At 35.1% G+C, this 72,089-nt stretch overlaps 2 protein-coding genes across 6 annotated transcripts in view; one reads left to right on the top strand and one right to left on the bottom strand.

The window, feature by feature from the left end:
- The first annotated feature begins 13,056 nt into the window (after positions 1–13,056).
- On the top strand, positions 13,057–50,648 carry LOC138310926 (uncharacterized). 5 transcript variants are annotated; one of them, XM_069252251.1, is made up of 3 exons: positions 13,057–13,225; positions 40,775–40,826; positions 45,677–50,648. In XM_069252251.1, exon 3 carries the CDS (start codon positions 45,722–45,724, stop codon positions 48,542–48,544), a length of 2,823 nt encoding a protein of 940 aa, XP_069108352.1. In that variant the 5' UTR covers positions 13,057–13,225; positions 40,775–40,826; positions 45,677–45,721; the 3' UTR covers positions 48,545–50,648. The 5 variants fall into 5 exon arrangements, with proteins under 5 accessions (XP_069108352.1, XP_069108356.1, XP_069108353.1 ...); XM_069252252.1 differs by lacking the exon at positions 13,057–13,225 and adding an exon at positions 36,013–36,111; XM_069252253.1 differs by lacking the exon at positions 13,057–13,225 and adding an exon at positions 36,138–36,499.
- Positions 50,649–64,588: 13,940 nt separating this feature from the next.
- LOC138310616 (uncharacterized) overlaps positions 64,589–72,089 on the bottom strand; it is an 8,909-nt gene continuing 1,408 nt past the window's right edge. The window contains exon 2 of the mRNA XM_069251896.1: positions 64,589–65,761. Within this exon, the coding sequence (XP_069107997.1) occupies positions 65,310–65,761 (452 nt within the window). The 3' untranslated portion in view covers positions 64,589–65,309. The remainder of the gene's footprint in view (positions 65,762–72,089) is intronic.

Here is a 72,089-nt window from a genome sequence, read left to right as displayed (position 1 = left end):
AGGGTTTACCTATAAGGAAACGAGGCGGAGGCTTTATATATATAGATTTAACTTTCTATATTAAGGATTATGATGTATGGATCTGTTAAGTTATAGAGGCTCTCGTCTAAAACTGGATTATACAAAGTTAAAAAAAGAAAACAATCATATTCATCTCAGCGTTTCGTATATATGGAAACATATCAGATGTTGAAATCACGGATTGACTATGTGCTTTGGAACATTGAAACAGGAAACTATGGAATGTAAAACTTTACCTTTATCATTTCTTTATATATATAGAAACAAATAAAATGTTTTTGGATGTTGTACATATATAGAAACAAATAAAATGTTTTTGTATGTTGAATGTAGCTGTTGTAAGTCAGAAGGGACAAAGATATTAGACTTTGAGGGGATGACTGTCTGAGAGTGTTTATTTAGATAAAGTATTAGATTTCAAGGACTATTGAGTTTGTGATCATGAATTATTGTTGTTTAATATCACGTAAGTAAAACCATGTATACAAAGATAGAGAAAGGAAAATTTCCCAATATTCTAGTACTAAATCAGTCTATATATTCTAGTTGTACTGATAGTCATTTTAGGCACCAAGATGATTTGGGTAAGGGTATCAACTCTAAATCACAACCTATAGGGCCTATATGCTCTAGTAATACTGATATCAAAAGTATTCTGTCTTTGCATATATTACAGAGTTAGCTCCCTTGCATGTAGGTATCTATTGTTAGGTAATTATTTTGTGAGTGTAATTCATATCGTTTTCTCAGAAAAGTATGATGTATTATGCTCACAAACAGTCATGACATCGCTATTAATACTTACCACAAGGGCAGATAACTCTGTAAAATGAAGAGACTGTATCGTCTAGATCCATGTAAGATATATAGTGTTACGGGTCTCCTTGTAAACCTAACTTTAAATCACAGTCTTAACTCATGATCAGTACTCCAATACTACAATCAAACTTGTCTATATATAATGACCACTGAAGGGGAGACAGAAAAACTATAGACAAGTTGTCCCTTTATAGATAGGTTGCCTTTATAGATAGGTTGCCTTTATAGATAGGTTGCCTTTATATATAGGTTGCCTTTATAGAAAGGTTGTGCCTTTATAGAAAGTTGAGCCTTTATAGAAAGTTGAGCCTTTATAGATAGGTTGCCTTTATAAAAAGTTGAGCCTTTATAGACAGGTTGCCTTTATAGATGTAGGTTGCCTTTATAGATAGGTTGGTTGAGCCTTTATAGATAGGTTGAACCTTTATAGAAAGGTTGAGCCTTTATAGACAGGTTGCCTTTATAGATAGGTTGCCTTTATAGATAGGTTGTCCTTATAGATATTTGGAGCCCTTATAGACAGATTGCCTTTATAGATATAGGTTGCCTTTATAGATAGGTTGAGCCTTTATTGACAGGTTGCCTTTATAGGTAGGTTGAGCCTTTATAGATCTATAGGTTAAGCCTATAGAGATAGGTTGAACCATTATAGATAAATAGGTTGCCTTTATAGATAGGTCGAGCCTTAATGCCAGCAATATTTCCTACCATCATGCAGGTATATGTAGAAGTTTTATTGCTTTCGTGTAGAGACCCATCATATCTATCATACTGATGTGGTGTTGTAGCTGATGATGATCGTGAAAAAAAATTAAAAGTAATCAAAAAAGAGATCAAAACCAATAATTGATAAGGATTTTGAGAAAGCTATACTAAATCGGAAATGTCAGAAATATTCATCGAAGCTATACTAAATCGGAAATGTCAGAAATATTCATCGAATGATATCTGCTTTGCATCATGCCCTTTCCTATTTCGTAATTCAATTGAAGACAGTTCAAGAGTTGGTTGGTATTTTATCTTTCTAACTTATCATTTGATAAGTTACATGTTATTTTAGATGTTTCAATTTATTTAGTTTTGATTGTAGTAAAAAAAAAAAGTACAGAACTATGGCGCCTTGTAAGAAACAACACAAACACAAAATGGCAAACCTCATGTCAAATAGCAGCAACTATATGTACTTGAGATGCATACTTATTTCTCATTAAAGGATATTTAATTGCAAAATTTGAAAAACAATTATAATCAACAGGTTTTAGCATATTCCTGTTATCAATTTTGAAATTGAAACCATGCAATTCCGATACTAATGTGGTAAAACACCTTATGGGTTAGGAGTAATCTCCCTTGTTTGTGTTACATTGGTGGGCGTTTGGAGTTATCTCCCTCGTTTGATGTGACATTGGTGCACCTTGAGGTCACCTTATTGACCTGAAGCTGAGGTCATTATAACCCTATAATGGCCGTGATACTGGTGTTCTGTGTTATCATTGCATACATAAATGCTTATTATTGACAAAATCATTATATCGTGGAGATTAACGACCTGACGCTGTCAGTTGGTATCACTACACCTTGTGTGTGAGCAGACGGCACCAGGGGTGGAAATTCTTCTTGTTTCCAGATTATTGGAGAAATTGTTTTTTGCTTGTGCCTAATCATTAGGTTTTTCCTCCTGACCTAGCTTTATATTTAGAGCTGGAAGTCAGCAGCCTGGCAGACAAAGCATTTAACGGGGCAAGCTTATAGTGAGCCGAGCTTATGGAAATTAACCTTTCCTTATATTGTTTTGATACATTCGGCTGTAAACAACAAAGCTGCAAGCTCATTTGGGTCAGTCGGATACATCGGCTTTAAAATCAATGTTCATTTAGGCCAACAGCCTAGTTGTCACAACAAACAGTAAATTGTCTGTAGAAACAAAATCTGATAGTAATGAAGGGTGAGGGGTGTGGAAAATCTCGTGGGAGGACTTTCGATGTGGCGTATTAGACAGGGTGACTTAATATACAGGGTGACGAGTAGGCACGTTTGACTGTGTTACCTGCCTCTTATAGGCCTCATAGAACTTCACAAGGATTTATTTGAAAGTTTTAGGATTTTTCGCTCATGTGAACTTGAATGAAGGTCAAGGTCGTTCAAAAAACTCTCGCAAATATTACAGGATTTTCTTGAAACTTGGTTCATTGGTTAAATATCTCAGGGCCTCAGCCAAGTGCAATCAGGATATTGTTTGTACCCTATTTGACTGAGTTATGGCCCTTTTATTAACGAAAAACACCATTTTCCTCTGTTTCCGTTCAAGAATTAAACTGGATTTTCTCAAAACTTGGGAACATAGTGTAATGTCTCAGGGCCTTGGCCAAGTTTGATTGGAACTATGATTGGACCATATTTTGCTGAGTTATGGCCCTTAGAATCACAAAAAACGTCATTTTGGCTGTTTTTGTTCTATAACTCTCACAAATATCACTGGATTTTCTCGAAAATTAGTACTATGGTCAAGTGTCTCAGGATCTTGGCCAAGTTCGATTGGGATTTTGATTGGACCCTATTTAGCTGAGTTATGGCCCTTTAACAAAAAATGCTATTTTGTCTGTTTTTGTTCAATAACTTTCGCAAATGGTACTGGATTTTCTCGAAACTTGGTAACAAGGTTAAATGTCTCTTAGGCCTTTGTCAAGCTTGATTGCCACTTTCATTGGACCCTATTTGGTGGAGTTATGGGCCTTTGATTAGCGACAGCATGGGGATATAAATTCGATGAAATTGCTTGTTGTGTTTGTTACATTAGTGGGTGGTAACCATTTCACCGTGTTTATAATTACCGTATTTATGATAGCATGTACACCTCCTCAAATCTAAGTGTCGCCTTCTTCATGAGTGTCTAGTCATCATGACACAGCTCAATTGGACTATACAGTACTGTATATATGTTACAAACATTTCCCATTTTCATTTGGATGACTTGCAATTTATTATTGAAAACAAATTAAATGTCACCCTTAAGTATGACTACTTCAGATGAGGTTCATGACTTGATAATCTGTTTTTTAGCCAAAAATAATAAAACTGAAGTGGGATCAAGTCTTTGAAAGTCATATCCGGATAATCCTAAGCTATAAATCAAATGAACATTTTTATATAATTTTATTGTATTTATGCTATATTTGGAATGCTTATGGTAGAATTTGAGGTGACATTTGACTGTTTGGAAAGGTATATTTAGATTGATTGTGGTACGTAGATGTTGACTGTGATGTTTGACTGTAAGGGAGGTAAATTTAGGATGATTACGGTAAATGTTGAGCGTGATGATTGACTGTCAGGGAGGTTTATTTAGAATAATTACGGTAAATGTTGATTGTGATGTTTGATTGTAAGGGAGGTATATTTAGGATAATTATGGTAAATGTTGACTGTGATGTTCGACTGTCAGGGAGGTAAATTTAGGGTGATTATGGTAGATGTTGACGATTACCTTTGATTGTAAGGGAGGTAATTTAGGATGATTACGGTAGATGTTGACGGTGATGTTTGATTTTAAGGGAGATCTATTTTAAGGGAGATCTATTAAGGATAATTAGGGTAAATGTTGAAGGTGATGATTGACTGTAAGAGAGGTAATTTAGGATGATTACAGTAGATGATGACGGTGATGTTTGACTGTTAGGGAGGTAATTTCGGATGATTACGGTAAATATTGACGATTATGTTTGATTGTAAAGAAGGTATATTTAGGATAATTATGGTAGATGTTGACGAATTAAGTTTGATTGTAAGGGAGATCTATTTAGGAAGTTTACGGTAGATGTTGACGGTGATGTTTGATTGTAATTGAGATCTATTTAGGACAATTAGGGTAAATGTTGACTGTAATGTTTGACTATCAGGGAGGTAAATTTGGGATAATTATGGTAAATGTTGACGGTGATGTTTGGCTGTAAGGGAGGTAATTTAGGATGTTTACGCTAGATGTTGACGATGACATTTGATTGTAAGGGAGGTATAATATATTTAGGATGTTTACAGTAGATGTTGACGGTGATGTTTGACTGTTTATCAGGGAGGTAATTTCGGATGATTACGGTAGATGTTGGCGGAGATGTTTGACTGTTAGGGAGGTATATTTAGAATATTTACAGTAGATGTTGACGGTGATGTTTGACTGTTTATCAGGGAGGTATATTTAGAATGTTTACAGTAGATGTTGGCTGTGATGTTTGACTGTTTATCAGGGAGGTAATTTCGGATGATTACGGTAGATGTTGGCTGTGATGTTTGACTGTTTATCAGGGAGGTAATTTCGGATGATTACGGTAGATGTTGGCTGTGATGTTTGACTGTTAGGGAGGTATATTTAGGATGTTTACAGTAGATGTTGACGGAGATGTTTGACTGTTTATCAGGGAGGTATATTTAGAATGTTTACAGTAGATGTTGACGGTGATGTTTGACTGTTTATCAGGGAGGTAATTTCGGATGATTACGGTAGATGTTGACGGAGATGTTTGACTCTTTATCAGGGAGGTAATTTCGGATGATTACGGTAGATGTTGGCGGTGATTTTGACTGTTTATCAGGGAGGTAATTTCGGATGATTACGGTAGATGTTGGCGGTGATGTTTGACTGTTTATCAGGGAGGTAATTTCGGATGATTACGGTAGATGTTGGCGGAGATGTTTGACTGTTAGGGAGGTAATTTCGGATGATAACGGTAGATGTTGACGGTGATGTTTGACTGTTTATCAGGGAGGTAATTTCGGATTATTACGGTAGATGTTGGCGGTGATGTTTGACTGTTTATCAGGGAGGTAATTTCGGATGATTACGGTCGATGTTGGCGGTGATGTTTGACTGTTAGGGAGGTAATTTCAGATGATTACGGTAGATGTTGGCGGTGATGTTTGACTGTTAGGGAGGTATATTTAGGATGTTTACAGTAGATGTTGGTGGTGATGTTTGACTGTTAGGGAGGTATATTTCGGATGTTTACAGTAGATGTTGGCGGTGATGTTTGACTGTTAGGGAGGTAATTTCGGATGATTACGGTAGATGTTGGCGGTGATGTTTGACTGTTAGGGAGGTATATTTAGGATGATTACGGTAGATGTTGGCGGTGATGTTTGACTGTTAGGGAGGTATATTTAGGATGATTACGGTAGATGTTGACGGTGATGTTTGACTGTTTATCAGGGAGGTGATTTCGGATGATTACGGTAGATGTTGGCGGAGATGTTTGACTGTTAGGGAGGTAATTTCGGATGATTACGGTAGATGTTGGCTGTGTCTAAGAGCTTAGTGTTAATGCCCATGATCAGTAGTGGGTGGTGCTGTATTATAAGCTCTTTATACCAGGCTGTGTCTGACGATAGTGTGATAGGCAATATTGGGGCTAACTATCAAATTATTTACAGTTACACAAGCATTATCTGAGCAAACTTTAAAATCATTTACAGTAACACTGGCTATATCAGAGCTAACTATCAAAATATATACTGTTACGATTGGACTAGGAGTATTTATAATTAGTATGACAAGTATAATTTATCTACATATTAGGTCATCATTGAAAATTGACTCTAAATGAATATCATTAAGCTTCATATTAGGTCATCAGTGAAAATCGACTCTAAATAAATATCATCAAGCTTCATATTAGGTCATCAGTGAAAATCGACTCTGAATAAGTATCATCAAGCTTCATATTAGGTCATCAGTGAAAATCAACTCGGTATATATAATTATCATCATATTAGGTCAACAGTGAAAATAAAATCAGGATAAATATCATCAAGTTCAGGGTTATTTTATCAGTGAAAATCAACATGGTATAGGTATATGTAGATTTATAACTATAAAATAAATACCTTCATATTAGGTCATTAGTGAAAATTAACTCAGCAAATACCATATAATTATCATCATATTAGGTCAGCAGTGAAAATCAATATGGTATAGGTATATGTAGATTGATAACTATAAAATAAATACCTTCATATTAGGTCATTACTGAACATATTAGATCAGCAATGAAAATCAACATGGTATAGCTATAGGTATGTGTAGTTTTCTAACTAAAAAATACCTTCATTTGAAGTCTACAATTATCATCATCATAGGTCATCAGTGAATATTAGCTTGGTGTATGTATGTGTAGATTACTAACTATATATACTGGTGTACCGTCATATTAGGTCATTATTGAAAATTAAGTCAGTATTTATATAATTATCATCATATTAGTTCAGCAGTAAAAATCAACTCGGTATAGGTATATGTAGATTACTTACTATAAGATATACCTATATACCGTCATATTAGGTCATTATTGAAAATTGAGTCAGTATTTATATAATTATCATCATATTAGTTCAGCAGTGATACTCAACTCGGTGTAGGTATGTTTTGATTACTAACTACAAAATAAATACCTTTATATTAGGTCATTAGTGAAAATCAACTCAGTATATGTAATTATCATCATATTAGGTCAGCAGTGAAAATTAAATCAGTATAGGTATGTGTAGATTAGTAACTATAAAATATATAAACCTTCATATTAGGTCAGCAGTAAAAATTACCTCGGTATAGGTATGTGTAGATTTCTAACTACAAAATATCTGCCTTCATATTAGGTCTTTAATGAAAATTAACTCAGTATATGTAATTATCATCATATTAGGTCAGCAGTAAGAATTACCTCGGTATAGGTATGTGTAGATTTCTAACTACAAAATATATACCTTCATATTAGGTCATTAGTGAAAATTAACTCAGTATAATTGTCAGCCTATTAGGTAATTAGTGAAAATCAACTCAGTATAGGTATATACATATATGTGTGTCGAATACTTTTTAAAACTATAAAATGATTATAAGCTATAGGTAGAGGTCAATATTGTTAGGGTTAACATTAGAATACTGATACTTATTGACGTTAGAAAACCAAGAGTAACCCATCCCATAGTTAATAAGTGCGTAATCGGTGAGAATTGACCGATGTAGGTGAGATTAGCCCGACATAAATGGGAACAGTTTGTATATCTCCATTGTGTTTTAATCAACATGTTAAACTACTAAGTCAGATCAATGGAAAGCTGTGTGTGCAGGCAGTGTTTGTTTTTCTATACTGAGTGGGCCGATTGAGTACATTCGTTGGTGAACCAAGCAGGTTACATGTAATCAATAGTACACTGACCTTCTTGAATATTCAGTAGGTACAACCATATATAGGTGTAATATACCTATAAGCCGACGGGATCCTGGACTGAATTAGGGTTTAGGTTGACCGTCCCGGACTAATTTAGAATGTGGTAGGTGGATAATGACCCAGATTTATCATTAAAGAGGTCGACCTGATTGATTCAGTTCAGTGGCGTGGGATGGTCAATCTGCACCTGAGCTGTATTTTATTATTAGGTCACTTTAGCTAAAAAATCTTATAGAACCATGACTACAATTAAGAATAACGAAGTTAAGTGGGGTTATAATAGAATCGGATTGTCCTTCTGTCTGTATGTCTGTCTGTAGACACAACTTTGTCCAGCAAACTCCTCCTAAACTACTTTACAGATTTTAATAAAATTTTGGTACACAGAACTCTGACATAAAGGGGAGTTGAGTAAACTATATAGGGTTCTGTAATGTCCCCTATTATTGAAGTTATTACTAGATTCAGGATAAAATATTTGACATGACTATGTCCAGGTTTACCGAAGAAAGTTTTATCAAATTGTTTATACAGAGTTGGACGGTAAAGACTGCATGGTTGCATTGGTCGGTAAAAACTAATTATGTCCACTTTTAGGTCATCGGACCGAAGGTCGATATGACCTATTGCCATATATTTTGCTGTTGTCATGCACTGTCTACCATATGTGTAAGACTAACTCATTCAAAAGGCTACTCCTCCTTACATCCAAAGCAAATCACAACCAAATTTGGTATGAATTTATCATTTGGAGAGGACAATGGTATTCTATATAAATGAGGCTGGACTGACCCCAGGGGACAGTGGAACGGAGTCCAAGAAGGTTAATTCTACTGATTTTTTGCATGGGGACAGAAGGGTGAGGTTCAAAAGGGGAATTCTACTGATAATTTGCATGGGTACGTAGAGAAGGGTGGGGTCCAAAAAGAGGATTCTACTGATTATTTGCATGGGTACAGAAGGGTGGGGTCCAAAAGGAGAATTCTTCTGATTTTTTGCTTGGAGACAGAAGGGTCGAGTTCAAAAAGGGAATTCCACAGATTTTTTGCATGGGGACAAAAGAGTGGGGTCAAAATTAAAAAAAGGGGAATTCTTCTAATTTGTTTTTTTTTGCTATAAAGTCTTGTAAGTATTCTTTTATAAAATAAAATTTGTCAGATGACTGCCAAGGCCCCTGAATCTCTTGTTATTGATAAATTCAATAGTTACTGCAGGTTATAGATCTATACTTAGAGAGTCGTAATAAACAGAGAGTTTGTGTAACAGGGAAGTTGAACATGTATAATGAGCACGGTAGTTATTGTATAGCTACCTTTGAAGTGTTATGTGTAAGGAGAGGGGTGTGTACATCTGTGGTAGGCCAGAGCTAATAAAATAGTAAATTATATACTAATTATCTGGTGCAGAACTGAGTGCAACTCAGCAAGGCTGACCTACATTGGGGATAACAGGGCGTGGTCTGGCTTATAGAATTCAGGTTTGGTCGAGGTGGATTATAATATGCAATATATAATATCGTATATTTATATGTGATAGTCAACTTCTATGTGGTGGAAGACTATTTAGTATGTGTTGTGAGAATAAACATTTAAACAGGTGGTCTATGTAGACAGGTGGTCATTTTAGACAGTGCAGGTTGAACTGTAATTAAATACACTTGACAGTCGTTATAGACAGGTGATTGTTATAGTCAGGTGGTCTTTGTAGACAGTTAGAGCAGATGGAACACCACAGTCGTAATAGACAGGCTGTCGTTATAGACAGGCTGTCGTTATAGACAAGTGACAGACGATTCTTATATTCTGATAGTCGTTGAAGAGCAGGTTGAACTGTAATTTGATACATACACCAGTTGTTATAGACAGGTGGTCTTTATAGACAGGTGGTCAGTATAGACTGGTGTTCATAATAGACAGGTGGTTTTTATAGACACATGATATTTACTGTCATTGCACACTATTATACTGGTATACAAACTTTTCTCAGTTATTTTAATCTTTTATGATATTTGCATGATCAGTCTCAGGTTTTTCTGAATTTTCCATATAAAATGGTGATTTAAAAGTTCCACTGTTTATGAAATTAGTTATCTTCCATTTGTTAACTGATCTGTCATTATTGTCACAGTGGAGGGATTGAGTCTGACTCCCTGAGGATACTGACAGGATCGGATTGGGATTAGGAGAGGTGGCTAGGTGTACACCCTGACTAAGATAGACCAGGTTTGGGACCTGTATACAGATTAGGCACACACCACTGTTTTTTGGAGTCTATAAATAGCCTGAGTTGTAGGAGTGTGTGTGGGCAGGTGTCCTGAGGTCAGCTGATAACTGTGTACTATAGCTGTGTACTGCCTACCAGGTAGTCTATTGTACAATATTTGGGGCACTAGGACAATTGCACCGAGGAGCGCACTGGAAAATATGGACTGGATTAAAAAAAAAATCAAGGTTTTCTCTATCAAAAGACAAGCACAGATGAAGTAGTATTTTTCTTCAGTAACCTTCAGTAACAAAAGTTATTTATTTTACACCATTACCAACATTAAAAAGTTTGAGCTTATTTTACTGAAAGATAAAAATATTAGAAATAATTAATTGCATCCCCAAAAAATTCTGTGGTACTATGTGCTGTATGGTATTAAGTAGTGATCGCATATGCACCAAAAGCAAAATAAATCATGTATATAATTTATTGTGTTGATAAGACATATATATATCAAAGAAACACAGTTTAACAAAGGATAACAATTTAAGGACTTGTGCCCTATCCAAGCCTCGAACTCACGATCTACAGCACCCGGCCAATCCCTTAGCCAAATATATATATATATATATATATATATATACACACACGATTAAACATCAGTTGTTTTTAAATGATGAGTATTGTTTATGCTCTGTAGGCAGTGGAGCATCTTCAAAGAATGAAGTCTGTTTTTTGTATGGAATGTGGAAGATTGTAACATAACTTATACGATATGTTGTGTTTGACAGATTTGAAGTTTATTCTATGTACCAATTACTTCAAGTAATTTGTCTGTGTGAAACTATATTTAAAAGATGTTAGTTTTTGTTGTCATGACTGTAGAAATCCATGCAGGGCAAATTGCAGGTCAATGTTTTTTCTCTGGGTACTTTGGGTTTTCCTCCACCTCCTTAACTTGACATGTCCTTGAATTATCTTAGCCGTTGTTAAACTGTTACGCCAAATAAAACAAACCACGTTTAAATGACAGCTGTCCATTGCACATTATAGCTATTACATGTAGTTATTGATCTTGTGTCATTAAAAAGAAAAAATATAAAGGAATAACTACCGCAAAAATTCAAGGTCTTTTGAATGCTCACACCTTTTAAATGTACAGATTTGAAGAAAAACCTGTAATATTTTAAGTGTTGTTCCGGTACAAAGAATATTATACTTGACAGTAAATAGCCAATGGTGGATTGCATTTCTGGTTTGAGAATCAGAAAAAAAGCCTGCTATTTTTTTAACAAAGCCTATAAAATCTGCAGTCAATTTTCTCTCATGATCAAGGAAGCTAAATACTTAGTACTTCATACAGAGGAGTGCGTACTTCATACAGAGGAGTGCGTACTTCATAGAGAGGAGTGCGTATTGGTATTTGTTGTATGACTAAACCACACACAATGGTTTACAGTCTGAACAATCCAATTATGTGGACTTTATTTGAACAATATTTCACTTTGTATATAACACATACCTATATATTGGATCACATAGTATTGTGGAGCTAATGTACATGTTGTCTGGTTCATTAAGATCTATACATGGCATGCCATATCATTTCTTTATCATTTTATTGAAATTGAATTGTTTCTATTGTAAATGATACATAAAACAAATTTGCATCATGCTAAAAATAAGAACTATAAGGATAAAATGAAATAATCAGGTATTGTTGGTATGACACTTGATTTGAACTCTTGATGTCATTTGCAGTTGTTTGACCTCAGATAACCTTGTTGACCTCTCAGATAACCTTGTTAACCTCTGATAACCTTGTTGACCCCAGATAATCTTGATTACCCTAAATAACCTTGTTGACCCCAAATAACCTTGTTGACCCCAGATAATCTTGATTACCCTAAATAACCTTGTTGACCCCAAATAACCTTGTTGACCTTAGATAATTTTGTTGACCTCTGGTAATCTTGTTGACCTCAGATGACCTTGTTGACCTCAGATAACCTTGTTGAACTCTGACAACCTTGTTAACCTCCATGATAACCTTGTTAACCTCAGATGACCTTGTTGACCTCTCTGATAACCTTGTTAACCTCTGATAACCTTGTTGACCTTTGACTCTGATATGTCATTATATTGTTGTGACCTATGATGATCCTGTTGACCTTCAATTACCTTGTCATTAGCCTTATTCTACATAATGACCTCAGATGACCCTGGAAAATGACCTTCAATGACCTTGTTGACCTCTGATGAACTGTGATTATACCCATGTTAACCTATAATCTTGTTATGGCTCAGCATTGAAGGGGAATCAGAAACAAGTAATGACCACGATCATCTGTCCATCTATCTGTCCATCCAGAGATTTCCTCAAAAATCAGTAGGCTGCTTGTATTAAAATTGTACATAGTGATATTGCTGATCATATCAAGATGTACAATAATGATAGGGTTTAAATTATTTCCAAGAAATCTAAGATGGCAACTATGACCTTCAAAAAGTGTCAAAATTGTCTGATTTCAATGAAGATTGTTATAGTCAGGTTTTTTTTTGGAAACACAGCTGGATACTATTGTCTTATTTTTATGAGACTTTGATGACAGGTCATCTTACAGTATGCACCTAAAGGGTTCAAAATTTAAAAAATAATCTGATTACAATGAAAAGTGGTATTTAGGGGTATGTGGAAATTCAAAGGGTCAACTTTTCGAGGGTAGGACCCATTCTGATGGTTGTTATTTGATAACCTATGTTGATCATTCTTGACCTCTGATTATCTTGACCTCTCATGACCTTGATTTCTGATGACTTGACCTATGGTTATTTTCTATTTCCAGACGCGAAGGATCAATGGATGCAGATTGTGATTATGTAGCTTTACCCAGATAATATGTGCCTTTTTGTCATCACATGCAATATCCTTAAATATCACCGGCTGCCTTCTCCTCATATCTGTAAGTATAGCTTCAATGATTACAGTATTTATTACATTTTTCGCAGTTGATTATAAGGTTTTATTGTGAAAAAATTTGATATTTACACTCACTTTTGACCAATAAGATTGCAGCATTAATTTACAGCGAATTAAAATATATTTTTGGTTGTTCTGTCATTAGGTTGTGTGCGAATGATTTTATGCTCACAAAAACACAACAAAAAATTCGCAAGGGCAATTAACTCTTTTAAATACAATGGCAGAATCACCTTTGGCAGAACTAGTAGTGATGGTCTTCTGTAATAAGAAAGTGAGAAAAAAATGTAATAAATAGAATATTCCTTGTTTCTTGATGCATATCAGTAATATTTAATTTTGTATTTAGTTTTGAATTTAGTTTTATATTTAGTTGGAAATTTTAATGTTTTTCATTTTTGCTTCACACTCATGAATGATCAAAGTTTCCACCTCACTCGATGTAATCTAATTGGTATTCATCAAGAAACAAGAAATATCCTCTATATATATGTGAAAGTTGCCAAAACATGTAGTATTCCTTTGAACCTTCAACTCTCTTCTTTAAATTACCAAAATTGTGATTCTGATCATTTTTTCCTAGTAATCATTTCTTATGTTGAAAACATTAAGTAACTCTCTGGTTTTTTGATGATTATTAATTGTAAAAAATGTTGGGCTGAAACCCTCTCCCCCTTTTGGTATGCTGGAGCTGGATGGCTTAAGGACGCTGTTTTTAATATACAGAGGACTCCACATAATCGAATAACGGTTATTTGAATATTTCGGTTATTTGCATAAAATTTTGCGGTCCCGATTTTTTCCTTCTTTATTTTTGTTTTTCAACTCTGTGTTTGAGAAACCATGCTTCCTTACAACAATTGCCATTCATGATTAGTCTCGGTCAACCAGAGTCTTGTTAACTACGACAGACATGTGCGTAACAAGCGTCTCGTTGAACGAGACATAAAAGCATGCAGATTAGAAAAAAAGTTCAGTTTTCAAAAGATTTCTTGCCATGTGACTTAATTGTGGTTTTTTTAAATCAAGATTTTGAATTGGTGAGAGAACAGAATTTCATAAAATTTTGTCATGCTGATTTTGCTTGTGAATATTTCATTCAGATTTGAAAATTGTTTATAACATGGGATTTCACCTGTGTAGTATTATAAACAAGTTAAATGTCATGTTAATGTCTGTGAGCATGACTTAGTGATTTCTAGATTGATATTTATAGTATGATTTGATAGACAAACTTTGATATATAACAAACGGGTGTTTATTATAAACTAAACTGAGGAATTTTTTCAAAACAACACGCTATTTGTCAGCTGATAAAGCTCATTGACATTTTAATTATCACCAAAGGATGCGGCTAGTACAGAGGATTGCCCAGCAAATTACACTAGTTACAGCTGGATTGCACCGGTATTACCGACCCATATACTGGTTAAAAAATATATATATTGATGTAGAGTTCATATGTTTCGGCGAATGTTGTAAAGTGGTTTTATTAATTTAACGTCCTATGAACAGCTAGGGTCATGTAATAATTAATACAAGAACGTGCCAGGTTTGTTTGTGGAAGAAAGCTGGAGTACCCAGAGAAAAACCACCAACCAGCAGTCTCATGGGATTCGAACTCTCGACCCAGAGGTGGAGGGCTTGTGGTAATATGTCAAGACAACTTAACCACTCGGCCACCGAGGCCCTTATGTTGTAACGCAACTGACATTGATATCCACATTAACATGGGATTTAAAGTGTTTTATTATATATTGACAATCATTTTAAGGAATTCGAGAAAAGCGAGAATTTCAAGAGCATTCCATTACAACTGACATAAATTTCTGCCTTTACATAGGATTGCATGTGTTATACCAATATTCGCCATAGTCAAATAATTTTAACAAGGGGGGCACTTATTAATGAACGAAAATGTATATCATTGACAAGAACATTCAGCCATATTATAAATTTTTTAGTACTCGTGGTACATTAATCTTTTACAGTAAACATGCATGCTTTATCCTTTGAGATGCATTATTATCATTGTATGAGATACATTGCTGATATTAGGTATCACATGTTATTAGACATCATTAGATCCATGGGATAGGGGCCTTTATACAACTTCAACTCTTTTCAAGAAAGGGGGAGGAAGCTTATAAGGAGAGGGGCGCTATAATTACAGCGATTACGGTAATTGTTATGGCTATGGGCATTATTTTAGGGGAAATGATTGGAGTCTGTAGAATGTCAGGAAGCTGAATTGACAGAAATGTACTCACATGATATTCTGTAAAGCTTTTAGGTCTTTATAAACGCTGCCAGAGTTCTCAAATAGTCCTAGCTGTTATGATACACTGCATTGGCGAGTTATTAAACATATTTAAACTATTCGAAATATTTAATTTCGGGATTCTTGACTTTAAAATAAAAGGAATCCTGATTGTATTAATGCATCATTTGTAAAAAAATGTTGTAAAGTGGTTTTATTAATTTAACGTCCTATGAGAAGCTAGGGTCATGTAATAATTGTATTCTATGAGTTTCTTGAGAAGACTATTTTTAAACAATATCCTAATAATACCCTACAGCAAAATGTTCCTGTATTTTTGATAACACTATTTAATACAGACTTTGGAGATATTGAGTAAAATACCATGCAAGAGTTATCTCCCTTTGTAATTTTAATATTACTTAATCCTGCACCTTATTTACAGGTTATCAAGATTCTTTCTATAAAATTATTCTGTATTTACACATTACAGCTATCTGTCCATGCAGGTAGGTGTTGAATGATTGTGACATCATGTTTTTACGAGTGTAACATCTATTTGAGAAAATGCCATCTACCGTATTTTCCCTATTAAGAGCGCCTCCTCTAATAAGGGCGCCCCCACGTTTTTTGCTGAAAAAAATCAGCTAATTTCATACAATTTTTGTGCCAGATTGTGACGATTTGTCTTTGCAGACGCTAATAAAATACTGTTTCACATCAATCTGATGCTTAACAGATATCCAATCAGCTATAAATGTATTGCACTGGGTAACTTAGGACATCTTTGCCAAGTGTTTACACATAGAAACAGCGAGAATTCCATGTTCAAAACAAAACGTGTCACTTGAATGCCCCACACACGTGTATGGATGAAGACTAACTGGCAACAACATTTTAGCGATGTCTATACAGGTTTTATGAATACTTACTGTATATCTATTATAAAGATTCCTAAATAACAGGCATGTTATCATTTTTAAGCATTTAATTGTGTGCTCTTGTGGGTATTTCCCATCTGCCACAAAACGAAAGTAGCGATCGAAAGCACCGTCCGCCATTTTGTGTACGCATGGTAAACAAACAGGCTAGCATAAAATGCCAAAATTCCGTGAAACATACATATTTAACCAATGTTTAATACTTCTGGTGCAAACATTTCTTCATAATTATGTAATTTCAATACTTACTTGACTTCAAAACGTAATTTGGCTATTGTAAGTTTCAGAAAAATACGAAACTAAAAGCAAGATGACTATAGTCTGTTTCAGAAAAAAACATCTAAAAATGGTCTCAAATAACGGCGCCCTCCTAGGCCATTTACCCGCGCCCGGCGCCCTCATTAGGGAAAATACGGTATATTTTGCTTTCAAATATTGATACCTATATCTAATACAGATTAAGATCAACAAATTTATAGTCTGGTCATGAAATCAAATGATGTAAGTTAAAATGATTCTTAAAGACAAGTTCATTGAAGAGTTAATTCCAGAAACTACATTGATATAAGTATCTTGTCCGTGTCATTATTTTGCTATAAAATCATTCCTTTATTTGTCTCATTATACAAATTTTAATGAAATTACTGGAAAAATGACTTGAATTATTTCAGTAGATAGGGATGTCATAGATATTTGTCTCATTATACAAATTTTAATGAAATTACTGGAAAAATGACTTGAATTATTTCAGTAGATAGGGATGTCATAGAAATATCAAAAATAGAAAAAAATTTAAAAAGTTTTTGTTTAAAAAGTTTTTGTTTATATTTCCATAAATACAAGTTATGCAATAAATAGAAACTTACATTTGTGGCTACCTAATATACCTATAGACTGGTGGCATATCAAATTATGAAACTTGATTAATGAGTTTCATATTACATAGCCACTCATAAAGATCCTCTATTGAAATGTTTTGTTGGTAGGGAACAAATCTTATAAATAATAAGCAAAAATAAGAAATACCTAGAATTACCCTGAGACACAATTTAATAGTATTGTGACGTCATTGATTTATTGTCATGACGTTGTAGATTTAGAATGTTCGATCAGTCATCCCCTTAGGGCTGAGGTTAATAGCGATATCGCCTCCTATAGCGGAGAATTTTGACCAAATGAAATATGGGATAGGAAACTGTGAAGATTGAGAGAGAATTGTGATGATAACGTTGTTTAAATGATGGGTGCTCTCTAATTAACTGACTGGCGTTAACGACTTTATGATATTCGTTAATGTTACCTTGTGGGGCGGGGAGACCTTTGTATGGACTCCTCAATAGTCAGAACATGTTTAACCACAAAGTCAAGCCTTTGATTGACACGCTGTCATAGTATTTATTGTCTATCGTAAATTTATCTTTTATGTCACTCTCTGTGAATGTATTCCGCCATCTGACGAACTATGCATATATTTAACTAATTATTTTAAGTGATTGGCCTATCCCATTGATCAAAACAGGCACTGGCTATAATTAGCTTAGACTTGTAGCATCGGAAGTCGTCTATATCGGCATTTGCCCTAAACAGATTTATGTTGGAATCTGATCATGAACACCCCAGGGATAATATTATGTAGGTGAGGTGGGGGTGGAGGGTGCCAAAGGGATTCAGACTATGCTTCATTTGGACTTTACAAGCATTTGTTTCAAGTCTACTTGAGTTATGGTGAGAAGTCTGGAGCAGTAAATTTCTTCGATCAAATTAGTCGGAGTTACTGCACAAAGTTCTATGCTAGTAAAATAATATCACATTACGACTACCAAATAGAACATCTGCATTTCTAAATGAGGCTGGGATCAAATTTTCGTTCATAAACCAAAGATATCATAAGGTATTATATTCAAAATCATTTCACTGTACTCTTTTGGTTTGATTAGTTTAACGTCCTGTTAACAGCCAGGGTCATTTAAGGATGTGCCAGGTTTGTTGGTGGAGGAAAGCCGGAGTACCCGGAGAAAAACCACCGACCAGCAGCCAGTACCTGGCAACTGCCCCACAGGGGATTTGATCTCGCAACCCCGTGGTGGAGGGCATGTGGTAATATGTCGGTATGTCTTAACCACTCGGCCACCGCGGCCCCTATTCTCCGTACTCATTCAGACTAATCTTAAGACGTTGTTAGATATGATGTCACCATTTTACCTGTATACTTTAAATCCCAAACATGATCCAGGGTTTTTGCCAGCTATTTTGGGAAATGGACCCTAAGCATAAATTGATGAAATATTACTGGCCTTTTTCAAAAATTTGGAAAATATCATCAACATCATTTTTATGAAATTTTCTTCACAATTTTGTTAAAATAATATGAAAGTGGGGAAATAATTGAAAAAAATCCGAAGAAGGCGCCAATGATATTTTAATATTCATCGGCTTCTACAAGATATTAATCTCACTGCTGTCGTTGATATAAGATATCATTTGCAGTTTAAAGTTAATTTCACAGTGATTGGGAAAATACTGACTGAATTTGGGAAAATATGGTGCTATTTTTCAATTAGGGAATGGGTCCTTCTACCAGACCCTATAAAGGCTTGGCAAAAACTTGGTGATTATGGATGGATAATTTCATTGGAAAAAATTCAGGGGGGGGGAATTTGTTCCTGAACCTCATTGAAAACCCCTGGAAATTAGCCACAGTCTTATAAATAACTGTGTTTGATGTGCGGACCGGATCAACTTGTCTAGCTGATTTCAGCAATTTTCATGTGGAACTTGGAATCTGTTCCACTTTTCATCAATTTAATTTTTTCACAATTCGACAGAATGCCACAATAGCTTGTATGGTTTTCTACGTTGTGTTCCAAATTAGTTTTATGTACAGTACTGAATTAAATGAATAACTGTAAAATGATAATTTAGTTGTAGATAAAATCGATAGATAATGAGATAACAAGTTTTTAACGATGGTTGATGAAATAACAAGTTTTTATCAAGGGTTAATTAGATAACGAGCATTTAGACAGGTGAGAGAAAGGTGTGCCCTTCTTGGTAAAAGCCGAGTGGGTGTGCTATATACCTGTGTATTCCAGGTGTAATAAAATGGTTATACACATTACTCGCATGCCTGGTCAGTCATTCAAGGGCACATCGCTTGACCTCTGGTCATCGACATCGCCTCGGGGCTATTGTTTCCTGGCCAAACAAGCTGGACAGTTGTTTCGTGAGATTGCCCGGGGCTAGCCGGGACCAACATAAGGATGCGTGTTGGTGAGTCCCGGAGAGAGGTGGCCGAGGCACAGTAGACAGGTTTATGGTCGAGGCACATGAATGACAAATCGAGCTTTCCTCGTTAAACGAGATGCTCTACCTATGGCTTGTGTCTTGGTATTACTAGCTGTTAATAAAACAAAAGTCATGTGATGATTGGAGGAGGCCAGGGTCTTTACCGTAGGTGTTAATTGTATCTAAATAGCTTCACATAGGTAAAAAAACCTGAGATTGGGATTTAATAGGCAGGTAATGTAAGGGATGACCGGACGTCTGTCATCACAGGTAAATGTTTAATGGAAACTCAGGAATCTTGGGACAAAGGCAGGTTTGGGAATTATCAAATATTGTTTATCAATGTGTGAAATATTGGCAGCTGGAATGTTAAAAAATTGTTTTGATTACAGCTGGCTTGTAAGTGGAGACAACGTGGATTTTAAGTATTCAGAGAATAGACGTGAATGATAAAAGGGATATTTACTTAGTTTGATGAATGTTAATTTCTACCAATCTTAATTAGATAAGAGAAATGATGTGAAAAATGGAGGAAAACTATATGTAACATGACTTCTTAAGGATTATAATTTGTAATATTCTTGAAATGAGTGTAGTATTGAAATGACATGTTAGATTCTAATTAGTCTTATAGCATACTATTATGTGCTTTGACTGGCATTACTAGTGACTGACTGTTTCTATGAGGTAAGCATAATTAGCTAGCATAAGATCATGAATAACTAAATATCCCGACAACAAAGTTAGGGGAGGGGTATACTAGATTCAGTTGTCTGTAGACGTAATGACCGACCGACTACTCCTCCTAAACTACTGAAGGAATTTTAATGAAATTTGGTAGAAATAGTCTTTATACCATGTAAATATGCGTAATCTTTATCGGACAAAAATACCTCCACCTGTTTTTACGCTTAAGGCTATATAGCCTTACAGCGTATTGAGTTTACCTTCCGAACCGGAAATGCGCTTTCGACTACGACACCACCTAGCGTGAAATAGTACTATACTTCCTGTCTAAATATTTATTCCAAATTGTACAATATAAGCTAAACCTAGTTTACATAAATTTTTGTAGCATTTAAAATTACATAGCGAAACTTTGGTACTATTTATATTTAGAGTTATGCCCCTTTTTTACAAAACAATTAAATGGCTACTCCTAAATTGAAATGGAGGGATTTCAATGAAAATTGATTGCGATAATACTTTTACAGTACATAAAGATGTGTGTAATTTGTGTGTTTTATGAGAGTTACCACCCCTTTTAGAGTTATGTCCCTTTGTTTCAAAATGCTTGTTGTGGTGGGGAAGGATATATATAAGTTGACTTCCTGGATGCTGGATCTAGTTACATCAGTCTTCCCTACTGGAACTTCATGTAAATCAGTATATTGGTGAAATTTATGCAAATATATATTAATTACAATAATTTTATTTGAGACATAAGAATTGTAATTAATTATCTGACCTTTGTCCTGTGTCAATAGTCCTACGGTATGATATAGTTATTATTATAATGTAACGTCAGTAAAAGTGATGGGATCGTGACCCTGCGACCACAAGGTCAACCCAACAAACAAAGCGTGCGATAATCTTAACACTAATTTGATTGACGTTGACATGGAATGTTTTGATGGTCGGCATTTTAAAAAGTGCGGAACATCAGCTAGCCAAAAGTAATAATAATGGTCGTGGAGTTCAGTCTTAATGATTGAGACGATAATCACATGTCTTAATTAAAAGGTAAATCCGAAGCGGCACCATAAGGGGCAACACTCAATCACGTCTTGATTATGACAAAACTTCAGTTTAAAATGGCTTGTTGCTATATATTGTATATGACACAGTGTACAGTGTGGCCTGAAGTTTCAGTGTTTATCACATTTAGGCAGTTGAGCCAGGTTCTTTTGACAAATTATATAACTGCTAAGTTCTTCAACTGTAAAGAAACATAATTGATACGAATCTGCTGTATCTCAAAGGGAAAGCAAAGAACCAGTTGAACCGAACTGGTACAAACACACACACAAGTGGTTCCTTTCCGAAAGCATTCCACTTGTGTCCATTATGACAGACCCAAAGTTTTTCATTTGTTATCAAATTGTTTGATTTGTTACAGGAGTATTTATATCGATGCATAGATTATTTATTTCAATGTATAACTATTTAGGTATTACTTTTATATGCATTTTATTGTTAACACAGAAAATACTTGGCTTCAGCAAGTTATATTCGAAGTGTATATTTTATATGGATGGTGTTATCATGGATAAATTCTAATATGTTCTATTTGGTGATGCTGTATCTAATTTGTACAACTGGTACAAATCTGCAAAAGGAAGGTATGGGGGGGTTCTCAAATGTTTTTTTGTTGGGACGGCAAAGAATTGGGTGTAAATAAAGTGTAATCCACATATTCATGTTGTGATAGATATTACTGAAATGAAAAACATTGTCTGAGACTGAACTGTAGCCTACTCAGATTTCATCATAATTTACTAATAATCGTGTGGAATGGTCCCAAAGAAAGCTTCACATTGTCAACATCGTTTGGGATATGCGGCTTGTTCTTGTGTTCCATGTGTGCTGAGATGCGTTTCAACATGCTGGCTTGATTACCCTTCAGTGCACTGGCTGCATACTTTCAGTGTTTAAAACATGCTGGCTTGATTACCCTTCAGTGTACTGGCAGCATACTTTCAGTGTATAAAACATGCTGGCTTGATTACCCTTCAGTGTACTGGCAGCATACTTTCAGTGTATAAAACATGCTGGCTTGATTACCCTTCAGTGTACTGGCAGCATACTTTCAGTGTTTAAAACATGCTGGCTTGATTACCCTTCAGTGTACTGGCAGCATACTTTCAGTGTTTAAAACATGCTGGCTTGATTACCCTTCAGTGTACTGGCAGCATACTTTCAGTGTATAAAACATGCTGCTTCCATGCTGTTTTCCAATGTGTATAGAAGCCCATATTTTTAACTTGCAGGGTTCTCGTTAAAAGAGCGTGTGTACCGGACAAAAACAGCTGATCTATGATTCTCCTGATATATACAACGAGCGCAGAATTTTTTGAGTCAGGAAATACAATATTGCTGGCCACCGAGGGTATAGAGTTTAGTGGAAAAAAACCCCAACCACCTATTAATTTATATTTCAAAAATCTATTAAAAGAAAACTTAATGAAAACCACAGTAACTACAACCAAGGCCATGTGCATTCCAGAATGCTGAGAATTTGTAAGATAAGAAAACCCCAGGTTCACATAGTTAGCAGTTTTCTTTGTAAGAAGAAGGTGGAAAAAACAATGAAAATCCAGCTAAATATGACATTCCTCATAAAAACAGTCTCCGTATTATAATAAATAGAACTGTAGTAATTGTGAAATGAGACCTGATCTAAGCTGGGTCTACAGGTGTGGCTTCACCCTCGTTATGCTCAGTGAACAGTTTATTCCTCGTTCATGGATGTGGCCTCAAAATAATACTAAAAGCACACACATATTTTTGTTTAATTACAATAACATATTATTATTTGGGATGACCTGCCGTTCATAATCTGGTAGCTGATATAGATAAATTTCATAAATTAATTTTAATTTCATATGTTACAACACCACAATTCTATTGGCTAGAACATTGTGGGGTTATTCTTTCCATTGGCAGAAAATCATTAGTAAGTCACAGATCTACAGTAAGAAACGTCATAAATAGGCGACAATGTTTCCGCCGGTGGAATTTTTAAAAGCGGTACAGTCATTGGACCACGACTCAGTTATTGGATCTACAACATAATCATTTGCCAGCCACAACTCAATTTGTTTTATTGTAAAAGTAAGTAAATTTACGGAAATTTATGCCTAATTAGTACCTGATTGAGTGATCGGAATTAAATTATAAGCATTATTCTCAATATATTTTTAGGTTATGAAGTCATAGACAAAAAACGGGCATTCTTCACTAGTTTCTCTTTCACACTCCTTCACTCTGAGTTTTCTTCCCTCCCTTCCTCATTCACTCTCCCTCCATCCATCCTTCACTCGTTCTCTTTCACACTCCTTCACTCTGATTTTTCCTCTCCCTTCACACATCCACCTCACTCAGAGTTTTTCCTCCTCCCTCCTCATTCACTTCTCACTCATTCACTCTCCCTCCATCCCATCCTTCACTCGTTCTCTTTCACACTCCTTCACTCTAGAGTTTTCTTCCCTCCTTTCTCATTCACTCTCCCCTCCATCCCATCCTTCACTCGTTCTCTTTCACACTCCTTCACTCTAGAGTTTTCTTCCCTCCCTTCCTCATTCACTCTCCCTCCATCCCATCCTTCACTAGTTCTCTTTCACACTCCTTCACTCTAGAGTTTTCTTCCCTCCCTTCCTCATTCACTCTCCCTCCATCCCATCCTTCACTCTTTCTCTTTCACACTCCTTCACTCTAGAGTTTTCTTCCCTCCCTTCCTCATTCACTCTCCCTCCATCCCATCCTTCACTAGTTCTCTTTCACACTCCTTCACTCTAGAGTTTTCTTCCCTCCCTTCCTCATTCACTCTCCCTCCATCCCATCCTTCACTAGTTCTCTTTCACACTCCTTCACTCTAGAGTTTTCTTCCCTCCCTTCCTCATTCACTCTCCCTCCATCCCATCCTTCACTAGTTCTCTTTCACACTCCTTCACTCTAGAGTTTTCTTCCCTTCCCTTCCTCATTCACACTCCTGCCATCCCATCCTTCACTCGTTCGTCTTTCACACTCCTTCCTCTAGAGTTTTCTTCCCTCCCTACCTCATTCACTCTCCCTCCATCCCATCCTTCACTCGATCATCTTTCACACTCTTCCACTCTGAGTTTTCTTCCCTCCCTTCCTCATTGTCACTCTCCCTCCGATCCCATCCTTCACCCTCGTTACTCACTTCCCTTTCACACTATAGCCTTCACTCTAGAGTTTTCTTCCCTCCCTTCCTCATTCACTCTCCCTCCATCCCATCCTTCACTAGTTCTCTTTCACACTCCTTCACTCTAGAGTTTTCTTCCCTCCCTTCCTCATTCACTCTCCCTCCATCCCATCCTTCACTAGTTCTCTTTCACACTCCTTCACTCTAGAGTTTTCTTCCCTCCCTTCCTCATTCACTCTCCCTCCGATCCCATCCTTCACTTTCCTCACACTCCATCACTCACACTTTTTCTCCCTTCACCCTCTCCCTCCAGTTTTCTTCGTTCCTTTCACACTCCTCCCTCATTCACCCTCCCTTCCTCATTCAGCTCACCATCCATCCATCCTTCACTCGTTCTCTTTCACACTCCTTTCAACTCTAGAGATTTCTCCCTCTTTCTCCACACTCTCCCTCCATCCCATCTTCACTAGTTCTCTTATCACACTCCTTCACTCTCTGAGTATTCTTCCCCTCCCATCCTCATTCACTCTCCCTCCATCCCATCCTTCACTAGTTGCTCTTTCACACTCCTTCACTCTAGAGTTTTCTTCCCTCCCTTCCTCATTCACTCTCCCTCCATCCCATCCTTCACTCGTTCTCTTTCACACTCCTTCACTCTAGAGTTTTCTTCCCTCCCTTCCTCATTCACTCTCCCTCCATCCCATCCTTCACTAGTTCTCTTTCACACTCCTTCACTCTAGAGTTTTCTTCCCTCCCTTCCTCATTCACTCTCCCTCCATCCCATCCTTCATTCTCCATCTCCTTCATTTCTTTAAGGTATGATTCTTATTTATTATGCAGATACATCTATAGTTATATACACGATATCTTGATTAGCCAATATTGGTTATAATTAATCTATGGTGTGGTGTGGCTGATGTGGTTAAGATGTCTCCTTCCATAATTAATTCAGCAAAAAGTCCCTCCACCTCGCGGGCCGTGTGTGGGAATGTTTTGATTTCCCATATGAGGCCGATTACCACGGGTACTGATGTCACGCTGGTTTTGGTCACTGATATTTTCCTCAAGGTACTCAGGCTTCTTGCCTCATCCAACTAAACCATCGGGCAACATCTATGATAATGACATGACCCCTTCAAGGCTGGTAATATAGAATAAGGATAATGCTGATTTAATGGTGTTAAAGTTAGGCAATAGTCGGGCAAAGAAAATGAAAACCAGTCTACATGGAAATGCATTCACATTGGCCCCCCCCCCTTCCAAAACAGTTTGGCTTACATTATTTTGATACAACAGTCAAGGTGTCCTGCTTAACGTTATCCCAGTTCTGACCATGTTGAAAGGAAAGAAAGAATTGTGAAAGAAAGAGCGATGCTTTGGCTGATAGTGAGTGGAAATGTTAACCACGGACACGATAGTCAGCCTGAGGACAAGTTCGGAACGTTTTTAGGATTCCTATACTTTAAATTAATTTCTACGTACACAGACATGATTTTGATGAGAAAGTTTTATTTTATATTCCATAAGAAATTATACTTGATACATTTACACCATTTTTACCGACTTTAGCCATCCTTGCTGGACTGTTCACTTTAAACTAATTGAAAAGCCTGTCGCCAAATATGTAAGAACACAAATTCTGTGTATTCTTCCTTTCCATGGTGTGGTTGACCATATACACCTGTCTTTGTTACCTCTAAGTCAACACGATGTACATGTACACTAAAACCCTGGTGTTTGATATCCCTGTTACATATATTGACACCTCCTAGTGTGTTCACTTTGGCGTGTCGCTTTCATCCTGACATGTGTGTTTTAGACTCCGATATACAATAGTGTAATTCACCGACATCTGATACATGATTCTATGGTGTGTTGACTGATTCTGGTTTTACTGGCAAGTACTTGAGGACTCTTTCACTGATTCACCGACATCTGATACATGATTCTATGGTGTGACTGATTCTGGTTTTACTGGCAGTACTTGAGACTCTTTCACTGATTCACCGACATCTGATACATGATTCTATGGTGTGACTGATTCTGGTTTTACTGGCAGTACTTGAGACTTTTCACTGACTTCACCGACATCTGATATTCTACTGTTAATGGCAGGTACTAAGACTCTTTTATGATTTTGACATTTTGAATATCAGGGGACTGCCTGGTTTTGCTGTGTAGAATTATTTTTACTGTATTCGCTGTAATTAGTGCCCCTCTCCCTATAAGCACCTCTCCTCTATTTTCTAGAGAAGAATTGAAGTTGTATATAAACGCCCCATCCCATGGATTTAACAATGTTTTACAATGCAACATGTGATGCCTCTAACATCAGCATTGTATCTCATATTACATGAACTTTCGAGTCTTTTTACATGTGAATCACAACATTATAATGTGTCTCAAAGGATAAAAGACATATGCATGTTTACTGTAACAGATAAATGTACCATGAGTTCAGAAAGATTTGAAATATGACTGACATTTTTTCACCCACAGCTTACATTTTGGTTCATTAATAAATAAGCACCCTCCTTTGCTATTTCAAGGCCCTGGGTGCTAATTTCAGCGGAATGGTAACTCTCTTTTTAAACGGCCAGAAGTTTATGTATCAGAAATGACACTGCTTCAGTAACTGACGCTTGCCAACAGATTTTGTTTTATTTCATTAAGGTAAAAAATATTTTATTTCTTTATTTACATGTTTTATAATCAACAGATGATTTATAATAATAATTGTATGATCCAGCTCTATTATTGCTCTCAAGAATGTACCTTGTAGTATTTTTGGAAAAACACTTATCTGGTCTGAAGTTCTTTGGGGAGAAAATTTATTCAGTAACAAACTTGAACCAATATGTTTGACACTCTTAGCAACTAAAGGAAGAACCTCTTAGCCATGCAGTGGTTCAAAGAGGAATTACAAGGTTTTTATAATGTTAGAATTTCAGACATCTTAACTGTATATATGGCCTACCACAGCATGTTGAGGTAATCGTGCTCCTAAAGCTTTCAGAACTTTTCAGATTGATGATGAATTGAACTTTTTCTGTGTAAAGCATTGTTTCATAACACATCAATCAAACTTGTTTGTGGTAATCATTTATTTACTGTCGTCAGACTTTTAATTAATTGCGACGTCTGAATCAGTCATCACGTAATGTTCACATCTAGAACACTTCAAATTCACTTTTGAATAATATTGGGATAATTTGAATTTTTTTTTCAATGAATCTTTTACACAATGATTATCTTGACATTTCTTCAAACTCCTGTCTGGCTGCTCACCTTCCTACATTTCTGTTCTTAATAACTTTAGTATACTTTCTGTTAAGTGGATATTAATGGCACTTTGTAATCACAAGAGTGGTTACAATTTAACCATCCTAACTGACATCTTCCTGCCTACTTGTACCTCATTACCATCCTAAATGACCATTTCCTGGCTACCTGTATCTGACCATCCTACTGACCATTTCCTGGCTACCTGTATCTGACCATCCTACTGACCATTTCCTGGCTACCTGTATCTGACCATCCTACTGACCATTTCCTGGCTACCTGTATCTGACCATCCTACTGACCATTTCCTAGCTAACTGTTTTTGACCATCCTACTGACCATTTCCTAGCTCTCTGTATTTGACCGTCCTACTGACCATTTCCTGGCTACCTGTATCTGACCATCCTACTGACCATTTCCTAGCTAACTGTATTTGACCATCCTACTGACCATTTCCTGGCTACGTGTATCTGTCCATCCTACTGACCATTTCCTGGCTACCTGTATCTGACCATCCTACTGACCATTTCTTGGCTACGTGTATCTAACCATCCTACTGACCATTTCCTAGCTAACTGTATTTGACCATCCTACTGACCATTTCCTAGCTAACTGTATTTGACCATCCTACTGACCATTTCCTGGCTACGTGTATCTGTCCATCCTACTGACCATTTCCTGGCTACCTGTATCTGATCATCCTACTGACCATTTCCTGGCTACCTGTATTTGACCATTCTACTGACCATTTCCTAGCTCTCTGTATTTGACCATCCTACTGACCATTTCCTAGCTCTCTGTATCTGACCATCCTACTGACCATTTCCTGGCTACGTGTATCTGACCATCCTACTGACCATTTCCTAGTTACCTGTATCTGACCATCCTACTGACCATTTCCTGGCTACCTGTATCTGATCATCCTACTGACCATTTCCTAGCTACCTGTATCTGACCATCCTACTGACCATTTCCTAGTTACCTGTGTCTGACCATTCTAACTGACCGGTAGTTTTATATCTGTCCTGTATCTTTGACCTGTAATAGTCTATATATTGCCAGGGGGGTGTGAAGTGTGGGTTTGGCTGTTCAATTAAATTTGTCTGAATCGATTGTGAAAAAAAACCCTCGCCAGAGTAATCAATTTATATGCATGACATAGCTTGTCGTTCATTGATTCGCAGGGAAATTGATAATTTGTTTTCATCCAATGTGTTGTAGTTGTACTATGGTGGGGGGGAGGGAGGATATGAAGTCTCGTCATTCATCTTGTGTTCGGGAGTCGTGGGGTAATGGTGGGTGGTAAAGTTGATGTATATGGACATAATCGTGTGGTGTAGCCATTTATCACTGTCTCGGAAATCACTCCCGAAATATCCTTATAATCAGACTGTGTATTGGATTTCCTGGAAAGTTAACAGTGGATAAATATACGTATAGAGATTTGTCTTTAGGAAGAGATATCTGTGTTAAACAATGGATCTACATTTAGATAGTTGTATTTAGGAAGAGAGATATATCTGTGTTAAACAATGGGTTATACATGCAGAGATTTGTATTTAGGAAGAGAGATATCCTTGTTAAACAATGGGTCTACATATAGAGATTTGTATAAAGGAAGAGAGATATCCTTGTTAAACAATGGGTCTACATATAGAGATTTGTATTAAGGAGAGAGATATCCTTGTTTGAAACAATGGATCTACATATAGAGATTTGTATTAAGGAGATTTCTTCTAAACAATGGATATACATTAGAGATTTGATATAGGAGAGAGATATCCTTGTTGACAATGGGTCTACATATAGAGATTTGTATTAAGGAGAGAGATATCCTTCTTAAACAATGGGAGCTATACATTATAGAGATTTGTATATAGGAAGAGAGATATCCTTGTTTGACAATGAGTATACATATAGAGATTTGTATTTAGGAAGAGATATCCTTCTTAAACAATGGGTATACATATAGAGATTTGTATATAGGAAAAGATATATCCTTGTTAAACAATTGGTATACATATAGAGATTTGTATTTTAGGAAGAGAGATATCCTTGTTAAACAATGGCTCTACATATAGTGATTTGTATTAGGAAGAGAGTATATCCTTCTTAAACAATGGGTATACATATAGAGATTTGTATTAGGAAGAGAGATCTCCTTGTTTGACAGGCGTTACATACCGAGAAGATATTTAGGAAGAGATATCCTTCTTAAACAATGGAGTATACATAATAGAGATTTGTATATAGGAAGAGAGAAGTCCTTGGTTTGGCAATAATGAGCATACATATAGAGATTTGTAGATTTTAGGAAGAGAGATTTCCTTCTTAAACAATGGTGTTATACATATAGAGATTTTGTTATATAGGAAAAGATATTATCCTTGTTAAACAATTGGTATACATAAGAGATTTGTATTTAGAGAAGGGATATCTTGTTAAACAGATGAGTCTACATATAGAGATTGTATATAGGAAGAGAGATATCCTTCTTAAAAACAATGGGTATACATATAGAGATTTGTATATTGAGGAAGAGAGATATCCTTGTTTGACAATGAGTATACATACAGAGATTTGTTATTTAGGAAGAGATATCCTTCTTAAACAATGGGTATACATATAGAAATTTGTATATTTAGGAAGAGAGATATCCTTGTTAAACAATGGGTCTACATATAGAGATTTGTATAAAGGAAGAGAGATATCCTTGTAAACAATGGGTCTACAAATAGAGATTTGTATTTAGAGAAGAGAGATATCCGTTGTTAAACAATGGATCTACATATAGAGATTTGTATTTAGGAAGAGAGATATCCGTGTTAAACAATGGGTCTACATATAGAGATTTGTATATAGGAAGAGAGATATCCGTGTTAAACAATGAATCTACATATAGAGATTTGTATATAGGAAGAGAGATATCCGTGTTAAACAATGGATCTACATATAGAGATTTGTATTTAGGAAGAGAGATATCCGTGTTAAACAATGGATCTACATATAGAGATTTGTATTTAGGAAGGGTTCCTTTATGCCCTTGATGTTTTTAGCTCACCATCATCAGAAGGCATTATTCTCAAATTCATATGTAGGTTAACGTTCCCCTTAGGCCCTTGTTGTGCATATTACATTTTGGGACTGATTGGTCAACAAGATGGCCACCAGGCAGCCATCTTGGATTTTGGTAGTTAAAGTTTGTTATCACTATTTCTCAGAATGTATTGAAGGGATCATTCTCAAATTTCTTATGTAGGTTCCCCTAGGGCCCTAGTTGTGCATATTGCATTTTGGGGCAACAAGATGGCCACCAGGCAGACATCTTGGATTTTTATAGTTGAAGCTTGAAAAGTAGAGGAAAAAGAACTATCTGACATTTATCAGATATAGATCAATGTTTGCTGGGCACCAAGATCACTCTGGGATCTTTTGTTTCAATAAAGGCTGCTTCCAGTAGAGAAATTTCGCTGTATTGTCCCAATTTTATGTAAATATTTTTTCAAATAAAGAAAAACTCTCTAAAATATACATATTTCAAGAAAAATACAATGTAATGTTTTCCCAATTGAAATCTAGGTACAGGCCCCCCGAAATTATTAAGTAAGAAAATCAGTGACTGCTTAAGACATAATATTAGGCCACCTTTGGTTCCACTTATGTCTAATTTTGAACTAATTTTTTTTTCGAACGCTTTTTGACTTTATAAAAGTTTGGATATCACTTACCTTCAACGTACAGGAAGTAGTCATGTGAAAGCAAGTTTCTTCAATACATTTGATACTAATGGAATGTATTTGACGCCATATATTGTAAAAGGCCAGGGCATTTAAAAAATAAAAATACAAAAGTGCTTAAATAAGACGAAATATTGTAAACCTATACATTTTTGTGTAGTTTTTGTCTTTATTTATGCTCATGCAATTAAAATTCAGGCCCTCAAAAGGAGGAGGGGCGCTTTATTGAATCGAATACGTGTAGATTGACATAAAACATCGAGTCAAATTACCTCAAATGGTGACTTCTGAAAATATTAGCCAGGAAATATAATAACAGTTTTATCCTTAAGGCATGAGTTAGTGTAACGACTTGTTTTCGCTACGACCCGAGTCCTTAGCGAAGAGTAAGATGTAACAATTAATTTGTCACTGCGCTAAGCTTGCAGATTCTATTGTCTCGCTACAATATTCAAGGTACTAGTTGAGTATGGACAATGGACACATCAAATTCATTTAACAAGTTTATTAAAATTTAACATGTTGTAAATGTTACAACAATGAAAATAACCCGCTGCTCATGGGAAGTACTGGAAAATGTTTGCTGCTACTAATCTCACGTTTTCGCTTACAGAATTAACACTACTCCAACAATGAAAGACCGAGCACGTGGCCATACACACCGGTCGATTATCGATAGCATAACCTCCATAACACAACACCGTCTCCAAGCGAAGATTCCAAAATAACTCCTTAACGGTTACCCCGAATTCAACACAGGAGTCTCCCACACTTTACCAGCCTACCAACGTGGCTCCTCAACACAAGAGTGAAGACTTTTACCTTACTACGAAACCCGTCTAAAAGCGAGACAATGCCAAGTTGCACATTTATCACAGATTCACCACAACAATAAAATAGAAAAATATCTAACAGACGCGAAAAATAAACACACACAGAACAGTTGATGCATTTCCATACATACGATAACAGCAAATTAGGGAAAGGATGGGCGACAAAAATATAAACAATTACATAGTTTCAAAAACACAACCCTCACCTCTCAAGTGAAATTCCTCGCGCAGTCCCCGCGATCTCTGTGCACATACAAATACCGCCAAAGTCTCGGATTAAAATATTTCCGGAAATATACATCAACGAAGTCTCACCGCAGCTTCGTTCCATACCCCCCAACCACTAGACAGGCTGCTACCCGTAGCCGTTAAAACTGATCCAAGGGAGAATAATTTGGAAAAAATAACCCAAAAAGTTCCTAACAAAATTGAAACATTAATTGCCAAAAGCAGATGCACTAATATCGAAATTGAAGTATCCAGTTCACGAACACGAACAAAATAAAATATGAATGGAAAAAACCAAACCTTATATTCTATCCTTTTACGAACTCGCAAGAATAAAAATAGTAAATGAAAAAACCAACAAAATTTTAAGAAGCTATCAATCCTGTTCACGACTCGAACTAGAAATCAAAATAGAATTGGAAAAAACTAAACTAACTTTTAAGAATCTATCTATCGACGAACTCGAACTAGAATAAAAATAGTAATGGAAAAAACCCAAACTAAATAGTTAAAGAACCTATCAATGGGAGTAATTTAAGGAAAAGAATAAACCTTAGAGTTCACAAAATCACACATCTCATAAAAAAGGGAGGTAATCCAAGAAAAAAAAAAAAACTTTCAAAATTTTGGCACAAAGAAAATACAATAATGCCTTAATAAGGAAACGTCACTATGGAAAAGAAAAAGAAAAAAAAAAAACCTACCTATATTTTCCCCCAACCACCTAGACAGGATGCGACCCGCAGCCACTAACAATTTACTACACGAAAAAAAAGTAAAGTGAGAACTGTTGTCATCAACATACCCGCGGCAATCTAAACATGAGGAATAGAACATGTCATATAATGTGATTATCCTTACATTGTTGTCTCACTGCCAAAATCTCATCATAACATATACAACAACAAAAAAACAAAACAAAACAATTGTACAACAAGGTACCAAAAAAAAACAAGGAGGTGGACACTCATATATAACAATTATCCTGAATGGAATTGGATTAGCATGTAAGATGTATCACCGATTAAATATCCCTAAGATGTAATTAAATAAACCACAATGGCGCATGCAAGTGTACAAATCACTATTTTCATTTTCAACCATTACACAAGTTTAAAAAAAACATAATTTTTTTTTTCCTTATCCTTATATTATCTTTAAGGTTTTTTTTTCCCCCCAGATATTCAATTATTATATATTTATTCTTTATTTTGTAACACCACAGGTATGACTACTCTTGTACATTAATGTAGTAATGTCAGAGACAAGCCTGAAACCCCCAGACAGCTCAGAGAGTCCCATAGTTATGTGCCCTTGGTATAAGGTAGTGTAGGCAGGCGATGCTAGCAACTTCAATACTCAGCTCACCTGTAATATCTCTTATTTTCCTCTACGGTAGTAATCCACATCTGCTTATTAGCGATTAATATATATATAGCTTAGGGCCTGTGAATTGCATTCCTTTCTTTTGTATTTCATTCACTTTGTATACCTTGTTTACAGCCCTAGCAATCAACAGCAGATGCCTCGTATATATATATTGATACAAACTTATGTACAATGCAAGTGGACCCTCGGAGCAGACGGATAATTTCAGCGCAGAAATGGGTGCTTAATAGACTTGTAACAGGCCACCCTTGCTTACATTTTGCAAATAAATGTATAATAGAAGATGTTGTCTGAGTATAACAATGTGAGTACCAGTAATAGTTATTGTGAATGGACATCAATCAAGCAATTGATTTTACTCCCAACAATAAATTTGCACGCGATTACACCTTCCACTGTGCATTAACTTAAGAGATTTGAATAATTTTCCAAGTGCATAAAAAGTTTAAGTCTCCATGTCCCAGAACTCCGTGTACACGAAAACTATTAAGTTTTATAGATAAACAAAAAATCAGTCATTAATGTTGTGGGTTTCACAAGATTCCAGCATTTATAAAAAAAAAAACAGAACAATGTCCTAGAGTCTTTTAACACAAGGTTAAATTTCCTTATACTATTTTAGACAATTCCAAAATCAGAAAATGTACCCATAGATAATTTTTTTCTTTCTGAGCCTTAGAACCACCTCCTTTTTACATACAAAAAATATTCGTGTTTCCGGTTACCCGACTGACTCTATAAAATCAGTGTCTACTAAAAAACTTTTTATCAGTTTTGTCCTCAAGCAAACAAATAACCTAAATTTTGTTTGGTTTTACACAAAATCAGAAATTTTTGTACAAATTCTATAAATTTTAGACACTGATAATCCCCTGGGAATCAAATCCATGGTTTATATAAGGTTGAATAAAGTCTATTTCAGTTTTTCACTGTAAGGAACTGGGATGAAGAGAAAAAAATATTTAAAGAAAAATAAAATCCCTACCTACAGACCCTTCATTTTTAAAGGGTTTTTATACAAATTACCAGAAACAAAAATATATTTTTATTTGGCCTAATATTCTCACTTAGGTTCACAGCTAAGTCATGTTTTGATGCTACTCCATGATCAGAGCATAAACAATATTTATTATTTGGACAATAATTGATTGTGTATCTTTGTTTTCATACTTAATCCGACTTTCTGATTGGCCGATATTTTTTTTGCATACCTCTATGAAAAAAAAGATAAGCGCCACCTACAAAATCTACGGAACTACTACTTTCGTCGGACATCCAATGTCGGTAAACATCAAAGGGACACTGGTTTAAAATTGTTTCAATTGAAGCAAAAATGTATTTTTTAAAACTAAGGCAATAAAATAGTATTTGCCAAAAAAAACAAACTTTGGATAAAGAAATAAAAGTTTGGTATACCAGTAGCGTCGTCTGCTAGGGCTTCTGTTTAGCTACTACGCGGATTCACACAGTTTGCAAACAATTTTTTTTTCATACCCCGATGAAATTAAAAAATAATGATATCAATGCTTAATTAACACAAAACATATATATGAAATTATAAGTTTTGTTTTTGTTAATTGTCTGTGCAATTATTACCTCATTCCAAATTGCCATGGGTTGTTTTCAAGACTTATATGATAATTGTAATATTTTTGTTCTGAAGTGAAATAAAGAAGTCAAACTTTTCAATCTTTTGTTAGAGAATAAAAATACTAATTTGTCTGCTACTGTTAGGTTTAGCTGTGTAACACTTTTAACAAATGTGTTATGTTACCTTGTATTACACTAGCTACAGTAGTGTGTAGTTTACCTGGTGACATCATACAGGTAAATCTTTACATTGATCGTTAGTGTTGTAGGTGTTTCACTAACGTACACTCTAAAACACTACATCCTACTTGTTGCTATAAATAGCTCCGGTGATTCGTCATTGCCTGGGATTTTCAGTACGTGGGTGGGGAATATATCTGTTTGACGCTACGATTGAGTGAACACAGGTGAAAATGTAAACGAGGAATATGTACAGGTAAGCATGTGTAGAGGTTTAAAGATAGAACTGGTGTTACAGTGGACATTGGTCAGTTTGTAGAAGCTGAATCTTTACTAGAATTAAAGGTGTGGTCTATCTGAGTCTGTAAGTGATTTTGACATGAGATTAAACCGGATTTAGATGAACCCTCGGGAAAACCATTGTTTACTCTACCTGATTCTTCCTTGTGATACAGGCAGATTCAGAATTGTCATCTACATATATTCGGAATTGTCTTGTACTTATATTCCTCTCACCTGGTCTGAGAGAGATTCAGAGTTGTCACTTATATATTCTTCTCACCTGGTCTGAAGGAGGTTCAGAATTCTCACTTATATATTCTTCTCACCTGCTCTGAGGGCGATTCAGAATAATTGTCACCTACGTATGTATTCAGAATTGTTACCTATGTATACAGAATTGTTACCTATGTATACAGATTTGTTACCTATGTATACAGATTTGTTACTTGTGTATTCAGAATTGTTACCTATGTATACAGAATTGTTACCTATGTATACAGATTTGTTACTTGTGTATTCAGAATTTTCACCTATGTATACAGAATTGTTACCTATGTATTCAGAATTGTTACCTATGTATACAGAATTGTTACCTATGTATTCAGAATTGTTACCTATGTATTCAGAATTGTCACCTATGTATACAGAATTGTTACCTATGTATTCAGAATTGTTACCTATGTATTCAGAATTGTTACCTATGTATACAGAATTGTTACCTATGTATACAGAATTGTTACCTATGTATACAGAATTGTTACATGTATACAGAATTGTTACCTATGTATACAGAATTGTCACATATGTATACAGAATTGTTACCTATGTATTCAGAATTGTTACCTATGTATTCAGAATTGTTACCTATGTATACAGAATTGTCACCTATGTATACAGAATTGTTACCTATGTATACAGAATTGTTACCTATGTATACAGAATTGTATTACCTATGTATACAGAATTGTTACCTATGTATACAGAATTGTTACCTATGTATACAGAATTGTTTACCTATGTATACAGAATTGTTACCTATGTATTCAGAATTGTCACCATATGTTATTACAGAATTGTTACCTATGTATTCAGAATTGTGTTACCTATGTATACAGAATTTGTTACCTATGTATACAGAATTGTTACTTATGTATACTATACAGAATTGTTGTTATTGTTACACCTTATGTATTCAGAATTAGTCACCTATGTATTCAGAAATTGTGTTACTATGTATTCATGAATTGTTACCTATGTATTCAGAATTGTTACCTATGTATTCAGAATTGTTACCTATGTATACAGAATTGTTACCTATGTATACAGAATTGTTACCTATGTATACAGAATTGTTACCTATGTATACAGAATTGTTACCTATGTATTCAGAATTGTTACCTATGTATTCAGAATTGTCACCTATGTATACAGAATTGTTACCTATGTATTCAGAATTGTTACCTATGTATTCAGAATTGTTACCTATGTATACATTCAAAGTTTTACAGAATAGTTACCTATGTATACAGAATTGTTACCTATGTATTCAGAATTGTTACCTATGTATACAGAATTGTTACCTTATGTATTCAGACCTGTATATGTATACAGAATTGTTACCTATGTATACAGAATTGTCACCTATGTATACAGAATTGTTACCTATTGTATTCAGAATAGTTACCTATGTATACAGAATTGTTACCTATGTATTTTGTTACATGTATACAGAATTGTTACCTATGTATAACAGAATTTGTTACACCTATGTATACAGAATTGTTACCTATGTATTCAGAATTGTTACCTATGTATACAGAATTGTTACCTATGTATACAGAATTGTTACCTATGTATACAGAATTGTTACATATGTATACAGAATTGTTACCTATGTATACAGAATTGTTACCTATGTATACAGAATTGTACCTATGTATACAGAATTGTTACCTATGTATACAGAATTGTTACCTGTGTATACAGAATTGTTACCTATGTATACAGAATTGTCACCTATGTATACAGAATTGTTACCTATGTATTCAGAATTGTTATCTATGTATTCAGAATTGTCACCTATGTATACAGAATTGTTACCTTTGTATACAGAATTGTTACCTATGTATACAGAATTGTTACCTATGTATTCAGAATTGTTACCTATGTATTCAGAATTGTTACCTATGTATACAGAATTGTTATCTATGTAATCAGAATTGTAATCTTTAATTCATCTCACTAAAGGTTGAGTAAATAATTGCCAAAGCTTACAGTATTCCTTTGAACCTCAACTATCTTCTTTAAGTTACCAATATTATGATAATATTGGTAATTTAAAGAAGATCGTTAAAGGTTATGATTATAAAGATAATTTTTCCTAGGAATCTTTTCTTATGTTTAAAACATTTAATAACACGCTGGTTATATTGATGATCATTACTTGTTAAAAAATGGTTCAATTTCAACAAATTTTATTTTTAAAAAGTATTTGAAAAAGGATTGAACAACAGGCGTAGCCTATATGAGTTCTCTCCCTGATGGAGATGTAAAATGGAGGGGCTGAAACCCTGTCCCCATTTTGGGTGGCTTAAGGATGGCGTATGTAATATATCAATCATGGAAATAAATACTTAGGCTCAGTTGTTATTATAAAGGTGATACATGATAGTTTGAATAGAATAAGTTCAGTTTTCAGAAGGTTTGTTTCCGTGTGACTTAATCGTTTTCTTTGAATCAAGGTTCTAAATTGATGAGAGAACAGATCTAGAGAATAAAATTTTGTCAGGCTGAATATTTCATTAAAATTCTGAAAATTGTTTATTACCTGGTCTTTCACCTGTGTTGTAAATTGTAATCTAAACAAGTGAAATGTCATGTTTTTGAGGCTTTCTATTATCATGACTTAGTGATTTCTAGATTGATATTTATAGTATGATTTGATAGACAAACTTTAATTTATAACAAACGGGTGATAATTATAAACTAAACTGAGGAATTTTTACAAAACAACACGCTATTTGTCAGTCGATAAAGCTCATTGACACTTCAACATTAATAGATATGACTTATACAGAGGATTGTTCAGCAAATTAAACTAGTTACGACTGGATCGCACCGGTATATGGAAGGGCTGGACCAGTATACCGACAAACCAGTTTCTACCGGTATTAAATTTAAAACAACATATTGGTTCCCGATACAGCAACATGCTGTTGTATCGCTGTATCTTTCAGATATTAAAAACTACCATTTTTCACTCCTTTTGACAGAAAATATTTGTTAAAGCTCATATGATATACTGTACTGGGAAAGGATTTCTGTAGAATATTCTATTGATAGAAAGGGTCAAGCTTCCGAGTCACTTAGATGCACCGGAAATGCGTTTGTGAAACCATGAATGAGCACATGACGGCTTGCAGTTGGCATGATGTGCAAACAACTATTTTGTCCAAATATGTCTTTAGTTTTCACAATATCAGTGCCAATTTTAAAGCCCCGCTCTCCGTATCTGTCTTATTTTTTCCATGATTTAGAAAAATGGTGAAAAAAAATTCCTGTTTTAAATCATCAGAGATATGACTAAATTGAAGTCAAGATGAGCGATAATGATTTTGGAAACTTTTGATAAAAATCAAATAAATATTGAACATCGATATGTGGGTCCCACTTAGTCAAACAAGCCGAAGTTAGCCGACATTGTAACGTTGTTGTCAAGAACGTTCCGTTCGTCAATAATCGTAACTTCTATGGCGACCAGTTTAAAATATGGGCATTTTTACAAGTATCGACTTTCAACAACTGCTGTACCAAAGTTATTAAGAAATCATTTTAGATATTCTTTGATATAACCTAATTTCAACTACATCTACAAATACTAACAATATATGGGTAGAATCTAACTTGACTTTTTATTGATAAAGTTACGTATAGTGTGGCTTTATCATGAAAAATATTTCCATCATATCGTCAATGCGTATCGTGTATCGTTTTAGTGTATTGTCAATACGTATCGTATTGGTTTGTCTGTTCCATACCTAGCACTAGTATATAGACTACTGGTACAAACAGGTTTCAGCAACGTGCAGATTCTCAGCATGTATATAAAATGCATTTTATCACTGTATAACTGTCATAGGAATTGTTTTTATTGCTAAAAAGAGTCCAAATTTATTCTAAAACATCATTAAAATGTGAAAAAGAAATTAAATTACTATTTTGTTGATATCTCCGGGGGCCGCAGTGGCTAAGTGTACATGTCCTGGCATATATATTATCCCACCGCCACCCTCCACCCCATCTGAACCCTCCCCCCTTCCCTCCAAACACTTCACCTCTAGGTTGTATTTAGTTCAAACCTTATATAGGTTACTGACGTGGTGAAAAGCTGGAGTACTACATGAAAAAACCACTGACCTATAGTCATCATTTAGCGAAATCTTTATAAATACAACCCCTCCCCCCACCTCTGGGTTGATTTTAAAACTGATAATGGTACAAACATGTAGGTTGGTAGTTTCTCTCTGGATACTCCGGTTTTCTTCACCTTATTGGCCTCACGAAACAAAGCAAATCTTATCGTATGCTCATGGTATTTACATGAACTCTTTACTAAATATATTTTTTATATATTCTAGGTCAGGGTGTTTTCCGTCACTGTGTGGTATCTCTGGCTGCGCCAGGAAGCAGGTAGTTATTATTATTTATACTGTATTCGCAGTATTAAGCAGCCCTCACCGGTATAAGCGCCTTTTTTTTCTGGAGAAGAGTTGAAGTTGAATAAAGGACGATTAGGCTAGTAGTAGAATCACGTATGTTTACTGGGGGGAGGGGGTAGAGGACGATTAGGCTGTTGTAGAACACTGTATATGTTAACAGGTGTATGGGGGGAGGGGGGGTAGAGGACGATTAGGCTAGTAGTAGAACACTGTATATGTTAACAGGTGTATGGGGGGAGGGGGTATAGAGGACGATTTAGGCTAGTAGTAGAACACTGTATATGTTAACAGGTGTATGTGGGGGAGGTGGGGTGTAGAGGACGATTAGGCTAGTGGTTAGAACACTGTATATGTTAACAGGTGTATGTGGGGAGGTGGAGGTGGACGATTAGGCTAGTGGTAGAACACTGTATATGTTAACAGGTGTATGGGGGGAGGGGGATAGAGGACGATTAGGCTAGTGGTTAGAACACTGTATATGTTAACAGGTGTATGGGGGGAGGGGGGTAGAGGACGATTAGGCTAGTAGGAAGAACACTGTATTATGTTAACAGGTGTAATGGTGGGAGGGGGAGGTAGAGGGACGATTAGGCTAGTAGTAGAACACTGTATATGTTAACACATGTGTATGGGGGGAGGGTGGTAGAGGACGATTAGGCTAGTGGTAGAAACACTGTATATATGTTAACAGGTGTATGGGGGAGGGGTAAGAGGACGATTAGGCTAGTGTAGAACACTGTATATGTTAACAGGTGTATGGGGGGAGGGTAGAGGACGATTAGGCTAGTGGTAGAACACTGTATATGTTAACAGGTGTATGGGGGGAGGGGGTAGAGGACGATTAGGCTAGTAGTAGAACACTGTATATGTTAACAGGTGTATGTGGGGAGGGGGTAGAGGACGATTAGGCTAGTAGTAGAACACTGTATATGTTAACAGGTGTATGGGGGGAGGGGGTAGAGGACGATTAGGCTAGTAGTAGAACACTGTATATGTTAACAGGTGTATGGGGGGAGGGGGTAGAGGACGATTAGGCTAGTAGTAGAACACTGTATATGTTAACAGGTGTATGGGGGGAGGGGGTAGAGGACGATTAGGCTAGTAGTAGAACACTGTATATGTTAACAGGTGTATGGGGGGAGGGGGTAGAGGACGATTAGGCTAGTAGTAGAACACTGTATATGTTAACAGGTGTATGTGGGGAGGGGGTAGAGGACGATTAGGCTAGTGGTAGAACACTGTATATGTTAACAGGTGTATGGGGGGAGGGGGTAGAGGACGATTAGGCTAGTAGTAGAACACTGTATATGTTAACAGGTGTATGGGGGGAGGGGGTAGAGGACGATTAGGCTAGTAGTAGAACACTGTATATGTTAACAGGTGTATGGGGGGAGGGGGTAGAGGACGATTAGGCTAGTAGTAGAACACTGTATATGTTAACAGGTGTATGGGGGGGAGGGGGTAGAGGACGATTAGGCTAGTGGTAGAACACTGTATATGTTAACAGGTGTATGTGGGGGAGGGGGTAGAGGACGATTAGGCTAGTAGTAGAACACTGTATATGTTAACAGGTGTATGGGGGAGGGGGTAGAGGACGATTAGGCTAGTAGTAGAACACTGTATATGTTAACAGGTGTATGGGGGGAGGGGGTAGAGGACGATTAGGCTAGTAGTAGAACACTGTATATGTTAACAGGTGTATGGGGGGAGGGGGTAGAGGACGATTAGGCTAGTAGTAGAACACTGTATATGTTAACAGGTGTATGGGGGGAGGGGGTAGAGGACGATTAGGCTAGGTGGTAGAACACTGTATATGTTAACAGTTGTATGGGGGGAGGGGGTAGAGGACGATTAGGCTAGTGGTAGAACACTGTATATGTTAACAGGTGTATGTGGGGGAGGGGGTAGAGGACGATTAGGCTAGTGGTAGAACACTGTATATGTTAACAGGTGTATGTGGGGAGGGGGTAGAGGACGATTAGGCTAGTAGTAGAACACTGTATATGTTAACAGGTGTATGGGGGGGAGGGGGTAGAGGACGATTAGGCTAGTAGTAGAACACTGTATATGTTAACAGGTGTATGGGGGGGGAGGGGGTAGAGGACGATTAGGCTAGTAGGTAGAACACTGTATATGTTAACAGGTGTATGTGGGGAGGGGGTAGAGGACGATTAGGCTAGTAGTAGAACACTGTATATGTTAACAGGTGTATGGGGGGGGGTAGAGGACGATTAGGCTAGTAGTAGAACACTGTATATGTTAACAGGTGTATGGGGGAGGGAGTAGAGGACGATTAGGCTAGTGGTAGAACACTGTATATGTTAACAGGTGTATGTGGGGGAGGGGGTAGAGGACGATTAGGCTAGTAGTAGAACACTGTATATGTTAACAGGTGTATGTGGGGAGGGGGTAGAGGACGATTAGGCTAGTAGTAGAACACTGTATATGTTAACAGGTGTATGTGGGGAGGGGGTAGAGGACGATTAGGCTAGTAGTAGAACACTGTATATGTTAACAGGTGTATGTGGGGAGGGGGTAGAGGACGATTAGGCTAGTAGTAGAACACTGTATATGTTAACAGGTGTATGGGGGGGAGGGGGTAGAGGACGATTAGGCTAGTGGTAGAACACTGTATATGTTAACAGGTGTATGGGGGGAGGGGGTAGAGGAAGATTAGGCTAGTGGTAGAACACTGTATATGTTAACAGGTGTATGGGGGGGAGGGGGTAGAGGACGATTAGGCTAGTAGTAGAACACTGTATATGTTAACAGGTGTATGTGGGGAGGGGGGTAGAGGACGATTAGGCTAGTAGTAGAAACACTGTATATGTTAACAGGTGTATGGGGGAGGGGTAGAGGACGATTAGGCTAGTAGTAGAACACTGTATATGTTAACAGGTGTATGGGGGGAGGGGGTAGAGGACGATTAGGCTAGTAGTAGAACACTGTATATGTTAACAGGTGTATGTGGGGAGGGGGTAGAGGACGATTAGGCTAGTAGTAGAACACTGTATATGTTAACAGGTGTATGTGGGGAGGGAGTAGAGGACGATTAGGCTAGTAGTAGAACACTGTATATGTTAACAGGTGTATGGGGGGAGGGGGTAGAGGACGATTAGGCTAGTAGTAGAACACTGTATATGTTAACAGGTGTAATGGAGATTAGGCTAGTGTAGAACACTGTATATGTTAAAGGTGTAGGGGAGGGGGTAGAGGACGATTAGGCTAGTGGTAGTTAAGGCTAGTGAAACACTGTATATGTTAACAGGTGTAGGTGGTAGAACACTGTATATGTACAGGTGTAGGGGGGAGGGGGTAGAGGACGATTAGGCTAGTAGTAGAACACTGTATATGTTAACAGGTGTATGGGGGGAGGGGGTAGAGGACGATTAGGCTAGTGGTAGAACACTGTATATGTTAACAGGTGTATGGAGGGAGGGGGTAGAGGGACGATTAGGCTAGTAGTAGAACACTGTATATGTTTAACAGGTGTATGTGGGGAGGGGGTAGAGGACGATTAGGCTAGTAGTAGAACACTGTATATGTTAACAGGTGTATGGGGGGAGGGGGTAGAGGACGATTAGGCTAGTAGTAGAACACTGTATATGTTAACAGGTGTATGGGGGAGGGGGTAGAGGACGATTAGGCTAGTAGTAGAACACTGTATATGTTAACAGGTGTATGGGGGGAGGGGGTAGAGGACGATTAGGCTAGTAGTAGAACACTGTATATTTGTTAACAGGTGTATGGGGGGAGGGGGTAGAGGACGATTAGGCTAGTAGTAGAACACTGTATATGTTAACAGGTGTATGGGGGAGGGGGTAGAGGACGATTAGGCTTGATCACTGTATATGTTAACCATATATTTTATATATCTGTGTTTGGAATATGGGGGCCGCGGTGGCCGAGTGGTTAAAGATGTCCCGACATATATACCACAAGCCCTCCACCTCTGGGATGCGGGTTCGAATCCTATGCAGGGCAGTTGCTAGGTACTGACCCGCTGGTCGGTGGTTTTTTCTCCGGGTACTCCGGCTTTCCTCCACCAACAAACACCTGGCACGTCCTTACATGACCTGGCTGTTAATAGGATGTAAAAATAAACAAACCAAAGTGTTTGGAATAGAGATGTCCAATATTGACTTCGACAAGTAGCAGAGGTCACGTTGGTGATCATTGAGAATTTTTATAATGTAAATGTATAGTCAGCAACTACTGTTCCCAACAAATCATACCATTATACCACTGAATGGCCTGGTTGTCCAAAAGATGATTGGTAACTTAGAATCACTTGATTGGTGAATTTTTTATTTTGCCTTTGCCGCAAAACCTCTGATTATATCTATTAAAATCATCAAGAAGTTTAGCTGAAGGAAGTTCTAATAACCATTTAAATGTTGTTAAGTACCAGAAATTGCATGTAAACGTATAATTGATAAGTGTGTACTGTATGCATTTGTTAAAAGTGTATATTGTGTAGGTGTGTGTGTTGAAGTAGAATAGAAAAAAAATCAGTTTAAAAAAAGAAAATTTGCTGTTAGGTGGCGGTTAAGTGATTCTCTGCTGCTCTGAGTGAAGAAAAAAGAAAAAGAAAAAAAGTACCAGAAATTATTTTCTTTATTTGAAATTTATCTTTAAATTGTGATTATAGCCTTTCTTCTTTGAAACATCTGGGCTCAGGTCTAGGTTTCAAAACTCACGTTGGGTTGGATCCAGGTAGAGGTTTCAATGTTTTTCTCCCAGTACTCTGGTTTTCCTCTAACACACATAGCATCCTTGAATAATCCCGTTTGTTATTAATTTTCTCGTTGTTACTTGTAGGTAATCCATGGCTTCCCCATTTAACACACTAGAGATGGGATCAGCATGAGAAGCCTTAACGACCATGACGAGATGACCGTAGGAAATCCGGTGCCTCCTTCTTCAGTAACCACACAGGACACCACGATGATTGGTAGTAACCAAGGCGATGAGCCTCGCCGTCCACTCATCAAACAGGAAGCGGTGGACGTCGAGGACAATTCCTCGCGCTCCAGCCAATATCTCGGGATCCACACAATCAGTGGGGAGCTGCCCAAACAACACAGCGATCCGGGACTGCGTACCGCACGGGAAGGCAGTTTTGAAGCCGAGACGTCACACTGGAGTTATTTCCAGCGGAAAGAATATGATAAATTTCGGGAACAAAAATCAGTGATAGAACGTTACAATGTAGAAACGTATTCGTCACAGTGGGAGGCAAACATAGAGCACAAGTCAGTGCTTAGGATGCCTCACAATGTTAGTGCTCCAAGCTTACTGCTTCAGACGCAGGAGGAACGCAGGTATGAGTATCGTAAAAAAATGTTCGAAAAAGAAACGTCACATGGTGGTGTCTTCTCCCAGGTTCAGACATTTCATGGGGATGACAGTTTCCGTGGCCATTACTCGGATATCAGCGGGTCTGAGGACAGTCCGAGTAGTCGGGAGGCTTCACCTTATACCAAGGACCATACTCACTCTGTTCATGGTGACGGCGGGTCATACGAGGAGAAGCGAATGATCCACCAACCAACTAGCATTGTTATAACGAGTGACGACGATTGTGTAACAACTGTCAAAAGTGATACAGACTTATCTCCCTTGGCAGACGAGGGTAGAGCACGAAGTAGACACTTGTATCCTGGTAACTTTAAAAAGTTTCTACATGCAAGGTACTTAAAAAGTCAGAAACATAGCGGGTCGTCGTCGTCAACAGATACATCCTTAGACCACTCTCAGGACAAATCGGACGCGTCTTTAGGCACAGCCTCACCAGACCTTCAATCTTGTGAGACAAGCATTGAAGTTCCGGAATCCGCAGTGTCTCCTTCGCTCTCTTTTGAGGCCAAATCACCAGAAGTGACCTCGGAAACCAGTGATGACGGAGACGTATTTATGGGGCCGTCAGGGAAGCAGCCTTCAACTCAAAAACGCACAAAACCCTCATCACTGCCCCATAGTGGCAGTGGTGAACCCCTTGATCTCACAAACACTCCGTCTTTCCGAGGACCGATTCCCACGCCTCGAATATTTCCCCCCGACTCAGGTTTGTCTACAAGCGACCCTGATCTCATGAACCCATCAGCCGCCAAGCAGCAATTCTCGTCGTATGTGCACCGCTCGCCTGGGGTACTGACGCCCCACTACATATCCTCAGCTCAATCCTCTCCTCTGTGCTCCGTGCCGGAGGGAGGTCATGTGTTTAACTTCAACTTGCCCAGTCCTTATGAAGGGTTCTACTCTGACCCTGAACTTCTCTCGCCTAGTCCCATGTCACCTGGACTTCACTTTGCATTCCCGCCTCGTGCTACAATGGTTACATCCATGTCTGAACTTAATCGCCTTGCAGTATCGCCACGTGCCTATTATCCTAACCAACCATTGAAAGTACCAAGCCAAAAACTATCTACTAGTCCGGTCGGTAAAATGGAAGTGAACGAATCTCAGAATGTAGAAGGAAGCAGACGGACACTATCAGATTCTGATGCCTATCTTTGTCCTGTCTGTACACAAGTGTTTCCATCGTATGATAACCTAGCTAAGCACATGGCCAAACATCTGCCAACAGAAACGGTCGTCCGACCGGGCGAAAACAACAAAGTGCATTACTGTAAGGTGTGTAATCGCTGTTTCTCGCGCAGCGACATGCTCACGCGACACATGCGGCTTCATACGGGACTTAAGCCGTACGAATGTACTGACTGCGGCCAGGTGTTCAGTCGTAGCGACCATCTTAATACACATAAACGTACACATACTGGAGAAAAACCTTACAGGTGCCCGCAGTGTCCATACGCAGCATGTCGCCGTGACATGATTACTAGGCACATGCGTACACATGCTAAACGATCTGCCAAGCGTGGTAAATATCTGTCCGTACCAGACCGGGAAGGCGAGGTACGGAAGAGTTCTGTTTCCAGTACAGATACAACAGATTCTCCAGAACAGTCAATGAGGACATATTCAGCCTCTAGTGCCGATAGTCTAGATTTGGATAGTACTGGTTCTAAGTTGTCCGTCAGCCGTGGTGACAGCGGGGAGCGATTCTCAGTTAGTAGAGGAGATAGTGGTGAATGGTCTCCGTATCCTGTAAGTCGTGGTGACAGTGGAGAACGCTTTCCCATCAGTCGCGGTGATAGTGGAGACCCACAACTTCCTGTTAGTCGTGGAGACAGCAGTGAACGTGTGTTTTCGGGTTACGGTGATAAGTCGTTCCCGGTGAGTCGCGGTGACAGTGGAGACCTTCAGTTTCCGATCAGTCGGGGAGACAGTGGAGATTTTGATTCCAAGGGTCGTCCATGGACAAATACGAGTACAGATAGTACAGTGTTTGAGGACATCAGTCAAGGGCTTGAGAAAAGTCACAAGCTGAAACTACTCCAGCTTCACCGGGAGCCCGCCACATCCATAGATTCCAATTATGGCTATCGAAAGATGCGCAACTGGTCAACGACAAGTTTTGAAAGTATAGATTCTGAAGATGGCAAATCTAGGCCAGAATCCTTTGCGGAGGATACCATATTTGAGTATGAGCACACAGGTGAGATGGGTCGGTATGGGGATAGTCCATCAGCGGCCATGGAGAGACTACAGCAGTGTAGAATTAGTACGGACACAGGTGTTGACCAGCAGACAGACGGCGGGGGAAGCAAAGAACAAGGCACGTAACTCCTGTAGGAATTTTACCATCTTTTTAATGCCTTTTTTATATGTACCCAGGTATTGTCAATTTTTGTTATTTGTGATGTACCGGTACATTGATGTTTATGGACGATGTTTGTTGTTTACTGACTGTGTTTTACATCACAAATATTTTAAAACATGCACAATGAAAAATTAATATATATATATGGATAGGACATTCCTTATGTATATGTGTACTGTGTGCCTAAATCGTGATTATAACACACAGAGCCATTGAGTGTTTATTATATATATAGCATTTCCTCATATCCTCATACATACCAATATTTTTTAGCGATAGTTATCTCCCCTTGACTCAAGTTATCCACCCTTGTATGCAGGCTATGACAATTACTTCACTAGTTTGTTTAAGATAATTTTGTCATTTTCTCATATTTACGAAGTCAATTTCACAAAAGATTGATGTAATAATCAGTAATTGGAATACAAGAGTAAATAACTTTGTAACATCATATTCAATTCTAAGTTGTTTCTCGTAATTTAAAACAAATTTGTCACATAAAACTAAAGCAGTACACAATTTCCACATGATTTGACACCCTTAATAGAAATTCCTACAAAAAATATTTTTCCTTTTTTCAAAATTGTTTGTAAAGTCAGGATAACAATAACATTATATTACTAGAAAAAGAAATAAAGAAAATACAAAAATATTTGTGAATTATGCTGTCCCAAAAATTATTACATATTTTCTAACAATGAAATGTGTCTTGGAATATCTTTCCTTTAATGCCTAGACTATTTTTAGGTAGAGACAATTATATTATATATATCTAAAAAAAATACATTATCTTTATAAGCCTAAAACATTTCAAAGGATCCAACTATTTTCATTGAAACTGTGATTTGATCTTTTCTAGCTAAAATCTTGTTCATGTAGCGTTCTCCATTTTGAAAATAGATTTAAGTGATATATATTATTAAAACACAACATTGATTGATTAACATACAGATGAATAATTCTTACATAATTTCAACATCAGAAATGAATATGAATTGAAAAAATTGAGAGCAATAACGTTTGGAAACTTTTCTTAATTTTAAATATAAATAATGGTCTAGATTGATTTTGAATGGATTTTGTGCAAGTTTTACAAATTCACATAAAATTTTTGCATATAATAATTTAAGATTTTTTTTGAAAATTTATACTTTAAAATGAATGGTTTTGAAACTGGTGTTACTGGTTTGTATATTTTGTAAGACCTTACATGATTTTTCTCATTTTTAGACGATTATAGATTTTTTTTTATGGTTGGCAATAGAAAGGTATTAGATCATCTCATCTTTATGACACCCCTGTAGATTTACAGTGGACTGTTCCAGTATTAGAAGAGTCCAAATCTAGCTACGGGGTGAAGGACTTATTTAATCATATCTTAATTACAGAAGAAAATTAAAACAGGCTAAATATCTTAACAATTTCAATCTTGATAAAAACTGATTTTAAGACAGATCTTTGTAAACCAAAAAATTGGTGATCAATTTCATCTTCTGATATTGCAGAATACTCCCTTGCAGTTAGGAATCCATTGTAACATTATTTTTTTGTGAGCGAAACTGTCATCTTTTTCATTAAAAATTATGACATGACGCTTGCATTCACATGACGTCACAATCCAAACCTACCCACAAGGGCAGATAACTCTGCTATATGCTCTTCTATATCAAGAGAGTTTAATCATTTCACTTCAGGATGAAAATGTGAGAATTAATCAACCTTTTTTGGGATGAATGACTTAAAGAAGTCTGTTAAAAAGTAAAGAAGGGAGGTAGTCTATATGAAAATCAATCTTGATTTTAATTTAAGTGAGTATTTTAGACATGCAACATAATGATAAACTTAAAAATGGAACTTTGTTGTTCTGACAGTCTAATGGATTGATATAACAATATGTTTTACATAATAGCATTGATTATATAATTAGGTCTGGCCAAAATATCGAGCTTTCATTTCATAATGCTTAGTCATTTCAGATTAATATACTGACAATCAAAAATATTCAGTTTTGATGTTTGATTCAAAGGTATTTGGCTGGCAATTACAATTGTGTATTGTCGTAAACTTGTTGTTTGTGTGTTATCAGATACACCATTGTTTTTAAATTTGATACTTAACTCATCCACCCTTAAGACACATTTGGACTAATCTTGTTCAACAACTGGAAGAGTCTATTTTAAAATTTCAGGGGTGAATGAGTTATTTAAATGTGGTTATAGTTGGTGCAGAGTAAATTTTGAAGTATAGAAACATATATTTAATCTTTAGTTGATCAAATAGTCCTAGAATTTTTAGATTGACTCTCTTAGAGAGATAAGCTATGTTGGAAATAGCCCTTACAATTATTTAGATTTTTTTTCTCCTAGAAATTTTCACTGATGTAAGGGGAATAACTCTTATAGAAACATGTAACCCGGTGAATGTTCATGCAATGTAAATCGGATGCATTTCATTGACTTTATTTTTATATGTAGAAAAATATCCAAGATTTTTACTGACAATTTCCATCTTTATTGACATTACATCTGAGTGTAACAGCTGTATGTTACTATTAATAGCTTTGTGTAATAATTGGTAATAATTATATGCTTGACCATTCAGTATTTGATGTTGAGATGTTCGGCCTTGTATGAAACAATATGGACATAAGTATTTAACATGTAAATATTGTACATAGCTGGAGCGAAGAATCAAACAACGATCCATATATACACTTTAATTTATTTATTTTTTTCTTCAATTTTCGGTTTTGATGCTATATAAGATACATTGCATCATCTTCAGTTATTTTAATGCCATGTTAGATTTATCAATGCCTAGAAACTAAGATAATGAAATTAGGTAATATCAATGTGAACAAACAATATAGCCGGATAGTTTTTTTGCGTAAAAAAGTTTGTGAATTGGACTGAATATAAGAAAATCAAATTTAGATGAATTAATATTGCGCGATCCGCTATAGGGTACATACAGGTATGATTTACTCTGATTTGTTCACAGTATGATTTGTCGCACTCAAGCCAATGTCCTTCAAAAATATCATACACATGAAAATTATCAATGTGACGGTATCATACATATTAAGTCTGATCTGTTCTGCCATTAGTGAAAGAGTTTAATTGAAACATAGAGCCAAATATTTACATAAACATTGAATATGTGCAACACTTTGACACGTATGTCACACCACTGAAAGTGCTATTTTACTCATTTTAAAGTGCTTTTCTTTATCCAGCAGAATACAGAATTCTGTAGCATCCCTAAACTGTACAGCGTTCTAGATAAGGAATCAAAATCTGAGTCACTCTCACGTTTAGACTTGACCCGCATTTCTAAATACAGCACTCTAGAAATAAGTCTTGAGTCGAGGACAGTCTTAAGTTTAGACTTCAGGTTAATAAGGCTATACTATATTTAATTGGTTAAACTTGAAATGTGTCTCAGAAATTTTTATCTGGAAACATTTATTTAACTAATAAGTATGATTTGCCTTATTCCAAGTTATTTATACTGCTTTAAGGGAGTACTGTTTGTCTACAGTTTCTTTAATATAATCAGATTAAAATTGATTTATACACTTAACTTGTGTCCTCTAACGCATACATCCTGATGAAGGCTGAAATCCAGTTTGGCTGCTTGTTCCGATGGAATTACTACACAGCTTGCAGTATCAATCTTATCCTGACTATAAATTTTCAATTATAAAAAAAACTGAAGGCATATTTGGCTTCTATAAGATTTCTGTCTTGGCTTTTGTTGCTGCTGGCATTGTCTCTCTTTCCCTATTTGTCTCTCTCTCTCTATCTCCTTTCTGTCACTCCTCCTTCTTCCTCCCCCCTCTCTCTCTCTCCCCTCTCTCTCCCCCCCTCACTGTTCTTCTCTCTCTCTCCTTCCCCTCTCTCTCTCCTTCCCCCTCTCTCTCCTTCCTCTTCTTCCTTCCCCTCTCTCTCATCCTCTCTTTTTCTCTCTCTCTTTCTCTTGTAATGGTCATTTCTCTCTATGTCTTTCCTACACAATCTGATCTCATTTTGGAAAGTGACAATGCTGGCTTCAGCTTAAGTTAGTACGTTTGATTATGCATTCTGATTTACTACAGTTTGAATTACCTCCCTTTGTTTCACTTGTGACAGAGTGAAACAAAGGGAAGTAATTATGATAGATCAAAATGGTGATTACCTGACTTTGTATTCTACCTGGAAAAACTTATGAAATGTAATAACTTATAATTACATGTACAGCTGTAATTCTTATATATCCCTTACTGACAGGTTCCTTAAATAACTATGATATAATTCAGATTGAAGGTACTCTGTACATCCCTTTTGCATGCTTATTAACCTACATAAAGGAGTAAACAATGGCAGTGTTGGTTATGTTATGAAGGTTAGGAAATGTTCTGAACATTTAAGACTTTAAAATTATTAAGAAACTTTACCATCATTGACCTAAACAACAGTATATTTGTCTACTTTCATAAGTTAATGCTATTCTGCATTTTTATATGAAAGAGTTATCTGCCCTTGCAAGTATAGGTATTGATTTTGGCATCATGCTTAACATCAAATTTTTCGCTGATAATGATATGAATTTTGATTCCAAAATAATGACGTCACCAATTATGCCTTCCCGTAAGGGAGATAACTCTGTTATATACAAAGAGAGAACAGTAAGGTATCTACTTCACTAGTTGCTTTAAGCTCATTAACATATTTTTTGACATCATTTAATAATATGTCGTTAGCTGAAAAGAGTTCCTAGTTATATAAAGTATGTACTTGTGTACTGGTTACTGACATCGGATTACCCCCGGGAAGTCTGGTTAATTTTCACTCAATTTGTTTAAATGCAATTTCAGATGAAATCATCTTTGTTTGACGAAACTACATTTTTGATAAATCTTGTTGATCGCTCTAACTTGTGATGTTGTTAAGAATGTATGTATAAGGCAGAAGTGGGATGTGTTATTAGAAAATTGTTGTCAAATTTTATTGATATGTATAGATATATATTGATATACATTTTAATATATTGATGAATATTGTAAGTATAGAGTTTTAAGTTCTTTATTTTAAAGAATTGTGCGTTTTGACCGATGTTATATCAGGGTAGATTTTCATGTTGGCCGATAGACAAGCTATAATTACTGTCACATCCTGGTCTATCTAATGGCAGCGTCGTTAAAGATACTCCACCGCCGACAGAGCATAAATGATATTTATCATTTGAACAATAATTGGTGTTTAATTATGCATACTGATGTTAGGCATGACTAATTAACACAAAAAATAATATAAAATAATTTATTTTGCCTTTGGTGCATGTGCAATCAGTACTTCATTCCATATTGGATATAGTGCCACGGAATTTTTTCGGGATGCAATTAATTATTTTTTCATACTTTTAATTTGAATCAAAATTAGAAGCTCAAACATTTCAATGGTGGTAATGGTATAAAATAAGTAACTTTTGTTACTGAAGAAAAATATAAAATCGTCTGCTCCTGTTTTAGATAGTGGAAAAATACCATTTGTCAGCGGTGGAGTATCTGTAATTACTCTCCATTTTCACTCTTCTGTTTTGTGTTTTTCTTGGTTTGTATATGTGATGAGCTTTCCCAGAAGAAAAAACTTGAAGTACAAGTAATTAAAGGGACAATTTAGTTTAAGACTACATCAAAATTTACACATATTTCGGAAACAAACCAGTTGTATAAGAAATTAGATAAGTTGGTTTTAATGTGATATGCCAAAAAACCCACTGTAGTGAACGGTATATGAAATGTTCAAACTTGCTTACTGTCCGCCATTACACATAGTGGTTGGATGTCTTATATGCCGAACCGTGGCACTTAAGATTTGAAACAATTCTCAGCCAAGTCTTTTTTAATCTACATTAGTAACTTAATCAATTTGGTACGAAGCTCATATTTTGAATGCAGCTCATGTAAAATACACAAAGAGGCATATACATGCAAAGAATAAAAGTTCGAAAAAACTAAAAACCATTCTTTAATGCATAAATATATAATCCTCGCTTCTGTCTTTGGACAAATGCTTTAAAATGAAAATAAGGTCTTCTGAAGCCAAAACACGAGATTAATAATAAGCCATTGTAGAAGTTGGTCTATCGATGAGCTCTATGAAAAAAATATGAACTTTAATTTGGGAAAAGCTGTATTTAAAGTTGCGAATTGCAAAATTATAAAATGGAATTTGCATAACTGTATATATCATGAAATGAATAGCTACATTGAAGTTGTAAGACATAAAAACACTAAATTAATGAAGTGGCTGTAAGTGTAAGCTTTATTCGTACTGTGTTAATTACGGAGAATATGTGACAGTTATTACATGCTTCAGATCTATCTATAAGGGCTATGTGCTAAGCACAAAAAGAAAAAAAAAAACCTCATATTTAGTTTATCATAGATCCTAATTTCATGTTTACACATAGGTCATGTTTACAAACCTGTGTGAAAGATCCATGTTAAACACTTGCAATTGATTTCAAACATTTATTTTTATTGAAAAGTTGCAAGTGTTCATGTTACCATTAATCATTATGAAGATTGTCGTCTACTGACTGTTACTGTAAACTATGGCTTATGATGTTTGTGCACTTGTATAGGTATTTTTTTTTATTCCAGACATTTGAAAATCGTGTCTTTTACAATTTTTATTTTGTTTCGTTATTTCCATGCCAAATTAGCTTATTTTGGGTTTTTTTTCTGTTAGGTCCCTCTGTAGAAACTTGTACATGCTTTGTATAAACTGTCTTAACAGAACTGTTTGTTTTACTTACTGGCAGATAATTAATTAAGTCTTTAAAAATGTGGTTAATAAGCTTATGAAATATAAAGCCAAAACTAGGCAGTCAGCTTTAAGAATGTTCTGTGATTAAGTTGATGTTAATTCAAATTATTCTTCTGTTCTATTCGCTTTTGATATCAAGGCCTATATATATATATATATATATATATATATTACAGAGTTACTTCCCTTGCAGGTAGATATCCATTTTGATGTCATTATTTTGTGAGAGAAATTAACGTCGTTTTCTATGAAAAGTATTATGTTATGCTCTCAAACACACGATGTCACGATACCTACCTGCAAGGGCAGATAACTCTGTAATATGCAGATACAAAATTAAGGCCTATATATGAACAGACGATAGAATGAGTGAATAATCAAGATTATTTCAGCAAGACCGCCAAGGTATATATATCCAGCCAAGAAATACTTACGTTAAATTTTCATTTGCCAAATTCAAGAAACTAAGACTACAATTAAGACTTGATGAAAAATAGTCAAGAAAAACTTTGCCAAATTAAAAAAACTTAGACCACAATTAAGATTTGATGAAAGAGATCTGATCATTTTCATTCAGATTTCTGACACTGACAAAATGACACAATGTAGGGGAGATAATTCTGTGTGTATTAAGGTAATTATCTGCAATAAATCATCATTCAGTGGTAACACATTAGGACTAGGCTATTTTTCTTTGAAATAGTAATTTCAGTTGTCCTTAAAGTGGGTATTTAAAGCTGACGCCAAAAATTGCAATAGAATCAAAAGGATATTTAAACATAGTATACAGATAACCAATCCTCGGTTACAACAGAAAGTCGAGAAAAAAAATCAAAATGTTTCTGTCTACGATGATCACCCAGTAAGATATAATTATATAAAAATAGATACTGCTCAACTTGAACTATAATGTGCCAAGTATATATAAAACAAGTGGATTTTTCTCCTAGATTTCCAGATGTAACCAACTGCAAACTGTATAATTATTAGTGAAAAAATTTAGTATTTTATTATTAATATGAATTTAAGTCCGTCTTTGCATATTACAGAGTTTCCTCCCTTGCAGGTAGGTATCCATTGTGACAAAATTATTTTATGGGCAAAACTCACATCGTTTGCGCTGAAAAGCGTGTCGTTATGCTCGCAAACACATGACGTCACAATCAATACATACCTGCAAGGGCAGATAACTCTGTAATATGCAAATACGGAACTACAAGATATGTGTAACAGTTACTTACACTTTTGTGAAATTGATAAGGAACATTTAACGGTAAAGAAATATTCAAAAGCAATGACAAGAGTAATAAAATTATCCCATATCTAGTTAGGAATCCTCATATTCAGTCAGGAATCCATCATACTCTGTCAGTCATCATATGCGAAATTTCACCCAACACGAAATTACATTTGAAAACACTTGTCAGGTTGCTTTAAAATTTACATAGTACTTATTTTCCACCATATTTACAAACTTTCTCGAATAAGTTTACCAATAAACCTCATTGATTGTAGAATCACCTCTACCTCATAGCCCCTTACGCACACAATTCTTTTGTAAATGTATATATTCCAATGGTGTTGCATAATAATAGTGATATTCAGTCATTTAACATTTCATTACAAAATGTTGTATTAGCACGGAAAATTGTTCAACACATGTTCATGAGTAGGCCTTTCTTGTTTTCTCACGATTTGTTACGATGTCAAAGTATCGACAGTACTCGGGCATTACAATGTTGACTTCTGGGAAAAGCATGTGTGACCGTCGCACCGGAGATATCCATTTGTTTCAATACGTAAGATGCTGTGAACTCAGTACTTTAGCAGTTAAGATTTAAATCATGCAGATATTTTTTCAAAACTTTTGAAGTTTGATAGTTTTGTTTCAAAAATTAACAGAATAGGAAACAACATTGTTTGTAAAACGTTAATAATACTACAGAACCAGTTACCATGTAATTATACCACGTCCCAAAATATATGAAATAAAATACATTTCAGCTAATGACAAATACAGGGATGAACTCTCCAAAGTGCTTGTATCCATTAGTGAATAAGTTTTCTATTTAGTTCATATGTGTGCTATCTATACAGTTAATGTAATGAGATCGTTATTTTGTGGTAACTCATTTGTTGTTTTTTGCTACCAAACTCAATGCTTTTGAAGTGTAGACGGTACTTTTAAGCGCAATACTATGTACTACATATAGAAAAATGAAGTTGATTTATTCGTCAGGTACTAGATTCGTTGCCTTTCGTCCAAAGTTCCATTTTTTCACAAAATTGTTTTGGCAATATTTCTATCAATAATAGTTCTATTTCTAACTGGTTATGTTTTCGCGTTTTGACTTGCTACTTTGTTTATATCTTATCATGTAACAGTTTATTTGGGAGATACCATGTACATTTTTTTGTAACATTGAAAGCACAAACACTTTGGCAATACATTATTTATAAACGTATTATAAGAAAAGAAGATTACCCTCCACAACTGGAGATATTTTTGTGTTGAAAATCGGAACAAGGACGTTAAGGCTTGTATTCCTTGTTTTTGTTATACCTGTTACTGACTGTACTCTTGTTATCGATAGATGCCATGCCACTCGTGTTGTCGTGCACGCGGGCGGGCCTCTTTGTTGTTGTATTTTGACTGTACCAAGTTGATACAGGCCGTAGCTTCAGATAAAGTGCTGCATCTGTCATTATAGTCCATATAAGACCTTCATTATATCATTGAACCACTCAATCATGCTGTCGTCAATGACGACGGCATGGTGTAAGGAATGTAACCATGGAGATTGTTTGATTTTTAACATATTTTTATATTGTCGTAAATTATTAACAACAGGGATTGGACACAAGTTTTCCCAACTTAGTGACGTCCGCTCCTGAAATTGTGTAATTCTAAATGCTCATGACTACGATTACAATACCAGATATTTAAACAGAAACTTCCATAATAATGTTAATAGAATTTTCCTAAAGTGCTACATATTCATTTGTTTATGAAAAATGCAAAAATATTTCACACATAACACTTAAATTTAAGTTATTTTTAATCAGAAGAATATTTTCTAAAATGACAGAATACCTTAGTAATACATTTTATGAAGTATCACCATGGCTAATCCGATGTGATTGGTTGCCATGGTATTATCACTATGGCTACACCAATGTGATTGGTTGCCATGGTAATATCTCCTTGGTTACATTCCCGCCCATCGTTGTTTTTTATCATGTTTCCCACTGGTGCTATTGAACCCGGTGGTTATTACCTCAGCGGATCATGTTGTCTATTGAGTCATTATTACGTGGATTAAAGAAGCTTTAATACTGAACGTTTGTTTGTTTGTTATTTGTATGTAATTATTAATTATTTCCTCAAATGAGTTGTGATTTAAATTTGGTAGATAGCGATTGGAAGAAATAGTACAGGATAAAAAATAGAAAGCTATTGGACGAAAAAGTGCAGGATAAAAAAATTACAGATAGCGATTGGACGAAATAGTGCAGGATAAAAAATGGTAGAAAGCAATTGGACGAAAAAATGCAGGATCAAAAAATGGAAGATAGTGATTGAACAAAACAAAAAAAACAAAGAGCAGGACGAATAATTGAAGATAGCAATTGAACGAAAAAATACAGGACAAAAAAATGACAGATAACGATTGAAACAAAAAGTGCATAACGAAAAATGGTAGATAGCGATTGGACGAAATAGTGCAGGATAAAAAATGGTAGATAGTGATTGGACGAAATAGTGCAGGATAAAAAATGGTAGATAGTGATTGGAAAAAAAGCGCAGGATAAAAATGGTAGATAGCGATTGAAAAAAAAAAACCCAAAAAAAAGCAGGACGAAAAATGGTAGATAGCGATTGGAGCAAAAAAGAAAGTGCAGATCGAAAAATGATAGCGATTGGACGAAAAAGTGCAGAACGTAAAATGGTAGAAAGCGATTGGATGAAAAAGTGCAGAACGTAAAATGGTAGATAGTGATTGGGCGAAGAAGTACAGAACGAAAAATTATAGATAACGATTGGACGAAAAAATAGGTCAAAAATTGCAAATAGAGATTGGACGAAAGGAAAATTGTAGATAGTGATTGGACGAATTAGCGCAGGGCAAGGGGAGCTGTTTTTATACGAAATGTTTAGTATGATTGGATGAACATAGATGGGTGCATCAATAAAATGGTAAGATTTGATAAAGTATATTTAAACATTTTTGTTCTGTACCATCATTATTCTGCATAGGATAAACTGCTTTGGTTGATCGAAAGTCAAAGTAGATTCAGTGAAGAATATACTAGCTATTGGCGATATACAAACTGCAATTACTATATTCTTTTGTTTTACAGCGTCGGAATATTCTTATGTTTACATTATGTCAAGAGCAACGCAAAAAGAACTGGATATACAATGTAGTTTGAAAGGAACTCAGGATGAGCTTGGCCAATCAGTAATGTTTTCTATTCAAAATTGTTAACATACGATATGTGGTACATCAAATAGCAAATACAGGCAAGAATATATGGATACATAGCAATGCAAAGGAGTTCTCTATACACATGTCTACATGTTTCTATTCCGTCTTTGCATATTACAGAGTTAGCTCCCTTGCGGGTAGGTATCGATTGTTACGTCATTATTTGGTGAGCGCAATTCTCGTCGTTTTATCTGTATGACGTTACGCTCGCAAACACATGACGTCACAATCAATACCTACCCGCAAGGGCAGACAACTCTGTAATATGCAAATACAGAATACACGCATATTTGGAAAAAAGGCGATATTGCCAATAAAAAAATAGCTTTCGAATATTCGTATTTTTCAATTCCGGGCCAAGAACTTTAAGAAATTCATAAATCATTAGAGTTTAAAATCAATAGGATACCGTGACTGGATAATGTCATGTTGTTGTTTCGCCTTTTGGAAAATGAACAACCCCTCCATTCTCATTTTTCTTCATCGTGCATGATACACGTGTATGCTGTTTTATTCCAAAAGAACAAATATAAGAAATTGCATCATACTACATTAATCTCTTTTGTTGAAGTTTCTTATGAAATAGAAAATATATATGGTGGCCTATATCTGCCATGTCGCATTGTCGTTCACAAAATCGCTCCGCGCGTTCCTGTTGTAATGCACATTTGATGTAATGTATGGTGCATTGTAATTTATATTGTAGAATTACATACATATAATATGAGATAATGTTCTAGCATTACAGCTTGGAATTTAATTACACATCACAAGACAATACGCGAAGCAATAGTGAGATAATGCGCGGAGTGACACTGCAACGTTACAAAAATACACTGTCGGTGCGACAAATCTTATTTTCTCGCTAATGCGACAGAGCGACATGATTGTTTTATCGCACAGTCGCGTGATATCGACACCTGGCATTTTTGTCGCTCCAAACACTGTCGCTCCATGCATTGTTGCAATGGGCCACACGCCAATCATTATTTGTTCTTACTAAAATTCAACAGATCGCTGAAGCACCGATTAGTAAAGCATGAGTTATCTTAAAAACTGGGTTTAAATTGATACCTTGGTGTGGCATTGTTGTAACTTTACTATTTTATTTTATTTTCATTTCTTACTACATGTCACCAGTAGAATTTTTTTTCTCGTGACTTGACATAGGAATTAACAATGCCCGTACAATCATATTCTCAATTTGAACATTCTTTCTGAATTATGTATTTACAATGTACATGTAGGTATAATACTGTACATATATATCTATTTTCTTATGTTACACTCTGAATTACATGTGTTTGACGAAAACGATTCATTAGAACTTTAAAATGTGTTGTTTTCGAAATTGTAAAATCTCAGAATAAACCTTAAAAATATGTTTTTAATTGTTATTGATAAACAGTCCAAGAGAAGTCATTGAAATTTTATCTACTTTGAATAAAACATTCCATTTTTATATACATTAAATTTACAAATTTTATTATAATCAGGTAAGAATGTACATACACAAGCATTTGGTTCTATAAAATCCATGATACCGTACGTATTACACTATATATAGAGAAAAAATATGTATAGAGCAAAACCTGGGTATATATATATATATCTAAGTCTATACATCACTGCACATTTCGATGCATTCGCTTCATAAATGTATATCTACATACCTGTGTGTATCAAAAGAGGTTTCAATTCCTGACCGTTAATGAATACAACAAGAAAATCATGATGTTTGGAGAATTTATGTCTGAACGGAATGAGTTTTGCTTAACGAGAGTTTCGTCAACAAATATCTAACATTTATTCCGCCATCTTGCGCCGGTATTAGCCGGTGATTCAAAACCGGCTGATCCGGCGTACGCCGGTCGCGCAACCGGCGCACTTTTTCATTGAATCGAGTGACTTAGCCGCCTCGCCGGGTCGCCGGCGGCCGCCCGCTCTTGACGAATCGAGCAGGGGTAGTAGCTTTAATAGTGAACTATTGTGTTTTTTTATTTGTATGTTATTCATGAATTAGTTCTTTAAAATGTAGCGTGAAATCACTTACATTCGTACGAAAATCTTCCCTTTTGTGTATCATATAACAAAAAATAACAATTATTAATTGCAAAACCACAGTTAAAATGGGGAAACCCTAAAACATAATTCAACATGTAATAAAGTTAGCAATTATTGATTGTATAAAGCTATGTAAGGTTTGTGGCCTCTTTGGTCCCCAAATATGTCAATTAACCGGACTTGTTATTATTAAGCGATTAAATTGTTGAATTGAAACTATTGAGTATATTCGTGATACAATACGTATGATGGTTGTGTATAATTGAAGCTTTAGTTATGGTAACCATCCTAAACATGTGTAAGCATTGAAGTCACTATTTTTTAATTTCATCGGGGTATGAAAGAAATTTTGTTTGCAAACTGTGTGAATCCACGTATTCATTTCATAACCCGATGAAAAAAAAGTGACTTCAATGCTTATAATTAATTTTTCAAGGCTTCTTTATAAAATGAAATACGTTTACACGTACTCATTCCATTGATTTTTTCCAATGGATTATTTTTTCCAAATCGATACGCAACGTCAATGTTTCTATTGTGACGTCACGATAACGTCGGGTTTCCGCGCCGTTCTCGGATTTTTTTTCATCGTGGAATGAAAAAATGAATAGGCCAATCAGAAAGCCAGAAACAAAGAGAAATTATGAAAATGAGGATTCAAAGCTGTTTAACAAAACTTATCATCTACAAGAGTTAGTAAAATGTTGTTTGTCATTATCATATAATATAATATTTCACATAAAATAGATTATAAAATAAATGGAGTCATTAAAGTATGAAATTCAATAATAATTCTTTATTTCTTTTTTTTTCTAAACAAAATATAATATGTACATAATATTGATAAGTCTATCACAGAAAATGTTACACATAATTCAGACGAGATTTGTCACAAGAGCAACGAGATGATAAACACGCATTCATTAAAGATGCTCCACCGCCGACAGAGCATAAACGATTCTCATCATTAAAAAAACTCATCATTTGATGTATGTTAATGTTACTATGTTAACATGATAATCATGTCTATATGTTCCTAATTAACACAAAATATGCATATAAAATAATTAATTTTGCTATTAGTGCATGCGCAATAAGTACCTTAATTCATATAGGGCATAGTGCCATGAAATGTTTTCGAGATGTAATAAATTAAATTATTTCGTACTTTCGTACAAGCAAAAAGTTCGATACAGCGAGAAATTCGATTCATCGAAGTTCAAATCATCGATGTTTGACTGTTAATTGGAGACATTACTAATCCGCCTGCTCCTGTTTTTGATAAAAGATCAAAGAATACCATCATCGGTAAAATTTCTTGAAAAGTCATCATCATCATCATTTATCATCAGTTATCATCAGCGTCATATCATCATGACCATCATCATCATCATCATCATCATTTATCATCATGTATCATCATCGTCATACAATCGTCATATCAACATCATTTAGTATCAACACCATCATCATCATTATATTTTCAAATATCTGCAAAAATATTACCATCATCTTCATCTGGACTACGACACCATATCAAAAAATTTAGGATAGACACTGCTAAGTTTATGTATCCGTGTACCTGAGGATGGTCAAGAGGCCAAAAATTTGTAACAGAAGAAATTGTTCTACCTTAAATATACTACCAAAAGAGGAAATTCAACTGCAATCTTAATGGCTCCAATCATGCCTTGTTTAAAAGTTCTGTAGAGTAATTTGAAAGTCTACAGATAAACTATTTAATTATTCAACCTGTACATCTCAGATCAATACCATACATCTGTTTGTGTGAATTGGTTTCCAATGTCCATGGAAGACAGCAAATCCTAGAAAACTCATAATACTGGGTCACAAGACTTTTGTCAAACTAAGAAATGATAACAATGACAAACGTCATAAACGCCATGATTGACTATTCATGTGAGCACAGAGGTGATAGAGCTGGCATTGTTAATCTATTTAAGATCAATGACGGAACTGTAGGCGGTACTATTCCAAATAAACCACTTCTTGTGAAAAGACAGAATGATCAAAATATAAGAGGACATGGAAGCAAATAATACGAAAAAGTTTTAGAACCAATTGCGTGGAAATTCCTTTTTGAACCTGAAATAATCAACACACCAACTGTGGCCAACGCTTAACTCTGTTTTAGTCTCGACTGAGGTCAGTATGGGAAAAACCAGCCTTCCAAATTGGTAACCATATCGGTACAACCAGTCACACATAAGAAATGTCAATGATAGTCTCAGAAAAATTGTATATGGCGTCATCATTTGTGAGTTAGAATTAGTTTATAACGTTGTTAACCCCCACAAATTGCTTTGTTCCGCTTTATAACCTAAACATTCTACTTGATCAGTTAAATAATATTAGTGTTCCACTTAAGAACATGCGTGTTCTGCTTATCAACATCAATGTTCTGCGCTACAATATTCCTTCTTTACATATTACAGAGTTAGCTCCCTTGCTGGTAGGTATTGATTGTTACGTCATTATTTTGTGAGCGCAATTCACGTCGTTTTCGCAGAAACGTATGACGTTACGCTTGCAAACATATGACGTCACAATCAATACCTACCCGCAAGTGCAGATAACTCTTGTAATATGCAAATTCGGAATAAGTGTTCTGCATTCTGCATATCATCAATGTTCCGCTTTTTAACGTCCATGCTCCGTTTTATAACCTAATTTTTCCGCTTTATGTCAACATTGATCCACTTTATAACATCCTCCTTTTCCCGCTTTGTAACTTATATGTTCTACTTTATATCAACATTGCTCAGTTAAATAACATCATTGTTCCGCTTTATAACATCAATGTTCCGCTTTATAACATATATGTTCCACTTCATATCAACACTGTCATGCTTTATAACATCAATGTTCTGCTTTATAACATATATGTTCAACTTAATATCAACACTTTACCGCTTTATAACAACAGTATTCCGCTTTAGGATATATGTGTTCCGCTTATAAGCATAAGTGTTCGGCATTATAACGTAATCAATGTTCCGCTTGATGACATAAAATGTATGTTCCACTCTATGACATCAGTTTCCATTTTATAACATTAATGGTCCTTTTTATAACATATATGTTCCACTTCATATCAACAATGTTCCACTGTATAAAATCAGCGATTTGCTTTAAAACATTAATGATTCCGCTTTATAACATTTACGTTCCGCTTTATATCAATGCTGATCCACTCTATAACATCTGTTTCCGCTTTAAAACTTTAATGCTCCGCTTTATAACATTTATGTTCCGCTTCATATCTTTAATGCTCCGCTTTATAACATATATGTTCCACTTCATATGAATAGTGTTCCGCTTTATAACATCAGTGATCTGCTTTAAAATACCAGTGTTCCTAAATGGGTCGAGGTGATAGGTGGGTTGTTACTGTTGGTGACATGGTCCATCTGATACTGATACAGTTCCCCACTCTGTGTGATCATCACGAAATCATCACTGTCACTGGTGATCGAGAACACAGCCACCAGTGGCTCAGCGGGTAGATTCGTCCAGGGATTCAGGTTGTAACCGTTCATGTACTTGTCTGTTGCAGATGGTGTGAATGTGTCCTGGGTGGGGTTCTGTGTGCTGAAGTAATAGAGTAATCCGCCGTTGTAGAAAAATCTGTCTTGACGGCCGTTCCTATCTCTGTTCACGCACCAGTCCGAGTTACTGGGCGGAAGGTCGCCAGTAGAAACGCCCAAAAGATTTTCCATAGGTTTAGGAAAGGACTGTGCACTTTGACTCCATAAATTACCACTCTGAACCTGCCAGCGCCAGACCTGGAAATCTGAGGAGAAACAAAAATAAATATATCATTACAGTCAAAGACGTTTATAACGAACACGAACAACAAATCACGATTTTCATTCCCAATCAGGGTTCATGTAACATGTCTGCATTTTGTGTATAACACACTATGCTTATAAACGAAACGATTCCGCTGGTCCAAGAGGGTTGTCATAACAGTGCTTTACAGTACTTGAATGAGGTATGCTTGTAGAGATATGAAATAATCAGGGATCACCACAGGTGAAAATTTTATGATGGAAAAGTGCGTAATGATTTTTTTTTCACTCAAAGAATTCACGCGCGAGCTTTTTCCAAAAGTTTTTTTAAAATTACACAATTAGATTATGTTAAAGTGATTTTTTGTTTGTAAACAAAACTTACTTAATAAAGGTTTAATTTATTTCTTATATCATTAGTTATTATGACAAAAATCCGGTCCAGCTTTACTATGACGTGATCACATTGAAGTGTCACGATTGACATAAAATGAAAAGTCTTAAGTCACTAAACAATTTTAAATCATGTCCATTTGTATAATGTTATTTTTTATAAGTATATTTCTTCAATATTTACAATGAAAATGTTAGCATTTCAAAATTATTATTTTAAGTGTGTAATATATAATTCACCAGCGTAAATAATCGGCTTTAATTTGTTTGAATAAACTTTTTTTTATTTAATTTTCGGTCCACGTTTAATAAATAATTTCTGGATGCCTATTTGACACATTTGAATTTTTGTTAAAGGATTACTAATAATTTCTACATACATGTATTATTATCGATTTGCGAGAGAGATATTGGTTCTATAAACAAAGGTGGGTCATTGAATAAATGTGAACATAGACGTGAGATACCATATTGAATTATATATAATGACGTATGAATATTAATTATAATTTCCCTTCTGTTTTCTTTCATAAACGAGTTGTCTCCCTTGATATCTTATTTTTCTTATCAAAAATGCAAAATTTTAACTACATTTATGAACTGTATATTATTCATATCAGTTACTTTTATTGAACTGATGTGGATGAATGAGTTGTAATAAAGAGAGCGCTTGTCTGAAAATAAAATAATGAAATATGGAAATAGTGTGAGAGTCCTGCGAAAGGAAAACATATTGTTATTTTACATGTTATATTGAATACAATGGGTAAGCAAATGAAAAAGGGAAGGGAAATAAACCCTTGGGTTTCCAACATAAGGAAAAATATACCCTTAGCCAATAGCGGGTTTATAAAAATCAACCCTTAGTTTTCCAACGAAAGGCAAACATCCTTGCCCAATATTGGGCTTAAAAAAATCACCTCTTGGGTTTCCAACATGAGAAAACCATATGCACTTAGCTAATATTGGGTTCACAAAAATCAACCCATGTTTTTCCAACGAAAGGGAAACATCCTTGTCCAATATTGGGTTTACAAAACAACTACTTGGTTTTACAACATGAGAAAAACACGTGCACTAGCAGTAATGGGTTTACCGAGGTTTTATACATCATGTTTTTGGTAGACATTTTCATTCTTTATAGCAACTAATACAATAGGGTTACCGTGAACTGTTTTGATACTATTTATAGATACTAACACTGTCGTACATGTACATATCGTTATTTTGTTACTATTTATAGATACTTACTGAAATACATATCTATATCGTTATTTATTTACTATTTATAGATACTTACTTCTGTACATGTCTATATCGTTATCTTGTTATATTATATAGATACTTACTGTCATAATGTCTATATCGTTATTTTGTTACTATTTATAGATACTTACTGCCATACATGTCTATATTGTTATTTTGTTACTATTTATAGATACTTACTGTCGTATATTCTATATCGTTATTTTGTTACTATTTATAGATACTTACTTCTGTACATGTCTATATCGTTATCTTGTTATTATTGATAGATACTTACTGCCATATATATCTATATCGTTATTTTGTTACTATTTATAGATATTTACTGCCATACATGTCTATATCATTATTTTGTTACTATTTATAGATACTTACTTCCGTTCATGTCTATATCGATATTTTGTTACTATTTATAGATATTACGTCGTACATGTCTATATCGTTATTTTGTTACTGTTTATAGATACTTACTGTCGTACATGTCTATATCGTAATTTTGTTATTATTTATAGATATTTACTGTCGTAGATATCTATATCGTTATTTTGTTACTATTTATAGATACTTACTTCCGTTCATGTCTATATCGATATTTTGTTACTATTTATAGATACTTACGTCGTACATATCTATATCGTTATTTTGTTACTATTTATAGATACTTACTGTCGTACATGTCTATATCATTATTCTGTTACTATTTATAGATACTTACTGTCGTACATATCTATATCGTTATTTTGTTACTATTTATAGATACTTACTGTCGTACATGTCTATATCGTTATTTTGTTACTATTTATAGATACTTACTGCCGTACATGTCTATATCGTTATTTTGTTACTATTTATAGATACTTTACTGTCGTACATATCTATATCGTATATTTTGTTACTATTTATAGATACTTACTGTCGTACATGTCTATATCGTTATTTTGTTACTATTTATAGATACTTACTGCCGTACATGTCTATATCGTTATTTTGTTACTATTTATAGATACTTACTGTCGTACATGTCTATATCGTTATTTTGTTACTATTTATAGATACTTACTGCCGTACATGTCTATATCGTTATTTTGTTACTATTTATAGATACTTACTGTCGTACATGTCTATATCGTTATTTTGTTACTATTTATAGATACTTACTGTCGTACATGTCTATATCGTTATTTTGTTACTATTTATAGATACTTACGTCGTACATATCTATATCGTTATTTTGTTACTATTTATAGATACTTACTGTCGTACATGTCTATATCGTTATTTTGTTACTATTTATAGATACTTACGTCGTACATGTCTATATCGTTATTTTGTTACTATTTATAGATACTTACTGTCGTACATGTCTATATCGTTATTTTGTTACTATTTATAGATACTTACTGTCGTACATATCTATATCGTTATTTTGTTACTATTTATAGATACTTACTGCCGTACATGTCTATATCGTTATTTTGTTACTATTTATAGATACTTACTGCCATACATGTCTATATCGTTATTTTGTTACTATTTATAGATACTTACTGCCGTACATGTCTATATCGTTATTTTGTTACTATTTATAGATACTTACTGTCGTACATGTCTATATCGTTATTTTGTTACTATTTAGATTACCTAATTCTTATGTTATTTTGTTACTATTTATAGATACTTACTGTCGTACATGTCTATATCGTTATTTTGTTACTATTTATAGATACTTACTGTCGTACATATCTATATCGTTATTTTGTTACTATTTATAGATACTTACTGCCGTACATGTCTATATCGTTATTTTGTTACTATTTATAGATACTTACTGTCGTACATGTCTATATCGTTATTTTGTTACTATTTATAGATACTTACTGTCGTACATGTCTATATCGTTATTTTGTTACTATTTATAGATACTTACTGTCGTACATGTCTATATCGTTATTTTGTTACTATTTATAGATACTTACTGCCGTACATGTCTATATCGTTATTTTGTTACTGTCTATATCGTTACTTTACTTACGCATATCTATATCGTTATTTTTGTTACTATTTATAGATACTTACTGCCGTACATGTCTATATCGTTATTTTGTTACTATTTATAGATACTTACTGTCGTACATGTCTATATCGTTATTTTGTTACTATTTATAGATACTTACTGCCGTACATGTCTATATCGTTATTTTGTTACTTATTTATAGATATTTACTGCGTACATTCTATATCGTTATTTTGTTACTATTTATAGTATTATGTCGTAATCTATCGTTATTTTGTTACTATTTATAGATACTTACTCGTACATGTCTATATCGTTATTTTGTTACTATTTATAGATACTTACGTCCGTACATGTCTATATCGTTATTTTGTTACTATTTATAGATACTTACTGCGTACATGTCTATATCGTTATTTTGTTACTATTTATAGATATTTACTGCCATACATATCTATATCGTTATTTTGTTACTATTTATAGATACTTACTTCCGTTCATGTCTATATCGTTATTTTTGTTACTATTTATAGATACTTACGTCCGTACATGTCTATATCGTTATTTTGTTACTATTTATAGATACTTACTGTCGTACATGTCTATATCGTTATTTTGTTACTATTTATAGATACTTACTGTCGTACATGTCTATATCGTTATTTTGTTACTATTTATAGATATTACTGTCGTACATGTCTATATCGTTATTTTGTTACTATTTATAGATACTTACTGTCGTACATGTCTATATCGTTATTTTGTTACTATTTATAGATACTTACGTCGTACATACTATATCGTTATTTGTTACTATTTATAGATACTTACTGTCGTACATTCTATATCGTTATTTTGTTACTATTTATAGATACTTACTGTCGTACATGTCTATATCGTTATTTTGTTACTATTTATAGATACTTACTGTCGTACATATCTATATCGTTATTTTGTTACTATTTATAGATCTTACTGTCGTACATGTCTTATCGTTATTTTGTTACTATTTATAGATACTTACTGTCGTACATGTCTATATCGTTATTTTGTTACTATTTATAGATACTTACGTCGTACATTCTATATCGTTATTTTGTTACTATTTATAGATACTTACTGTCGTACATGTCTATATCGTTATTTTGTTTTACTATTTATAGATACTTACTGTCGTACATGTCTATATCGTTATTTTGTTACTATTTATAGATACTTACTGTCGTACATATCTTTTATATATCGTTATTTTGTTACTATTTATAGATACTCACGTCGTACATGTCTATATCATTATTTTGTTACTATTTATAGATACTTACTGTCGTACATGTCTATATCGTTATTTTGTTACTATTTATAGATACTTACTGTCGTACATATCTTTATCGTTATTTTGTTACTATTTATAGATACTTACTGCCGTACATGTCTATATCGTTATTTTGTTACTATTTATAGATACTTACTGCCATACATATCTATATCGTTATTTTGTTACTATTTATAGATACTTACTGCCGTACATGTCTATATCGTTATTTTGTTACTATTTATAGATACTTACTGTCGTACATGTCTATATCATTATTTTGTTACTATTTATAGATACTTACTGCCGTACATATCTATATCGTTATTTTGTTACTATTTATAGATACTTACTGTCGTACATGTCTATATCGTTATTTTGTTACTATTTATAGATACTTACTGTCGTACATGTCTATATCGTTATTTTGTTACTATTTATAGATACTTACTGTCGTACATGTCTATATCGTTATTTTGTTACTATTTATAGATACTTACTGCCATACATATCTATATCGTTATTTTGTTACTATTTATAGATACTTACTGTCGTACATGTCTATATCGTTATTTTGTTACTATTTATAGATACTTACTGCCGTACATGTCTATATCATTATTTTGTTACTATTTATAGATACTTACTGACGTACATATCTATATCGTTATTTTGTTACTATTTATAGATACTTACTGCCGTACATGTCTGTATTGTTATTTTGTTACTATTTATAGATACTCACGTCGTACATGTCTATATCATTATTTTGTTACTATTTATAAATACTTACGTCGTACATATCTATATCGTTATTTTGTTACTATTTATAGATACTTACTGCCATACATATCTATATCGTTATTTTGTTACTGTTTATAGATACTTACTGAAATACATATCTATATCGTTATTTATTTACTATCTATAGATACTTACTGTCGTACATGTCTGTATCGTTATTTTGTTACTATTTATAGATACTCACGTCGTACATGTCTATATCGTTATTTTGTTACTATTTATAGATACTTACTGCCGTACATATCTATATCGTTATTTTGTTACTATTTATAGATATTTATTGGCGTTCATGTCTATATCGTTATTTTGTTACTATCTATAGATACTTACTGTCGTACATGTCTGTATCGTTATTTTGTTACTATTTATAGCTACTCACGTCGTACATGTCTATATCGTTATTTTGTTACTATTTATAGATACTTACGCCGTACATGTCTATATCGTTATTTTGTTACTATTTATAGATATTTACTGGCGTTCATGTCTATATCGTTATTTTGTTACTATTTATAGATATTTACTGGCGTTCATGTCTATA

This window comes from Argopecten irradians, chromosome 16 (genome assembly GCF_041381155.1).
Source record: "Argopecten irradians isolate NY chromosome 16, Ai_NY, whole genome shotgun sequence".
Classification (NCBI taxonomy): domain Eukaryota; kingdom Metazoa; phylum Mollusca; class Bivalvia; order Pectinida; family Pectinidae; genus Argopecten; species Argopecten irradians.
This window is presented reverse-complemented; position numbering and strand designations above follow the sequence as displayed.

What these genes read in the sequence shown, in the direction of transcription:
- LOC138310926 (XM_069252255.1), top strand. Translation starts at nt 45,722, where the DNA reads ATGAGAAGCCTTAACGACCATGACGAGATGACCGTAGGAAATCCGGTG.